This window comes from Dipodomys spectabilis, unplaced genomic scaffold, assembly GCF_019054845.1.
Source record: "Dipodomys spectabilis isolate Male_0828 unplaced genomic scaffold, ASM1905484v1 ptg000669l, whole genome shotgun sequence".
NCBI lineage: Eukaryota > Metazoa > Chordata > Mammalia > Rodentia > Heteromyidae > Dipodomys > Dipodomys spectabilis.
The window spans coordinates 5,145-76,745 of record NW_024871346.1 but is presented as its reverse complement, the minus strand read 5'-3'; the positions used below and the strand labels follow the sequence as shown (position 1 = coordinate 76,745).

The 71,601-nt window shown below is 48.3% G+C and overlaps 1 protein-coding gene across 1 annotated transcript; it reads left to right on the top strand.

Moving 5' to 3' along the window:
- Positions 1–18,541: 18,541 nt before the first annotated feature.
- Hcrtr2 (hypocretin receptor 2) lies at positions 18,542–67,732 on the top strand. The gene is made up of 7 exons (XM_042671873.1): positions 18,542–18,767; positions 52,762–52,940; positions 57,066–57,309; positions 59,511–59,626; positions 64,003–64,220; positions 65,757–65,878; positions 67,503–67,732. Exons 1-7 carry the CDS (start codon positions 18,542–18,544, stop codon positions 67,730–67,732), a joined length of 1,335 nt encoding a protein of 444 aa, XP_042527807.1.
- Positions 67,733–71,601: the final 3,869 nt, after the last annotated feature.

The following is a 71,601-nucleotide window of genomic DNA, read 5'->3' as shown; positions in this document are numbered from 1 at the left end:
GTCCGGTTGTGGGGCCTGAACTCTGGGCCTGGGCGCTGTCCCTCAGCTCTTCAGCTCAAGGCTAGCGCTCTACTACTTGAGCCACAGCGCCACTTCCGGCTTTTTTCTTTTTGCTTATGTGGTGCTGAGGAATCAAACCCAGGGCCTCAGGCATGCAAGGCAAGCGCTCTACCACTGAGCCACCTTCCCAGCCCCAGCACTACCTTTTCAGTGAGATATGAGTGGGATTTAAAGAAATGAGTTGGTGACGACCATTGGTTTTTATTCAGTTCTTTTTAGCTGTATTGAGGTATAATTAAGAAACTAAAATTGTATATATTTGGGGTATATAATGTGATGATTTAATGTATATATTATATAATACAGGCATATATTACATAATACATAGCATATAAGTGCCCATACTGTAAAGTGGTCACACATTTATTAACACATGGGTACCACTTGAATGTGTTATGATTTCCTCTCTAAATATATTTTCACATAGATCACATTACTATTAATCAAATTCATCATTGAGTGGCCATTAGAGCCTCAGAACTTAATCATCTGACAAGGGAAAGTTTGGAGTTTGGTAGAAACCACATGTAATCGCTTCCCAGCAATGGTAACTGGTGGCTGTCTTTGCTTCCACATTGGAGAGCCATTGGATGCTGGTTTGGGGAACCCTCCCAGGTCCTGACATTTCTGGTTTGGGAGAAGCCATGATGTGACCAGCTTCTATGGCTCAGCAGAATTGTTGGATGCAAAGTGTCCATCTGTGCTCTCTGCCATGGCAGTGCCACAACGGAAGACCTCCAGTGTGCCGGCTGGCAGGCCTGGCCTCCGTGCCTTGGTAGACTGGATGACTGGTGTGAAGAATAGCACAAAGAGGTCGTGCTCTCCACTCACGAAGCTGGCTTCGTTCTCCACGCTGGCAAAGGAAATGGAAGGCCTGAGAGTTGAGACAGAGGGGAAACATCTAGGCAAATAGGAAATGGAGTGTGATGGAATCAAACCTGATTCAGATGCCAATCTTGGCAATCTTGAGCTTAATTACCGGAGCTAGATTAGGATCCTAATACTGGTCTGGAAAAAGCAAGCAAACCCGCAATGCGGTTCGGCTTGCTTACACACTCTGTGTATCTGGTTTGTCTGTGGAGATACAGCGTAGGGTGATGGGAAGTATTCTCCATGGAGAAGCCACAGCTACAGAGGGACAAAGCAGGCAATGCCCAGTCAGGAACTGACTTGACTTACACGATGTCATTTGTGATCACTCTTGGGAGTATACAGGAAATGCATCCATTTTAGAAAGAAAGAAATTAAACTCATCAAATGCAAGTCATTTATCCAAATGGACAAGGCTATTTGGTGAGATGTCCAGATCTTCTGATTCTGGTTCTTCCTCCTCTTCAACAATAGCCGAGAGCTTTAACTAAAATAGGTAGTAGGAAAAAAATAACTCCCAGTCCCAGTAGCTTATGCCAAAAAGGCTCCTTTCCCGCTCATACTAAAAGGGCTGCAGAGGGCTCTGGCCAGCAGGATCTTCCTCTCTGGAAGACGCGCCACTGGGCAGTTCTGAGCAGAGGAGAGCACTGGACGTCTCCTGGCCACTGTGCACACGTGCTGGCCTCTGCCCGCACAGCGCTGTCCACACACAGCTTCACGCTGAGAAGCCTTGCTCACCTCTGAGCCACGAAGAAGGAAGAGGAATTGTGTGGGGAAAATGGTGGAAGTTTTCTGTCCTTGATTGTCTAATAATAAAAAAAAAAATACAAATGAGTACAAAAAACACATTATGCAATAAGGCCCTAGATTTCCTGAAATTAATTTCTATCTTGATGACAGATATGACAGAATCAAGGTACAAGACTCTGGAGTAAATGCAGAACACATCCAGTAGCCACATTTCCAGTGACAAATGCCTGAACACAGGTAGTTAAAATGTTCCTCATATCCTGAAAATATGTCAGTATTGCTCTGAGATTACTGATAATTCCTTTTCAGAGAAAAACATTTTAGATGAATCAGAGGGGAGAATTGATACTCTTGATGTCGAAACAGAGAGAACTCATAAACATAGCTGCAGGTTTGCTTATCACTTGGTTAATTAATTATTTCCTCTCATAACAATGTGTTGGATCTCCCAAGATTTATTGTGGTTCCTCAGAGAGGTAATGTAATTTGTGTGTGTGTGTGTGTGTGTGTGTGTGTGTAATCACAAGTATTTGGCAAAGATAAAAAAGATTTATTACTTAGTGTTGTCTTGAAGTCCAGAAAGTGGGAAGAGTATAGCTAAGCAAATGACCTGATCCATTTTGTAGCTTAGAAATCAAAGAACCCACCTACCTCAATGAAGCAGCATGAGCACCAGAGTCCAGAGCCTTGATCTGGTCCTTGATGAAGCTCAGGCTTCAGGGCAAAAACAAGAACAGTAAAAATTAACACTTGTCATAACTGTGAAAAATCAATAGGATAACCTCCAGAAAAATGTCTGTAAACTGTAAAGCACAGAGAGAAAGAGAAAGAAAAAGAAAGAATGAAAGACAGACACAGACAGGAAAACAGAAATAAAGATAGACAAACAGAAAGAAGAGAAAGAGAGAGAAAGAAAGAAAGAAAGAAAGAAAGAAAGAAAGAAAGAAAGAAAGAAAGAAAGAAAGAAAGAAAGAAAGAAAGAAAGAAAGAGAAAGAAGGAAAGAAAGAAAGAAAGGGAGAGAAAAGGAAGGAAGGAAGCAAGGAAAGAAGAGAAGGAAAGAATAAAAGAAAAAACAAGCTTAGCAGTTAGCACATATTTGTTGGGTTGATATGGGGGAATAATGAAAGCAGGACCAGATTCAATGAGGCATAAAAACTAGGGTCTTACCGTGAGGACTGTGTTCAGTGTTGACTCATGTTGCAGGTGTGTGGTTAAACATGACATAGTGTGGTCTTCTTTCCTGATTACAGGTAAAACAAACTTAGAACTTGTATTGAATTGTTTTTTTCTAAATCTGTCTTATATGATCAATAAAGAAACCATGTAAGCAGAAGAAAAAGGAAGAAAGGAAAGAAGCAGAGACAGAAGGGAGAGCTTTGGTTTTCTAAGCACAGTGGAAAGGTGACATATTTAAACCTGGGCTTTTGTTATGCAAAACTCGTCCATAAAGATATTTTATATGATCAGATTTGATGCACTTTAAGGAAAATGTAGTTTGTATATTTGCCTCTGGCAAGGAAACCAAGCTCCTTGAAATGAAAACGCTATGCTCTGTGAGTTCCTGCAACGTTAACTAAGCTGAACTAGAGCAAATGAATGGATAATTTGATAAATAAATAGATTATTACTTCATTAAATGTGCATCTGTACTACAGAAAGCATACAGCCGACTTTGCAGAGCACTGTGCTTGTCATGTGTGACCTGGGACTCCAAGCTAAGTGAGAGACATGTTGAAAACTTGTGTGTGTGTGTGTGTGTGTGTGTGTGTGTGTGTGTGTGTGTGGCGGGGGCGAGGGGGTTTCAATAACTGCTTTACATAAGCCAATTCCTCCTAGAATATAGTTGTCACCTTTAAATCTTACCTAGAGACTACATTTTAACGGGTGCTATTTTGAGCTGCCTAAGCAACCAGAAGGCCTAGAGATGTCCTGGAGAGAAGTGCTCACGAACTCTGGAGTCACCCCTCCCTCCAGCCCTCTCACGAATCATCCCAGATGGAGAGCCCCACATGGGCACAACCCCAGCCCTAGCTGCGCCTCTTTCTGCTCAACCAGATGCACACAGCCCTGCGTTCATTTTTATCCTCAGTGCAGACTGTGCTGAAGGCCAAGGCACTCTTCCAGCAGGGAGGAATACGGAAAGGTTCCATAGGGGGGCGAAGGGAGCATATGATCTGGGGAGACTCCACATATGGAAAGGAACTGGAGCTGCAGAGACTTGCATCCCTCGGCCATGCTAAATTGGGAGTAAGCACTTCCAACTAGCAGACTGAATTTGTGCCTAGAAGGAGTGTTTTAGGCATTACCCTCAAAACCCAAGAGGGATTGCTCTGGTCTATGTGTATGTGTGAGACAGACAGACAGACAGACAAAACCAGAAGAGGCCACCTGTGTGGAGGGTATAAGAAGGAAGGAGCTTTGGTCCTGAAAGCGAGAGAACTTTGGGCTGATGTTCCCTGGGGAGGGAGCAGGAGATGAGGGTAACCCCAGGGCCAGGTGACCAGGAGGAGACAGAGGCCAGCGAGGAGGCTCCCGTGGGAGCAGAGGCCAATGCCATGCACCAGGCACCCAAGGGTTTCCACTGAGGAGGAGGACAGGTAAACCAGGTTATCGGAGGCAGTGAGCTGCAGCAGGACTGTGGAGCAGGGCCTAAACTTGAGGAACACCATGCACCTCACAGCTGGTGCTCTAGGAACCAAACACCGGCATCATCATGCATCATCACAGGACCTGAACTCACTCAGAAAGATCTGGTGGTTTCTTATTTCTTCTCTAGATTGCTAGAGAGCACCAGGCAACCTTGGGAACGACGTGAAATCGAGCTACCCAGCATTCCAAGCAAAGTGGGTGGGAATCTCAAGATATATTTTAATTTTTTTTCCAGAAAGGATTTTTTTTCTTTGAAATTCGGGAAGCATAAAAATTAACCAGTTTTAATTCCTTACATCTCTTTGGGTAACTTTAAAAAGTTATTTATTTTACCAGGAAGGTCACAGTGGGTTAATAAGTCCAGTGGCATCTCCAGACACCCGAGCATGTCTGCCCAGGCCTCAGAGCCTTGGCCTCCTATTGAAACAGCAAGAAAAAAGTCAAAATGAAAGGATGCTCTTGATTTTTTTTGTAGAATTTAAGCTAGATCTTTTCTGAGGAGTAGAAAAACCGCAGGGTACCTTCACCAGCCTTCCCAGCTTACTGTTCATTCCCCCCTCCTCCATCCTATTGAAACGCTAAGACTTGGCTGGTACCTGTATCTCGAGATGATTACTTTCTGTTTAACTCTAGTTTCCAAGTTTCTGGTCTTGCATTGTAATCTCTGATCCATTTTGAATCGATTTTTATGCAGGGTAAGGATCTACTTTTAATCTTCTACTTGTGGATATTCAACACAATTTGTTGAAAAGGTTGTCTTCGCTCCAACATATTTTTTGCACCTGTTTGAAATCAGATGGGCAAAGCTATTAAGATTTATTAATCTTTCTTTTTTTGTCTTTTCCCTTCATGTTTCTATCTGCCTTGGTCCCATGCTCTTTCGTTCCTATTGTTCTTATGCTTTGATTTGAAGTGTGATATCAAGAGGACTTCAAAATGGTTGTTTTTACTCAGGATTGCTTCAGCTGTTGAGGATTGTTTACCTTTGCATGTTAATTTTAGGACTGATCTTTCTGTTTTTCTTCTGTGTCAAGTGACATTGGAATTTTTAAGGGAACTTCATTGAACTTGTACATTGCTTGAGGTAATATAACTACTTTCACAATACTAATTCTGCTGATACATGAACACAGAACAATCCCCAACTTCTAGAGTCTTTGAGTTCTTTTAAAAAATAAGTTACATTGTAGAAGTCTTTCACCTCCTTAGTTAAGCTTATTTCCAGATACATTTGAAGCTATTATAAATGAGATTGTTTTCCTTATTTCTTTCTCAGCATGACATCTTGAACCTTCATATATGAGTATATTTTAACATATGGGTATATTTATATAAGCAGTTGACAGAGAATATTGCTTTCCTTACATTTTCAGCATGGCTCTCCTAGTGTTTGACTTACCTATTCTTTTAAATTAAAGAAGTAGCACTGAGCTAAAATGCAGAGACCGCGATTTAGTAATAATGAGTTCTCTTCCAGCTGTGTAACCAGATGCATAATTCTGAGTCATCCACACTGTTTATACTGAAGGGAACACCTATGATTCAAGCTCATTAAATGTGATCCGTAGAAGGAATAAATACCTTGGGGTGAGGATAAATACCATTAAAATGTACATGTTCTATTCTCGTTGATAGATAAATAGATAGGTCTTTACATCATATGTAAAATAGTATACATAAAATGATAGATAACCAAAAGGCATTTAAAAGTATTGGGCCAATTGCTACACTTTCTAAGTATTCTGCTATTTTTAAATTAGTCATACAGCTTTTATTTATTTATTAACTTATTTATATTTTCATCAACCTCAATCCTCAATCTTTCCTGATTTTTCACAATATGTTCTGCATAGTCAGCTTTTTTATTTTGTGTTCTCTGCCGTCCTCATTTAGAAGTCAGAATAAAATTGTTATCCTCCAGTTACTATAATCCTCTCAATTCCATGGGGCTGGCAGATCCACTGTTTGGGTCCAACCATGGAACCTTCCACTTAAATCTCTCTGATTGCTCCCCCTGGTACCCAGGCTCCTCCCAGGACTTCACACCTGTTCACAAAGCATGCTACACTGAAAGTATAACCACAGGTCTGGCTCTCTTTTTCAAGGTAAATTTAAAAGTAATTAATTCTGGGAGCTTGCCCAAGGTCCAGTTATTGGCTTGCTTAGAAATGACTTTGTAGATTGTTGTTGTTTTTTTCATACTTGTATGTGTGACCAACAGACCTAGCAGGCCACAGCCCATCACCATCAACAAGGTTTTATTCTGATGATAATGAACACGCACCGCGGTTGCGCTTTGGGCAAACTCTTTGCAAATGGTGGGCCGACCACTTGCATGGCTCTCCGTGCACACACCTCTGTAGGGCGGCTGATAATGAGCCCCATTTTATACATGAGCTGCCCGGAAGCACAGTGAGGCCTGTGCTCAAGACCACGTGTGTTCTGTGAGGACAGGGCGGAGGCCTCCGGGTGGTCTCCACGGGCTCCTCGGATCCTCCCATAGGAGCCCTAGGAGCTGCATTCACCTGTCACTCACATGCCAGGTCTGAGAATGCTGAGCCACACCAGACATCTCTGCCCCGTGTCCCCTCGGCTGCTGGTAGAAGCCGGCGTGTGACACCGTCCATCTCTGCCCTGATCCCGTCCACGCAGCTCTTGCTCAGGGTTCATTGGCACAGTCATTGTGTTCCAAGTGCCTTCGCACCACCGTGGGGCTCCAGGAGAGCTGAAGCTGAGGACCGTTCTCCATCAGTCTGGAAGCAACGTGAGCCACACATCCTCAAAGACAACCTGTGCGCGTTAGCAACTTCCAAGTCCCCCCCAACCGTTGTGGGCAGGCGCCACGCTAGCATCTCCGCAAGGGAAATAGGGAAGAACCAGCCTTACCCAACACCTCCCTATTCAAGCCACTCACCTAGCAGCTTACCCACCAGGGCCAGCTACCAGACAGCTGCCTTGTCTCCTCCTTGGTGTGTGTGTGTGTGTGTGTGTGTGTGTGTATTTGTGTGTGTGTGTGTGTGTATGTGTGTGTGTGTGTATGTGTGTGTGTGTGTGTGTGTGTGTGTATGTGTGTATGTGTGTGTGTATGTGTGTGTGTGTGTGCGTGTGTGTATGTGTGTGTATGTGTGTATGTGTGTGTGTATGTGTGTGTGTATGTGTGTGTGTGTGTGTGCGTGTGTGTGTTTGTGTGCGTGTGTGTGTGTGTGTGTGTGTGTTTGTGTTGTGCCAGTGCTGAGGTTTGAACTCAGGGCCTTAGCACTGTCCCTTAGCTTGACCAAGGCTGATTTCCCATCACTTGAGCCACAGCTCCACTTCCTCTTTATACCCTTGAGGGTGTTAAGCCCCTGGACTTTATTTTTAATTGCTGACTGGCTTTTTGGTCTTTGTGTTCCGAAATACAGAGTGTATTTACAGGCCTCTAATTTGGTGTTCTTGGTCTGTTTCCTCAAACCAGTGACATCTGCTACTTTAAAACCCACCATTCTTTCCCCAAACAAGCAAACCACAGGGGGGCCTCCGGGCCTTGGCACTGCTGGCGTGTTAGCTCTAACCACTCCCCGCATCTCCAGGAAATACCCTGCTTTCTGGCAGCACTCTTAGCACACACAGCTCAGCAACTCTGATCAACCTGTTTCTTTCCTCTCTCTTCCCACTTTGCCTGGAGTCCCAGAAAACACTTTCTCTACCAGTGATGTGATACTCTCCGCCTTTTGTTTTTGATGATCTCGATCACCATGAGATTGAAATCAGGGCCTCAGGCATGTAGACAAGCGCTCCACTGGAGTCCACAGAACAAAAACAGTGCCGTGGAGCCCTCAGAGCCCTCTCTTAGCCTGTAGTTAGTGCAGAGCCACAGTGGCTTGACTGCCACAGAAGAGCAGCCAGATGCAGGAGACCCAGTCCTTCCTTGTCTCTTCAGCTGCACCTGCAGTTGGTTGTCAGTGGGATTTTTAAAAATCAATTTATGTTTTCTTGCAACCTAAATTTCAAGTTAGTAATTTATCCTATTCATTATGCAGCTTGTAAAAAGAAAAGAACTCCCCTGTAAAATTAGTTAGCACATACTACACCTGAGGCAAAGGTGGCCCAGCTCATAAGCTATTGAATAGTGGGGAATGATGATACCATGTGTGTGTGAAATTGCTTGCGTTTAATGTCTATCTCAGGAAGGAAGGAGGGCAGTGGGAGATGCCAGCCACGGCATCACGAGTCTTGGAAAAAGTACACTGGCATTAATGCAAGAGCGGTCATTTATTCAAATGATAGCAAAAGTGCCACATCATTATAAAAAGTTCTTACAACTGTCAGAAAAAGACTTGTAGCCACTAATTTTCAAAATATATATCTGTAACTAAACTGACATTTCAAGGTCAAAAATGCTAATTGAGTCCTGGGCAAAGGCAAGATGCCTTAATGGGAAGAAGTTGGAAGAATTATCATTGCAGATAAAATATCCCTGATGTCTGATTAATAAAAATCAGAATATCAGTGAAGGGCAAAGTTTACTGGAAAAAAATATCCTTTTCTTTTCTCTCTTAAAGATAGTTGCAGTGCCTTTTTAACGTCCATGTATTTTCTAGAACTAGGCTCTGTGCATTCTCGTGCCGAAGGGAGTGTTTTTTCCTCTTTCACACTTCAGCTGGCACTTTTCACACTTCACTGTGCACGTGTGTGCGTGTGTGAGTCACTGAGGAACCTGATGACAATGCAGATGGAGATGGGGGCCGGGGTGCCGCCCCTGGGCTGCACATCTAACAATGGAGATGGAGTTGGGGGCCGGGCTGGGGTGCGGCCCCTGGGCCAGGGTGCCGCCCCTGGGCTGCACATCTAACCAGCTCCCTCGTGACTCCCGCAGTTCCCTGTGCAGGCCACGGGTCTTCATAAACAGTCTCGTTGGTGTATATTCGAGTGTGCACACTCAGGGGTTTGTCATGCATTTCTGGGGTGGACCGTATGTGGACCATTCTCATCTCTGTGATGCCTATTACCTCTAAGAGCTGGCCCCTGCGGTTTCTCACAGCTGGACACAGTGATGTGATCAGGACACAGAAATTTAAAAATAAAAATACCGACTCCCAGATATTTTCAAAATAAGATAATCTTAAAACTCTCTTATACCCTTCTATATCTCACAGACTGAAAGTGCTCCTTTGATATTTTCACAACTCTATGAATAAATATGCTTATTTGATTAGTTATGCATATAGATTATCTGTATAACTTATCTTTCAATACTCTGTCCCCTAAGGATGATACTTAGTCTTTTTTTTTAACATATAATGACTTTGAACTTAATATCTAAAAATGACATGCAGTTATAGGCGACATCAAAAAAGAAAAAAGTAAACGCGCTCCTCCTGACTTTGTACCTGCTCGGGATAAACATAAACAGTCCGGCACTGGTGAAAGAGTGTTGCTGTTATGCTGGAGGAGAGAGAATTTAGAGTTGTCAAGAAGGGCCTGTGAGCTATTGGACGCCATTCCTTTTCTAACAGCAATAAATAATTTATATTTCCAATAGTGAGGCAAACCAAGGTTTGGAGCACTTTGATTTACAGTGGTGAGATGCTCTGATATTACAGGGCCAATTAAAATGGCAGGAAATGGGTTGGGGGTGCCTTTCGGTGCTGGAGCACTTGCCCAACGTATGTGCAATACCAGCTTTAATGCTAACCACAACAATTGGCAGCAAAGGGCCTTACTTCGCTATGTAAAATCCTCAAGAAGAAATATTCTCAGTACTGCTTAGTATTTTTACTGTTTGATTTTCTATCCTATTATCTGTCATCAATGATTGATAGATCTGTGAATATGCATACATACATAAACATCTGTCTATAAGAAATTATCTATAAAAAAAAGAAATTATCTATGTTTGTGTGTTTGTATTCATGTAATTTGTAATAAGTTCAACCACCTCTTTTGAAAGTTAATAGAGACCAAAAGAATTCTGGGGGACCTATTCTGATAAACCAAAAGTATAAGAACCAAAAAAAAAAAAAAAAGTCGCACATTTGTGTGTGTTACTATTCAGGGTACCTCTCTGCTTCTCTACTCCTTGAGCCACACTTCAAACTCCAACTTGAAAACCATTCTGGATGTTCTGGTTTCAAAATATCCCCTAAGAATACAAAACTTCTCATCCTTCACCCTCTTTTCCAGGTGTTTACTTCAAACTCACAGATAACAGTTGTTCCAGAAACAAGCCACGAATGTGCATGGCTCAATGTGTTGTGGGAAATCAAACTGTAGGGACAGAATGGGAAGCTAATCCCTTCTCTGCTGAAGTTGTATTTTTTTTAGTGCTCCTTCATTGATGTCAGGAAAATGCGATGATCCGCATAATTTTTAACCACAAGCCTACCCAGCTCCAACTCTGAACTTAAAGTCTATGCATAATGTGTATGTGAATATTTTAGTGTGGATAAGGTTTACTGATTTTCACTAAATGCTTAAAGACATATGGCAACTACCAAGTTGCAAGGACAGTCACCCCTCACTTCAATTTACCAAGTACTTTGATTTTTTTGGGGGGGTCTGGTCGTGGGGCCTGAACTCTGGGCCTGGGTGCTGTCCCTCAGCTCTTCAGCTCAAGGCTAGCACTCTACCACTTGAGCCACAGCACCACTTCCGGCTTTTTTTTTCTGCTTATGTGGTGCTGAGGAATCGAACCCAGGACCTCACGCATGCAAGGCAAGCACTTTACCACTGAGCCACCTTCCCAGCCCAAGTATTTTGAATTTTAAGAAAGTAAAATGTCTATTTCTGGGAGACAAACACTTTACACTTTGATTATCTTTAAGTAGCTATACAAAGGAGTTGACATTCAATGAAGCAGTTCTGAATACAATGCATCTTAATCAATAAATACTTCTTTCTCCATAGTTTGTGTTTCAGTTGTGCACTTGCAAAGTGGGCAGAGTTAATAGTGCCCTCTGCTCCACACATTGGTGTGGATACCCGTAGCCTTCGGACAAGTATCTGGTTGATTAAGGTGTTCATAGCCAGAAATCCACAGGACAAACAGGAAATGCCCCTCCCCAGAGACCATTCAAATCTTCTAGTCCCTGACATTTCCTCTTTGTAATTCTTCTAAAGTTATGCTTTCTTCTATCTGAACCAAATATAGTTTTATTTTCTGGGAAGATCGTATGAATGCTTCGGGCCCAAGTCTGTCCCTGTCCTAACTGTTACTGTGTTTCAAAAGCAGCGCTCCACGTGCAGCGCTGGACAGAATGGACACTCACAGGCTTTCCAGCCCTGCGCTCAGCAGCGCTCCCCTGGCTGGGGGGACGTGTTTCAAAAGCAGCGCTCCACGTGCAGCGCTGGACAGAATGGACACTCACAGGCTTTCCAGCCCTGCGCTCAGCAGCGCTCCCCTGGCTGGGGGGACGTGTTTCAAAAGCAGCGCTCCACGTACAGCGCTGGACAGAATGGACACTCACAGGCTTTCCAGCCCTGCGCTCAGCAGCGCACCCCTGGCATTGTGGGGACGAGGACCTTCCCAACAAACCCAAGTGGACAGACCCACAGCGAAGAAGTGAGATGGAAGACTGCCACTGTGATTAATATCAGCTGTTCTTCCTGCTCCCTTTTCTCCATCAAGCACAAATGCAAGAAAGGCCAATCGAGGGCATATCAACACATCTCTACAAAGCCAAGCAGGTTCTCTAAAGATGTGCAATACATTAGAAATTAAATGTCAACCCCTTAATGCATGTTTTCAATGCAGTGCACCAGACAACATTATATATTGGCATTCTAATGCCAACCTTTCAACCATATAAATGGTTGTCAAAGTCAATTGAAATATATTCTAGAAGTGGCTTTACCTATCTTGAATTCTTATCCGTCTTTAGTGATGTCAGTGTATGTGTACGGGGACTCTTTCAGAAATGTTTGTTATACAGTACTTAAGTAAGACAAATGTATTTGGCTTTCAGGACTTCTGATTGGAATCACTTAGAATGATTGGTAAATTTAAATTACTTAAAAGTTGAACATCACTAAACTTTGTTTCTCAATTCTGAGAACATTTTATTAAAATGCAAAATGATGATTGCAATTCCATTTAGGCCCTGTTTTTTTAATAGCTGTAACACCACAATATACATTTCATTTGTTATGTTTATGAATGACATACAACAGATATAGTCATAACATTGAAAACTGTGTGCTCAATATGTTTAATTTGAAGACATTGAAACTAAGGATAATCCTAGGACATCATGCCACAGTCAATGACATAAACACATTTATTACTTCCCCACTGCTAAGAACAATTCTTCTAAGATCTCCCCTTTTCCATGTTTTTTTTCTGTTACTGAGGCTTGAGAAGGGCCTTGCTCTCTTGCTTGGCTCTTTCTGTTCATAGCTGGAGCACGACCACTTGAGCCAGGCCTCCAATCCAGCTTTTGTGCTGATTACTAGAAGATGAAGTTCACTGGAAAATGTTTGCCTGCACGCAAAGGATTAAAATCCTGTGATTATGTCAACAGGACATTCATTCAATATCCTTTGATGCTTAAGAACTGGCAACAAATTAGGCAAACAAGTAATTTACCTCAACACAATGTAAGCTACCTTAAAACCCTTAGCTACTGTTGTACTCAATAGTTAAAAAGAAAGAGAGAACAATTTTTCCCTAAGAACAAAGCAAGAAATCTTTAGAATATCATTCAATAGGGCATTTGAAGTCTTAGATACAGCAATTAGGCAAGAAAAAGAAATAAAAGGCATTTATATTAAAGGAAGAAATATCTTCTAACCTCTGTTGGCGGCTGACAAGGAATTATGTGTAGAAATTCTAAAGACCCCTCCCAAGTAGGTAGAATAAAGAAATAAGTTTAGTAAAATCACAGGACATCAAAATCAACATAGAAAAATCAATTGCATTACTATGAAACAGCAAAGCTAACTGAGATGAAAATTAGGAAAACAATCCCACATGTAATCATATAAATAACAAAATGCTTAAAAATGAACTCACATGAGAAAGGAACATTAATGAAAGGAACTAAAAAACTAAAGACAAATACATGGAAAGATAGTGAGCCATCATGGATTACAAGAATAAATAATACTGAAATGTCAATACTGTCCTAACAACCTCCAAGTCATTACAATTCCTATCAAAATTCTATTGATTTTTAAATTATCTTTAGTGGTACAAAAGAATTGCCATTTAATGAAACTGTTTGTGAATATAATGCATCTTGATCAATTAAAAATTTGTAACAGAAATGGAAAAGACAACATAATTCATAGTCAGTAGCCTGAATGGGGGAGGGGGGAAGGTTCTCTTAATTTTTCTGAATTTGTCTCAATGAAGCGTCAAATCCTAGTCCCTAATTTTAAACAAAATAGTGTTAAAGCCAATTCACAGGTTCTTAGTTGTAATTAAAAAATGTCTTACTTCAGCGCAGAAAACAGCCAAAGGTCTCTAAAACAACACCAATTCCTATCATTCATTGCAAGCTAAACAAAGTACGTATCAGGTAATGGTGCTGTGTGTGCCTTTCAGGGACAATAGTCAGCCATTTCTATTAAATGGTTTATACAAATGTGTTTTATTTCAGAAGCACTTGTCTGCGCGGCCAAGGCCTTGGTCCTCTTCACTGCAGGGCTGGGCAGGGGCGGTGGCTAGACTTGCAACCCTCAAAGTGCCAATTCATTCAGGCATTAAAGAGACATAGTTTGTGGAGATGTGAATGTTCAAGGTAATAAAAAATAGATTAATCATTCTTTTTATTTGAATTTAAGCCCATTGATTATTTCAGGAAAAGAATGTTGGTTTCGGAGAATATGTCATCAAAATTTCATTCATCTCATCCTTGTAAACAGGAGAGCAATTCCCGGCTGTCCATGGAGACCATGCGGGGCTGGCCCATCAGTATGCCATAGAATTAACATAGAATTCTCAGCTGTGTAGTCTTGAAACCGTCATCCAAATTTCAGTCACTCTCTTCACTCGAGAAGTGAGCAAGGCAACCAGCAACTTCTTTCGAGTATTGTGATGACAGAATAACTTCATGTGTAAATCAAGAACACGAGCCATATGTTCCCTCTCTCTGTTGTCTGTTTCTCTCTCTGACTCTGTCTGTGTGTGCCTGTGCCTCAGCCTCTTCCAGTACAAAATCCAAATAATAATAATCCACAACACCCCGAAAAACTCAGCCCATGCGATCACTGGGTGAGGACTGGGTTCTTGCTGTCTTGGTAACAATTCACTCCCTCCCATCCCCCTCCGGCTGCCGCTGCCCCATCTTCCAGAACCACTCTTCCTCCTCCAGTTCCAGGCTCACCAGGTATCTCTGCAGTCATCCATGTAGACCCCCACGTGGGATCTCTAGGTTGGAAGAACAGATGTTTCTTCTACTTCCAGAACCTTTTAAGGAAACAGCTTCAAACATTTACCTTACCAGATTAAATAACCTCTCTATTTTTCAGTGCCTTTTAAGGAACCAAGACAGAAGCAGACAGGAATATGTCTGCCTATGCTCAAAGTAGAGCAGGAAATAGTGGAACACTCATGGGTTGAAACATCAGATATGATACTGAAGGGCAGAAGGCAACAAGCAGAAAGAGTGGAGGTGAAGTTGTGTGGAGAGAAAGAGCAGCAGAGATGGGACACAGAGCAGAGACAGACGGACGGACAGAAAGGCAGTGAAGACAGGAAGGTTTCATAGTAATTTGTGACAAGTGGCTTTGGGTGTGCATGGCTACATGGGGTTTTTTGATTCTCGACTGAGTATCGGTGGTAACACATTTTATCAGTTTCCCTCCCTCCACTCTGACCGACTGCTAGAGTCTCTGCAATTCAAGACTTTTCCAGAAGGATTTAGCTCGAGGGCATATTGTAAGAAAGTGTGGTTTTTTTGGAGGTTTAGCGACATCAAATAACTTCTTGCAAATTGAATACATTGGTGCGAGGAACACACATTCTCAGTCCAGTCATTACTGAGCATGCTCATTCTTGATTTATTCTCCTTCCCACAGAGAGGAAAGAACAGCAACTGTGTTTCAGATACCAGGGATATTGCCCTTCCTCTACTCAAAATAGCATTTCACACATGGAGAGAGGAGGGGAGTGAGTGGCTTCCAGAAGCTGGAAAGTGTCAGGATGAGGTAGAGGTTGGGAAGGGAGTGGTTTGTCTGCACAGAATCACCATTACTACCAGGTACAATTGTTCCCGCTCAAGGTACAACTACTGCGGCTCCCCAATGGAGTTAACAGGAATTGATTGGCCATAATTAACAATAATTGCCTTCAGAATAAGATATTTCAAAATTTCCTAAGGAAGATTTTGAACGTGCTCACCCCAAAGTTACAATATTAACCGCTGTGAGTGTGCTAGGTCCGTGCTGATAGAAACCTCGTACAGATGCTAGTGCCCTGATCTGACCAATTTCATGACTGTGCACAATTACTGTGTGCCAGAATAAGACCTTGAAAATGCTTTCACCCCTCCTCGCTCAGGACTTTCACACACAGAGGTGATCCATTTCAGAAGAATGGGACTGAGTGGGAGGAAGGTGTCATTGGCGGTGAGGGCTGAGCAGATGGGAACCAATGACCTTGGAGGAGGCCACGGGAGGTCTGCAGAGTGGCCTGTGCTCAGGGAGAAGCATTAGGCCTTAAGGAACCCGTGTAAACCTCAACTACATAAAACGAGATGAAGGCGTGCCTGGTCGCCCCCAGCACCCCTCCACGTGGCCTTTGGAATTCATCCTCCCTCACTTCGGGCTCTCTGGTTTCACCACAGCATTTACCCCTCACTAATGCTTTCCTTCTCTATTTACTGGTGCAGTTATTTTTCCCCTCTCGGCCTTCAGAGTCCGATAAAGTCATCCATACATGCCTGGTAAACAGAAAAATGTCCATTCGTGTTCCATTTCACTCCGGCTTGGGAAGGCAGGGCCTAGTATTTCTTGTGGAAAGGACACAGCGCCTGACTGGAGGCAGTCAGCACTGCCCTGAGATGTGTTGTTGAAAATATTCATTTTGTCCCTGGTGACCCCTCACCCCCCCCCCCAGATTCCTCATCTATTAAGCAGAGCTAATAATAGATACCTCCCCCACACACGCGAGTTTTTAAATGATGCACAAGAAAATAATTTTCTAAACTTGAAAAAAACACACAAAAGAAATGTTTAAAAGCAGTAGACTTGCCCAGAGGCTGGACCCGGGTTGTCACAAGCTCCACTTCCAGCATCCTGGGCTGGGGTACAACCACGGGCGCCATTTTGGATGGTGGCTTCTGGTGTCATGTGGGAGTGGTTTCTCTCCATTGGAGAGGCCACGGTTCCCTGTGCGCCTCATGGGGGCATGGCCAGCCACAGGCGGCTTCCAGTCTTGGCTGGGGCTCAGCCTGCAGGACCCCAGCTCTTCCCATGTCCAAGCCTGATTAGCCACCTGCACCATCGCTAGGAGAGTGAGCCCCACTCCGTGTGCAGGAGGAGGAACTGAGGACAGGGTGAGCCGGCCCAGGCGGGCGTGGGGCTCACCGGACAGGCGGGGTGCGGCCGGGCCGCCCCCCCTCTTCTGTAACACTGGCCCCCACCAGTGGAGTCTCTTCATCTGGGGTCCCGCTGTGTCTGGGGTCCCTCTGTGTCTGGGGTCCCTCTGTGTCTGGGGTCCCGCTGTGTCTGGGGTCCCCGCTGTGTCTGGGGTTCCCTCTCCCTGCGTCTGGGGTCCCTCTGTGTCTGGGGTCCCGCTGTGTCTGGGGTCCCGCTGTGTCTGGGGTTCCCCCTCCCTGCGTCTGGGGTCCCCGCTGTGTCTGGGGTTCCCTCTCCCTGCGTCTGGGGTCCCGCTGCGTCTGGGGTCCCCCTGCGTCTGGGGTCCCCCTGCGTCTGGGGTCCCGCTGCGTCTGGGGTCCCCCTGTGTCTGGGGTTCCCCTCCCTGTGTCTGGGGTCCCCGCTGTGTCTGGGGTCCCGCTGCGTCTGGGGTCCCGCTGTGTCTGGGGTTCCCCCTCCCCGCGCCCTTCAAGCGCCTCCGCTGCGTCTCCTGACACTTGTGGCAAGTCGAGTCCCGGGTCCCCCCTGGGGTCCCCGCCCCAGGTCAGGAGGCCGCGCGGCGACACACCAGCGCCGCGCCTGCCGGGCGCAGCGTCTGCAGGGGTGCGCTGTGCTGTCAGGCTGGCCGGCGACCTCTGTGTCCTCCCGGAGACCCGGGGCCTCCACGCGTGCCGGTTCCCGGCTCCGCGCCCGCACCCGGGCCGACCTTCCCCGGCCCCGCGGCTCGGCCCGGCCTGCGCCACCGGCCGCCCCGGCCACGCCGGCCCCCGGACACCCGGGCCTCCCAGACACCGCCGCCAGGGCCCCGCCAGCTGGCGGCCGGAGCCCAGGGGAACCCGCTGCCCTGCGCCTCCGCCTCCATTCGGCTTCTGGCTGAGCTCGTCCTGCGCAGGAGGGCGCGGGGGGGGGGGGGGGGGGGACTGCAACCGGACCGCGCCCGGTGGCTCCCTCCCCTCTCCTCTCTGCCCTCTCCTCCCCTCCCCTCCCCTTCCCTCTCCCCCCTCTCCTCTCTCCCCTCCCCTCTCCTCTCTCTCCCCTGCCCTCCCCTTCCCTCTCTTCTCCTCCCCTCTCCTCCCCTCTCCTGCCTTCTCCTCCCCTCTCCTCTCTCTCCTCCCCTCTCCTCTCTCTCTCCCCTCTGCTCTCCTCTCCTCCTCTCCCCTCTCCCCCTCCCGCAGCCCCCCTGCCTGAACCCGGCGGGTCTGCACCTCCGCCCCGCCCAGCGCCCAGAGTTGCCGGGCAGCGGCTCCAGGAGGCATTGGCTCCACAACTTTTCACGTCATTTTCTGCTCTGGAGCCGGGTCGCCTGCCCTCCCTCCCTCCCTCTCCCCTCCCTCCCTCCCTCCCTCTGCCTCTCTCCCTCTTTCTCTCTCTTTCCCTCTGCCTCTCTCCCTCTCTCCCTCTCTCCCCCTCTCTCCCTCTCTCCCTCTCTCCCTCTTTCTCTCTCTCTCCCCCCTCTCTCCCTCTCTCTCTCTTTCTCTCTCCCTCTCTCTCTCTTTCTCTCTCTCTCTTTCCCTCTCTCTCCCTCTCCCTCTCTCTCTCTCCCTCTCTCTCTCCCCCCTCTCTCTCTCCCTCCCTCCCTCCCCCCTCCCCTCCCTGTCCCTCCCTCCCTGCCTTCCCGCTGCTGCCTGGCTCGCTGCTCGCTCCTCTCCCGCGGATGGAGCCGGCGGCGCCCTGACCCCGCCAGACCGACCCGCGATGTCCAGCCGGAGGCCGGAGGACCCCGCCCCCGTCCCCCGCCGGAACTGGACGTGGGACCCGGAGCCGAACGGGACCTGGGAGCCGCCGGGGCCCAGCGACTACGAGGACGCCGAGTTCCTGCGGTACCTGTGGCGGGAGTACCTGCGCCCCAAGGACTACGAGTGGGCGCTCATCGCCGGCTACATCGTCGTGTTCGTCGTGGCCCTGGTCGGGAACGTCCTGGGTGAGCGGCCCGCGCCCGGCGCCGAGCGACCCCCCGCGGCCCCCGTAACCCCCGCGCCCCCCGTACCCCCCGCGGCCCCCGTACCCCCCGCGGCCCCCGTACCCCCCCGCGCCCCCCGTACCCCCCGCGCCCCCCGTACCCCCCGCGCCCCCTGCGCCCCGGGACCCGAGCCCCCTCCCCACGGCGCCCCCTGCGCCTCCGAACTCGAGCCCCCTCCCCTGCTCCGCCCTGCGCCCCGGGACCCGAGCCCCCTCCCCACGGCGCCCCACTGCGCCCCGAGACCCGAGCCCCCTCCCCTGCTCCCCACTGCGCCCCGGGACCCGAGCCCCCTCCCTTGCTCTCCACTGCACCCCGAGACCCGAGCCCCCTCCCCTGCTCCCCACTGCGCCCCGAGACCCGAGCTCCCTCCCCTGCTCCCCACTGCGCCCCGGGACCCGATCCCCCTCCCTTGCTCTCCACTGCACCCCGAGACCCGAGCCCCCTCCCCTGCTCCCCACTGCGCCCCGGGACCCGAGCCCCCTCCCCACGGCGCCCCACTGCGCCCCGGGACCCGAGCCCCCTCCCTTACTCCCCACTGCGCCCCGAGCCCCCTTCTGCACGCAGAGAGATCCGAACCCCGCTTTCGGGTGGGCTTGATTTGGTGGATGCAGAAAGAAAGCAGAAAGTTCCCTGGTCCCCGGGAGAGTCTGGAAGGGCGGCCGGGCCCGTGTCTCCGCCGGCCGGGGTGGGGTCCGGCCGGGCAGGGGCGCCGGCGGGGCGGGCGCGAGGGCAGAGCTGCGGCGGGCGCTGCGCGGTGCCTGCCCGGCGGGGCCGCGCCGCCCCCGCGGTCCAGACCCCGGCGCGGGCACCGGGAGCCGGGCGGGAGGGCGGGCGGGCGGGAGGCCGGCGGCGCGGGGCTGGGGGACCCGGGGACCCGGCCCGGACCCGCCCTCCCCTCTCCATTCAGCTTTCCGCCTTCCATTCAACCCGGATTCGGTTCCTCCCGGAGGACGCGCGTCGTCAGCCACAGCTCACATTTGCGTCCATGGATTCCCCCCACACCCCCCCAGGTTGAGCTGAGCCCTGTACGCGCGCGCGCGCGGGGTCCCCTCCAGCCTCCCCACCCCGACCTCCGGCCTCTGGCTGGGGAGGCGCGCGCTGGGGGTGGTCAGGGCCGGAGGAGAGCCGTCCCCGGGGAAGGAGCTGGCGGCGGGGCTGGGATTGTGAATGGAGGCGAATGGAGGCAGCCGGGGATGAATGGCGGGAGGGTTCTGGCTGCGCACCTGGGCGCACGGGGAGGAGGCGCTGCGCACTGGGGCGCACAGGGAGGGGGGGCTGCAAACCGGGCTCATGGTCGGGCGGGGGGGGGGGTCTGTGGGCGCAGAAGCAGCTGGTTCTGGGTTATGGAATGCCGGGCTGGAGGGGCGAGGCGGGAGGCCGGCAAGCCCTGGAGTCCAAAGCAAAGATTCAGGGCTGCACGTGGAGGACGCCTGGGGGTCCCTGCCTGCTCCCCGGGGTCTGGGGGCGCAGCGGGCCGGGCGCCCGCCGATCGCCCGGCAGAGATCCTCCAGTCCGGGCTGCGGCCCAGGGGTGACACTTGTCTCCGAACTTCCCTTGCTTTTCCTACGTGGTTTCGGGGTACTTCGTGTTACCTTCGGTGAAAACGTGGGGCGCGAGTGGGGGGAGCAGACGGCAGGGCCTGCGGGCAGAGAGGCCGTGGACGCCGCGTACACCGCCTCTCCCCGGGTGCGGGGTGCGCTGTCAGGGCGCGTGGCCGCCCGCGTGGCCCTGTGGTACTACGAGGTGCCTAGGTAAGAACCAAAACCTCCCACACCGAGCAGCACCTGCCGCTCACTGCGGACTCCCCCAGAACATCCCTTAGGAGAGCTGGTTGGAGGACGGGATTGAGATTCCGTGTGGTTCTCTCTGACCTCAGATCCCAAATTCCTCATTGCTATTCCACTCGGGATCTGGGAAGCATCTAACCACGTGCTCCTTCCTCCCCAGAGGCTGCCCGCCCAGGGGAGTCGCGTCTGGGGAAGGGGGCGCTTGCTGCCCGCCCTGCTCTGTGGTCAGGGCACTGGGCACTGGGGTCTTGCTGCCCGCCCTGCTCTGTGGTCAGGGCACTGGGGTCTTGCTGCCCGCCCTCTCTGTGGTCACTGCCAGTGCAGTGCAGCTGTCAATGCACGGCCGCTCTGCCCACCAAAACCCTTCCCAGGCTGGACTGTGACTGCACAGGAGAATGGCTCTTATCCATTTAGCAGCGACTACTTCCCTTCCCTAATTTTATATCCTGCCTCACCTCCGTGGTAAAAATGTGCTCTTGTCTGGTGCTATTTCATGTTAGCTCTGCATAAACCTGGAATGCCCAGCCTTCAGTTTCAAGAGGAAGTTGTTTCCTGATAGCCAGGGAGCAGGCGCTGTCCCCAGTCCCCAGTGCTGAAACAGACACTTCCATTCAGCGTAAAGGAGAGATTTGCTCAAGGCACTCTGCTCTCCAGATCCCAGCAGCTCTTCTCCTCAGGACTGAATGGCACTGAAATCCCCTACAGCCCAGCTGAAACTCATTCTCCACTGATGCGCTCTCTGCACGCAGACGAGGTTTAGGGTTGACATTTAAACAAATGAGCAGTGTCATTATGCACAGGCAACCTCTGTTCTTTGATGCTGCTGTCAAATGTGCAAGCGAGATTAAATTGAGAAGTGCCTTTTTGCCACCCCTCCCCATAGGAGTGATTGAATGCAGAGTATCAGGACAAGATGTCGTAGGATTCCTGCAAGATAAAGAGGCACCATCACTGCACAGGTGAACTCAGATCCCATGGGCACACAGACCCTGCCTCTGCAGGTCTGGCTGCCTCTGCATGCTCCTGTAGCTGGCTGCCTTGTTGAACTCACAGATACAATGCTGTCCACTGGAGGTCACTCCTCCAGACAAGCCTCTGTGGATTGTGACTTAACCGGATGTACTTGGTCAACCAAGCCCTGGCCACCCACCCCTTTCCTCTCCACACCATCCCTCTTAAACCTATCCCCAGCACTTCCCCTCCACTGGTAGATGCTCGTTACCGAGACAGAACACAATTTCCAGGAAAGAAATGACAAAGCCATTCACAAGAAGGCACAAATTACTGTCAAGGAGACTCCATGAGTATGCATGCCCTCATGAAAAGCTACACGCATCTCTCTTTGTGGGTTTTCAAGGCCAGGGGAAGAATATGTGGGAAATTTATTTGGGGAAGGAGGTTTTATTTGTTTTTGCAATATGTTCAAAACAATCCACCTATAGCCTGTTCCTATTAATATTGTATATTATAGTCAGGTAGCTATATCTAGTCACTATTATTTGAGTCATTTCATGTTTTTAAAGTGAATGTGCATGTCAAGTGGCAGAGATCTTGGTTGGGTGCAATCTCTACTGCTAATAACTTGGGGATTGGAGATAAAGATGTCTGCAGTTGCTTCTAACTTTCCAGATGTCTGCCTCTCTTGCTTCCACACCAAAAGACACACCATGCTTGAGTTGGTATGCCTCTACCTCCCTCACAATTATCTCTACATGAAGCATGGAAACCCATCCCTTGGCCACGCACATTAGTCTAGCTATGCTTTTTGCTGGCCGTGTGATCACTAGCAAGTTTCAGAAGTGCTTGTGTTTCTCATACCGCATTGGGATTGGCACTTCTTGCCTGGTAGAATTTGGATCCCAGTGCAGTGCAGTACATGGGCTTTCTCTATGGAGACACGTCCGGAGCATCCCCCGCCCGTCTGTCTGCCTTTCCACTCCTGGGAGTGGAAGCGCTTTCTCTCACGGCTCACCACTGTGTCTGCCGCTCTGGCTCAGCGTCTCTGACCCTGGATCCCCCACCATTTCCCAGCGGGGCATTTTCCTAGGGGTGTGGGTAAATGGTTTTTCTTTTTCTTTTTTGGTCACTCTCTCTCTTCATAGCAGATCTTTCAGTCTCCTCACATGTACTGTGTAACCATGGCTATCACCTGCCCATGAAATCCTAAGTAGGGGCTCATTCATCGTTCTGCTTCTGTCCGCTTAAATCTCCCTGCTCGGTGCCTCATTCACTTAGCACATTCATCATTTCATCTACTGTTAGCGTTCTAAATATAAACATGCAATGAGTTCACTAAACTCAGTAAAAAAAAAAGTCCATTGTCAATAAAAGAATTTTCCCAATGAAGTCAAGATAAACTGGATGTTTGGTATGAGGGAAGGTTGGCATTAAAAGTGCTTTCTACAAAGATGGCTTTATGGCCCAGAGGTGGATGTGATTGTTACATCCTCCCCCACTATTTCTATGCCTAGGAGAAAATCACTGATGTATGCGTGTATTTATTTGGTGCTGCTGGGCTTCACACCTAGAGCTCCACAGTCGCAAGGCAGGTGCCCGAACACCTGAGCCACGCCCCCACCCCTCTTCACTTTATTTTCAGGCAGGGTCTCACACTTGTTTTCTGGGGTCAACCTTTACCATGATCTTATTTATGCTGCCAAAATATCTGGGATTACAGGCGTGCACCACCATGTCAACATTTTTGTTGATGTGTCACTGACAGGTATAGTAGATTTGCTTATGTCCAACCATATATATATATGTATCTGCACACACATATAGATATATCATAGACACGCTATGCACTTTGTGTATGTATGCATATCGATGCCAAACAAAATATTTATTTCAAAGAGGTCAAATCTAAAAATCAAGCACAAACACTGTGTTCTAGATTTTAAATTTCATCCTGATGTTTGCAGTGTTCACATACCAAATTATATCCCACGTATTTGCATGAAATTTCATTGTTTTCTGTTTTAATAATACTTGACATTTCACGTCACCACACCTGTCCGCATCCCAAAGGCATGGCACAGGCACCCAGGCTGCAGGGCTCAGAGGCCTTGGAAGGAGGTGCTGTGTTTTGTTCCCACGCCCTCCTCCTTGGGGTGGGCGCTGTTTCCCCAGGGACCTGAGGGTGGCGCCCTGCTGTGGCTCCCCCACCCCCTCCTCTCCCTGTGGGGAAGTGGAGGATGAGCTGGCACTTGAGCCCCAGCCCCTCACCTACGTTGTGCTGGTGTCTTGCAGCCAGCTCACCACAAACCAATTAATAGCTTTGTTTCACAAACAAGAAAAAGAACAACCAGCCATTTTAACCCATGCCCAGGCGTGGTCAGACCTCAAGGAGCGCATGGATTCTGTGCTCCAGGCTGCTTCTGTTCCTCTTTCTCCCTCTCCTGTGTCTTCTGAGGCTGAGGGGGAGCCGCTGAAGGGCGGAGAGGCGGGGCTGGGAAGCAGTCTGGACCACAGCTGTCCTGGCTGGCTGCCCTGGGTGGCTGCCCTGCCCCCCTCTGATGGACTGTGGTCTTCGGCTCCAGCTCTGGATGAGCTCACTTGATGTGCTAATCCAGGTCAGGCTCCATTACAACTCCAACATAGGGCAGGTGCTGTCAAGAGCTTTTGTGCTTCTGGGGTAGGGGATGAGTCACTGGGAAAACAGAAAGGTTGGTCGCTGTGGCCTGGGGTCTTTATCTTGTGGAAGTGTCATCTTGAGGCATGATTTAAGATTGAGGGCTGAGCACCTTAGGCTGGACACAACCTAAAGCGCTTGGTCGCTTTCTTTCTGTTTTCAAATATAGTTACACATTTTTTAAAAGTTGCTATTGACTTCAAAACTCCAGTTCCTGTGGACTTGACTGAAGAGGTGGTGGACTTCCCCGAGGTGAAGGATGCTGCAGCTCCTCCTCCCCACGGACGCCAGGGCCTCTAGACTCCGACTGTCGGCCCCAGGGTGCTGTTGAGCAGACCAATGTGACTGGGTCAGCCTTCTCAATAGCTCTTACGACCACATTTGTTCATCTCATCTTTGTTCCCGGTGTGAGGTGATCCTTTTACCCAGTACACCGCTGGGGAGAGATCTCACATGGATCCATAGGTAGGGACGCTACAGTCCCAGGCTCCCTGAGCACATGATGGTGCGTGCCTGTAATCCCAGCTGCATCAGAGAGCTGAGGTAGCAGAGTGCTGGTCCAAACCAACTCTTGGCAAAACCAAAAATAACCAAAGCAGAACAGGGATGGACTGTGGCTCAAATGGAAGCCTGCCTGCCTGGAAGTAAACCCAGGCACTAAAAGAAAGCAAGACAACCCCAAGCGCTTGGTCGGGTTTAAAGTCCCTGTGGGGCAAGGCGGCCTCGCCACCCCACACCCTGGCGCTTCTCTTCCCGGTCATCAGGAATCTGGTCCAGATGCAGACACAGCGAGAAGGCACATCCAGGATTACATCACCAAGGAGGATGGATTCCCGCTCGGGTACGCTCCCCTGCTCTGAAATCTTTTCTTCTGAGCAGCCCGTGGAGCTGCGGAGCTGAGCTCCCCGGCCGTGAGGACGGGCACTCTGCTAGCGGCCTCGTGGGCAGCTTGGAAGCAAGTCCTCCAGTCTGGGTTGATTTCCATGGCCCAGCGTGTCCCTGCGTGACAGGCACTTCGCAGAGCGGTGCAAATGAGCTTCCGGTGGTTTCCGTCCCAGAAGGGTCTAACATAATGCATTTGGGTTCATGAACTGGGGTACAAATCCTAAGATGTTCATGTTAGGACAAGAGTGAACGGCGATGGGGGGGGATGTACCGGCTCTTTTGCCAAACTATGATGTGCTCTGCTGCAGGTGATGTGAGGTGCTGGAGCAGGGTTGCCAGGCTGGCTGCCGGGTGGCTGAGGGGCGTGCCGTCTCACAGCCGGAGCCAAACCCTCCCTGAAGGCTCCTTCCCTTCACATGAACTTGCAGATGTGACTGGAGAGGAGTTAAGTATCTACAGACAGCCGATGTTTGGATCTCTGATGGTCAGAGTAGCTGATAATATCAGGAGGCTCCGTACAGTTTCTGTGCTAGGATCTTGAGAGGAGAGAGCGAGACAGAGGCATGTCAAGCAATCTCCACCGATGTGGCCAGACTCCAGGCAGAAGCAGAGAACGACCCTTCGCCCCGCTCCGCAGACCACGCAGAAATACAGGAGGAGGACGTGACACCCAAGATGACTCAAGTTATCTGGGTGGAGAAAATTGGGTATGGATGTTCTAGGCGAAGAAAACAGATGCAAAAGCAAAGAGGCATGAAATAGCCTGGCTGGGAAGAGAATGTGGGACAGCCGGGTGATACTGTGTGCGCCAGACGAGGAGCGTCTGGAGAGGAGGCTGGAGCAGTAGATCAGGCCCGGCCTGAGTGGCCCAGGAACCATACAGAGGTAGGCATTCACGCTGGGTGCCATCAGAGCATTTTAAGGAGAGTGCCACCATTAGTTTTCATTTTCCAGGAGAGCATGCTGAAAATGATGGAGAAGAACACGCTCAAAGGGAGAGGCCTGGTGAGCTCTCGTACTGGGATGTGTGTCCTGTCTGGCTCACAGTCTGACCAACTTCAATGGGAAGTAAACCTACCAAAGAGACGTATTGTCAGAATTCCACAGACAGCCATTTACTCCCAAGATGTTTTATTGGAGAAAGAGAGATTGAGAAAATGAAGAAGAAAGATGAAAAGAGGAATGTGGGTCCACACATGTGGGTGTTTACCAGAAACGTGGGGTGTTTCCACTTCGCCAAACATGTACATTTGTAAAGCAATTTTCTTATTTCTCTTCTGAAAGACATAATTATAAATCTTGTACCCCCTTGCCTTATTCATATTTCCCAACATTCTACACAAAGTCTCACTCTGCAAAGACTCACCTGGGCTGCAATGTTCATTCGTTTCTCATTCATCTTTTATTTGTCATTTAGAGTGTGACATAAAAGTGGGAAACAAAGATTTAAAACTTTTCAAATCCCAATTCATTTTTCTAAATTACTTATCACTTGCTAAATATTTTCATTCACGTTCTGAGGATGTGGCTCATCGGGAGAAGATTGGCCTAAGATGTATGCGTCTACAGTCTGGATCTCCAGGAAATAATTTCTAAATCACACTTGGAAAGTAGTTTTCAGTGCTCTGTGATATCTCTATGCCCTTCAAATACTAAGTGGAGAAGGTCCATGGACCCCGGGGCAGCTGGGGGGGGGGGACCTGTGAGCAGGCACTTCTCTGTGGTCGGCATGGTGACATCCTAAAGGGGTCGGTGGTTTCCAAACATACTGCGATTCTCAGGTCGTGCTGAACTTACAGCACTGATTAAAATTGTAATATCCTTTCCTGGGTTCTCAGAGAGCTTTGAACACTATTCAGCTCCTTAAAAGTGGTTCATAGCCGCAGGATGACTGAACTTGATCCCTACCTCTCTGGAGATGGACACTAAGGGTTGAATTTGTCCATACTCGACGAATTTGATGAATCACTCACTCCAGGAGAAAGTCACATTGTTTATATATAACTTTCTTAAAGCCATTTATCTTTCTTAGCTGGTGAAGTTTGTGCTAATATTTATGGCGGATCTAGGGAGCTGTGGCTAGGTGCTTGAGTCTAGCTCCTGAGTCAAATTTTCATGGTGAAAAATGGTGAGCAGCTCCATCTCTTCAAATAGAATCATTACACAACGGTTCTCAGCTATAGAAACCCCAGAAGCGAATAGACAGGTAAGTTTTTATCAACTGAGGAAGGGGCTTAGTAATTACTAGCATAAGTATGCACCTGGACTTGATTTTTACTTTGCACACAAAAATGAAACAAGAGGAGGTTGTTACTAGTAAGGGCTCCGATATTCCGTGAAGTCAGTACTTCATCCCCCCCCCCCCCCGCCGCTCCCCGCCCCCCCCCCCACACCAAGTATATTAAATTTGCCATTGATCCCTGGCAAGAACCCAAAACATCCTGAGGAAAGGGGAAATTAAGAACAAAAGAGCCTAAAAACACGAAGACAATAACACACCACACACATAGACACAAGCACATCTTGATGTTGAGTGTTGCGAATGTGATTAATACACTACTGGTTTCTTCCTGCATGATTAGGACGCAGTTCTTCAAATATAAAACATGTGACACAGATGCCACCCAGCCCCAGGTGACAGGGATCCAGTGATGTCCCGGGAACGCAGTGTGTTCTGCGGGGAGGAGGGACAGACGGGAGGTGTGGGCTGTGGGAGCTGCTTTCCTGGAGCAATTGGCCATGGCAGGAAGGTGTCCTCAGAGCCCTGGAGACTTTGTCCCCACTCCTCCCCCTCCACCCCTGCTGTGTCAGCATCCTCCTAATGGCTCTCCTCCTCTTCCTCCTCTCTCCCTCCCCTCCTCCTCCTCTTCCTCCTCTCCCCCTTCCCTCCTCCTCCTCTTCCTCCTCTCCCCCTCCCCTCCTCCTCCTCTTCCTCCTCTCCCCCTCCCCTCCTCATCCTCTTCCTCCTCTCCCCTCCCCTCCTCCTCCTCTTCCTCCTCTCCCCCTCCCCTCCTCCTCCTCTTCCTCCTCTCCCCCTCCCCTCCTCCTCCTCTTCCTCCTCTCCCCTCCCCTCCTCCTCCTCTTCCTCCTCTCTCCCTCCCCTCCTCCTCCTCTTCCTCCTCTCCCCCTCCCCTCCTCCTCCTCTTCCTCCTCTCCCCCTCCCCTCCTCCTCCTCTTCCTCCTCTCCCCCTCCCCTCCTCCTCCTCTTCCTCCTCTCCCCCTCCCCTCCTCCTCTTCCTCCTCTCCCCCTCCCCTCCTCCTCTTCCTCCTCTCCCCCTCCCCTCCTCCTCCTTCCTCCTCTCCCCCTCCCCTCCTCCTCTTCCTCCTCTCCCCCTCCCTTCCTCCTCTTCCCCTCCCCTCCTCCTCTTCCTCCTCTCCCCCTCCCCTCCTCCTCCTCTTCCTCCTCTCCCCCTCCCCTCCTCCTCTTCCTCCTCTCCCCCTCCCTTCCTCCTCCTCCTCTTCCTCCTCTCCCCCTCCCCTCCTCCTCCTCTTCCTCCTCCTCCCTCCCCTGTCAAGTTCTCCTTCATTTTCAGGCCCAGACTTGGCTACATGAAATCATATTTTCTGGGGTGACTCTTTTCCCCACACCCCCAGAGCCTGGAACAATTCCAAGAATGCAGTCGGTGTTGGCCACCCTGTGAATTAGTGTTCTGCTCTCTAGGAGGAGGGCTGTTTGCCCTAGAGGTGGATACAGATACTTCCCTTAAAGAACAGATTGCAGGCTCCACATTTCCTCCGTGTAAAGATCAAAGCCAAGTCCCTGTCATTTGAATGATGCTTGTGATCCTTGGGGTACAGCCTACTTACTCTTCTTTGTGGTGGTTGGGGCTTGAATATGACAGGCAGGGAGCTGCGCCCTTGCCATACGCTGGTCAATGCAGGAAGGGAGACGCGATTGAGACGAGTGTTTTACAGTATTGAGTTATTGAGTTATCGAGTATTATACAGTTATCTGAGACCGCTCCAGGAACTCCGCCGCCCCCACCCCTGCCCCGCCTGGCCACCACCATGAGCCACCTTGTGCTTCTCGTAAGCAGACGGTGTGATTTCTAAGCGGTGGTATTGTCACTTTTTATTATTTCAAGGAAAGAACACAAAGATCCTTGGAAATGAAACGCTGTAGTTCTGCAATTACCGAGAAGAACACGTAATGTGCAAGACCTCTGCTTAAATTACCTCTACTTCAAAATAATCCCTGGTTTCTGAAGTCTAAGGAAACACTTGGCTTTCCCTGTTCTGAATGACGGGAGAGACCTGGGACGAAATGTTACCGTGTCTTCATGTTTTCTGCGAAGAACTGAGCAGACCCCGACCTGAGCTCAGTGTGTCAGGAGGCTCCCGGAGGCTTCCCACACCTCTGCACTGCACGTACCGTGCCTGCACACACACACACACGCGTGTGCACACGAGGACACATGCCCATATACACACGCACACAGGGCACATGCAAGTGTGCCTATTCATGCATGTGACAGCACAATGCTCATGCATGCACATGTACACACATGCGTGTGTGCATGCAAGGCAACTATACATACACACATGTATGACACAAGCACACTCTTATCCACACATAGGTACACACATGCACATAGATCACACACCCACATGCACTTTCACGTGCATATACACACGTGAGCGAAGAGCAGGATGAAGGGGTAGAGGGAAGGAGGAAGCGAGGGAAAACTCCAGAGTGCACTCGTGTCCCGAGGTAAGTGGCCTTGTTGATCATGGCAGACCTCGGAACCATCCAGTTTGTGAGGATGATTTTTAATTGTGACTAAGGTAACCACGGTAGAACGTACTTACAGGGCTTTCTAGAGCTGTTGCAGTTCCCTGATGGTGTAACTCTCCGCCGGAGTGTTTGCCCTGTGCAGGGCGGTGGCTCACAGTACAGCTGGCAGCTTCTGTGGAGTCTGAGGTGGGAAGGGTGGGAGTCGGGGCGGTGGGCACAAAGCTAGCAAGGCACCGTGTCAGTCCACGCGCTGGGGGGCCAGTACTAGGAGCCCCAACTCCAGGAGGTACTGTCGTCTAAGGCACACCCTGGGACATGTGCAGCCCTGTCCAGTAGGCCACTGAGGCAAAGAGAGAAAGAAAATCGAATCCCACCCAGGGACCCCGAATTCCACCCCAGGGCCACCCGCTCCCCAAAAACCTGTTTGTCATTGACTGTCTTAATCCTGCAGCCGGTCAGTGGTCAGCCTCTTCTCTCCTTTCCCTCAGAGCTTAATCTTGGCGGCAGAGTAGTTGTTTCGGTGCCACTTAAACTTGGAATTCTTGAAAGAGTGAGTCGGTGGCGTGTCATGTTTTTTGGATCCTTTCCTCTTTTCACAGTAGGTGTACGCTAGTTTTCACAGAAAGTTGAAAAACGAGATGAGGGAAACGGAAGGGAATCACAAGGTCTGCTCCCAATGCTCTGGTGGACGGGCAGGGGGGTCCTGGACACCACCCCCACCCGGCGCTGAGCCCACTGCAGGATCCTGCTCACCACCACAGTGTGGATCGGAGGAGGAGGAGGAGGAAGAGGAGGAGGAGGGGGAGGAGGAGGAGGAGGAGGAGGAGGGGGAGGAAGGGGAGGAGGGGGAGGAAGGGGAGGAGGGGGAGGAGGGGGAGGAGGGGGAGGAGGAGGAGGAGGAGGAGGAGGAGGAGGAGGAGGAGGAAGAGCTCACGAGCAAGAGGCAAGCCAGACTGTGTTTTCTTTCTTCCTGGTAAATGAGACTGTATAAAATCACTCTCAATGTGTTGCGCTATCATCAGCAACACTGAAATGCTGTGATTGTGGTTTGGTGGCTTGTCAGAATGAACACCGTTACCAACCGCGCAGACGCCAAAGGCGCGGCACAGCCAAAGGTCTCGTCTGTTTCAGGACGAGGCAAACAGAAAAATGAAGCACCGTGAGCCAGCACTGTGATCTCCCGGGGCTCCTCTAGTTTGGAGCTACTTTACCTTTTCTTATTTCATTCAGCAAATATTTCTTGAACACCCACAATGGGTAATCTGTTCTATGGCGTTGTGTGGAGGAAATAGAGGCGTGGTCTTCCTTGGGAAGAGTTTCTAATCTTGTGGCCGAGACCAAGCTGCACGCACTGGGCCGTGGTGTGGAGGAGACAGCGCGGCTGTGCTTTTCTAGAATGCAGAGAGAAGAGCTAGCTCTGCCTGGGGTAGGAAGTTCGCCTTCAGTGAAGAGGAACGTGGGGTCTCGCATTTGTGTGCTTAGGAATATAATTTTGGAAGCAAAAGCGAAAAGAAGTTGTACCTACCTAATTTGGGGAAGTCAGACATTTGTAATAATTTGGAGATCTACTGATAATTGGGTCATCAATGATGCCAAAAATGTCGTTCAGAGAATTCCTGTAAAACACGCGTCTTCAAAAGCTTTCCTGAGTAATTTCAAGTAACAGCGGCGCCAGCTCACCAGGTGATTTGCGTTGTCTGGAGCCTCACATGCCCGCCTCTGACCCAGTTTTGTCTGTTGGGTGTTTCATTGGTCTGCGAGTTGTGAAAATCCTAGAATGTTTTAAAGTGACTTTGTTTTAGTATATCAGAGCTTCTTAAAAGAAAACTAATGTAGGTCAAGGGGTTGACCATACACTGAAAAACTAGTGAGCAGTCTGTTGAGATTCCTCAGCACCGTGATAATTAAAGTCGACAAAATGGAACTGACTTTAAACAATAAACTCAGTATAAAAGGCACTCTGGAGAGAGAAGTTGGTAAGTTAAAGATGAATACCACATTAATACCACACAGTGTTATTCTATATCCTCTAGTCTGTGAGGATGTAGTTAGAGGATGTGAGGCTTGAAAGGTGCACAAATACCATCTGATGGTTCATCACGGCCTTTGGCCAAGGGAAGTCCCACCATGGACCTTTCTTTTTCCTTCTCAGGGACAGGGAGTGTAGCGGGAGCAGGATCCAGGGGTGTGTGTGAAGGCAATTTGAGTTGGATTGCTAGAGAAAAAGCCATGGATACTTGTGTAGCAGGAGTTGGCCCTTGTTGTCCAACATGCTACGAATAATAAACTTGGTAGTTGGTGTTTTCTGTGTGGATACGCAAAAGGAATAGAAACACACATATATGTGCATACATAATGATCAGCCTGCAATGCTCTCATACCATGTGACAAGACATTTTACCACGTAAACAAATTCACCAGTTCAAAAAAGTACTTACTGCTCATAGCAGCACAAGTTAAAATGCCTGGGCTTCCTTGGCATGGAGAACTTGCCGACTGGTGTGATATTTAGGATAGATCTTTTGGTATCAGGACCAGAGGGTTTGCTGATTATTGCAAATGGGTATAAGAACAAGAAAGAACTCAACATTTCCTTGCTACATAAGTAGATGTTGCTACTGTTTATTGAGCTGTGGGACCTTGGAGTCCAGCCAGTTTGAAATTGGGGTGAAAAGAAAATAAATGTTTGGGTTTGACTACAACAAGTTTGGTGCAGTAAGTTTTATGGTGAAAATTAGACTCTGAAGCAGGGAAGATAGATAAGAAGCCAGGTCTGGTGAAATAAGCTGAAGTGAAAACCAATGTTCTGTTTTGTTTCTGTGTATCTTTAAGTAGTATTCATAGATAGCCAAGGCCAAGGAACAAAGTACATTGAATATGACAGTGTAAACAATTTCTTTCTTACAGATTATTTTGTTCTTGACTTTCTCTTCTGCAAAATGATCTCAGTATATTTTCTTAAATCTTACAAGGATTACCTGATCTCACACCATGCATTAAAAAACAAACAAACAATGTCCTTTAAATTAATCTTCTATGGAAAGGTACGTTTCAGAAGTCTGGGAAGATGAGTGTAATTCACTTCATCGGACAATTAATACCACACAGTGTTATTCTATATCTTCCAGTCTATGATTTCCAATAGAAGTCACTTTCTTTTTCTGTGCATCCTTTGAAACACCACGCAAAATCTCACACGTATTGCTGTGTACAAGCTCAGTTAACGGATAATATCAGGGAAGAACTGCAGGATTGTTATGAAGATGAAAACTATTGCACCGCACACCAAAGCCTGGAGACGATCTGCCTCAGATTCAGTGGCTGTGATTTATGAAGACACAAATGTCAGAATTTGCTCCCCAAATTGGATTTCAAGAATGTTGATAAACACCAAAATTTCAGCAATAACGTAGAAACTACGATGATATTGGAGGAAAAGGAGGGTGACAAGGAATCCAAACCATCACCGCTGGGGACCTTGTCCACACTGAGATTTTAGACGTGTAATTTCCACTGAAAAGTCCTCAATCCTTTAAATCAGGGAACAAAGGAAACTAAGACTCCAGCAAGTGTCATGTGATCCACTGCGGACAGATGGCTAAGCCGGCCTTTCCTTCACTACTCCCGAGTTGGCAAATAACCCACCTCCAAAGGGAACGTGTTAGCAAAACACCGAACATGAGGGTTGAGGTTCAAGACGGTTTGGCAACTGTAGGCTCGAAAGAGATGCTTCTGCTTTGCACTGATAAATAAGTCAATCAATTTGTAACGTGTAAGTTGGACGTTTCCTAGACACGGCACATATGCTGCATAGACATGTGTGTCTAGATTGCAGGCTGTGGCGGGTGCCGTCGGAGGAGACACCTGTGGTAGTTACAAGCCCATCTGAGTCTCTTCTATGTTCATTCTGGCTATTAAGATTTGATGCTGGGGAATTTATTCCCTGGAAAATGTTTTGCATCTCCTTGGGTTCTCTAAGAAATGATTGTTTCAGCACTGTCGGGCTCGTATTTTCCCCAACTGGGAAGTAAGCAGTGGCATTACTGACAAGAAGTGTTGGTTGTGACAGCTGAGCTTACTACTCTCCCCCAAATCTCACCGCCTCCCCGTTTTACAAGGCAATCTTCAGGTCGTGGTATGGAAGATGACTCATCCACCGAGCACAGGGAAGACTTTGCGAGGGTCAGTGTCCGTTTCTCAGTTCACTGTGATAATCGAACAGGTTGCGCTGGGACTGGAGCACGAGCATGAGTGCTCCAGGATTGTGCCTCTGTCCCTTGGTATGTGTCGCACACCTGTGGACCGCCCCTCAGATCACAGATCGCGAGGCACGAATTCACCCATCCAACTTCTAAATGGAGAAAACATCTTCCTAAGTAATAGTAAAACTATCAAGATTTTTCCAGACCTATTTCCATATTATCACCCAGTGGACTTACAAAGTAACAGATATATCATCTGAAAAGCCAGGTGAGTAGCTTTTGCAATGCCTTTGTGTAGAATTTAAAGTGGTTCTGCTGTAAGAATGTTCCATGATCGTTTAAATCCTGCAAGACTGAAAAGCTGACCTGCGAGTTTCATTTTCCAATAAACATGGAGAATAAATTCGTAGGAAAAAATTTGAGATTTATTTTGGGAAATGTTGTCCTACTTTCCATCAGTCTGATAACACTCAGTGTCCTACAGGTTCAGTACTTCAGTATGCGTGGGTGTCGCCGCGTAGGCTGGAAATAGGACTATTGAGTGACACCAAAGCAGTAAAAGAGTCGGAGACAATGCTTGGTCGTTGAGTCTGGAACTTTTGAAGTGAAAAGGAGTTAGCATTTTGGATGTCTATAAAATAAAAAATGGCTATCAAATAAGACATAATCTTACGGGACCATACAATTAGACTAAAACCCAAGCATGGAGTGATTGGTAAAAAGTTTCTGCTTTAGAGCGGGAACATCCTGACACTGCTAGGCATCTGGTGACATTTGTGCCAAAGCCAAAGGGATCACTATGATGTCATCTTCCTCAGAGGAGAGGACAGGAAGTAGAGAAGACCAATGCGGAAGAGCGGTCACAGGATGCAGGGAGAAAGCATGGTGGAGATGGCATGAGAACCTGTAGGACATGCGTGTGTGTGTGTGCGCGCGCATGTGTGTGTACACGCACGCGTGCAGGCAGTGCATACACTATATGCACGCACTGCATATTTTTACTCTACGTATCTATGATGAAGAGTAATTTAGACCAGCTACAGTCAGTGACAAACACCACAGTCCTCAGGGATCTCGGTGTATAATTTTCCCTGTCTTACTAAGCCCAGCGCAGAGGATTGTGGGTGACGGTGGGTGGTACAAACCCTCAGAGCTCTGAATCGCTGCACGCCAGGTGTGAACTCAACTCTATCTTGAGTCCTAGCAGAGCGGTAACCCGAACCACTGCACCGCAACTGCTTTTAGCCCTAAAAATATCTGCATCGACAGCTCTCTTTTAGCTCTAATTTTAACTGTAGCTCTCAGCGCCCCATAATGCTCATTTCAACCCATTTGCTCCGAACCTAGACCCTTACCTCTGAACTTAAGCCTAAACTTATGTACAATTCTGCCTCTACTCCAGCCACAAAACCAGCCCCAGACCCACCTACCCTAGACCGCCCTCACCCCCACCTCAGCTCTGCACTAGCCTCACCCACATGCAATTCTATTTAAAGCCAAACCACCACCAGTTTGCTCCGGCAACACGTCATCACACCGGAGATGGGTCATCGTTGCATTTGCAGATTTGCCTTCTGCTTTCATTTCACTCTGCAATGTTGTCTTCTACCTTGGGCGACCTACCAAGAGTATGTGTGTCTAATTCACGCGCACGGCCGGCTTGTGTAGCAGTATAGCCGGGGTAGGAATAAATCAGTAGGAGTTTGGTACAGTGACTCAAGTCTATAATCCGAGCTCTGGAGGCGGGGATTACAAGGACACCAGTCCCAGACCAGCCTGGGGAAGGTTTGTGGGACGCCCATCTCAAATAACATTTGGGAGTGTGGGCACACAGATGTCATCCCAGCCACGCAGAAAATATAAACAAGGGTGAGAGACAAGATGCTCTATCAAAAATAGCCAGAGCAAAACGGGCTGTGACTGTGGCTCCCGCGGGTGTGCGTCCTGGCGAGGATGAGGTCCCGGCTGCAGACCCCAGCGCTGTCCGAAAGCCGCGAAGGGGGGCACGGAACGCGGCCAGGCCCGGCTGCAGACCCCAGCGCTGTCCGAAAGCAGCGAGGGGGGCACGGAACGCGGCCAGACCAGGCCAGGCTGCAGACCCCAGCACTGTCCAAAAGCAGCGAAGGGGGCACGGAACGCGGCAAAGTCTCTGCTGTGCCGTCACAATGACTACGTGGACTGTAGTTTGAAATAATTAACAAGTACGTGTAATTTGGGGAGTGTGTAAAGAAGCTGGGAGTGTGAGTGTGAGTGTGTAACCACGGTAGGTGAGGGGTTGACAGAGATAGTATATGAACATTCTCTCCCGTCTGCCTGGGTGAAATGAAGAAATCAGGTGTTCCGAGGGAGTGAATACGTTAAGTCAATCCTCGGCTGCTCTGAGCAGGAGTGAGGCGGGCTGGGGAGCTGGGGAGCAGGTGGGCGCGGGCGCCAGGCCTGAGCAGGAGTGAGGTGGGCTGGGGAGCTGGGGTGCGGCTGGGCGCGGGCGCCAGGCCTGAGCAGGAGTGAGGTGGGCTGGGGAGCTGGTGCGGCTGGGCGCGGGCGCCAGGCCTGAGCAGGAGTGAGCCGGGCTGGAGAGCGGCTGGGCAAGGTGCCGGGCAGCTGCTTCCACCACAGACAGAGGCTTTGGAACATGTAGAGCGTTAGGCCTTGACCATTTTCCTCTAGCTGAAACTAGATGGAGGTCTTTATTAATTTCCTCTCTCCCTTACCACCGTTCTGCATTTCCCAACTGTGTTTCTGGGAAATGCTTACAAAAAATAAAGAAAATCCAGCCCTACCTGGATATTTTTCTTTCCATTCATTGTAGGAAGGTGAACTAGGACAGGGGGCGTGCAAGCCCGGAGGCCCCGCGGGGACCCGGCTGTGTGTGGTGTGGGGAGCACCTGGTCCCAGCACCGAGGCCCGGACCACGGTGACCGGGGAAAATCATGATTGTCGTGCTGAAGTCAAACAACAAGATTTACCTTGCTGAATGTTGACTTTGCCTTCTAAGGAATGGCACTATGTGACTTCTCCCTTGAATCTCCCGTATTTCACTTCATACTGCTGTGCCCACCGGCACACCACCACCGAGTTTGTAATCTAAACCCAGCTTGCACATATGAGGAAACCCAGGTCTGTTTCCAGGTCTGTCCCTTTCTTTACAGATGGTTCAATAAAAGTCATCCTTCCTAATGGATGAGTAAAATCCTGTGGATTTTGTCCATTCATCCGTCGAGGGGCACCTGGGCTGACTCCATGCCTTGGTATGGTGAACAGTGCTGCTGTAACACGATTTTTAAATAGATATGCATCAAGGTATACAAATTACACATTGAATATTTTCAATTTTGACTTGGCATAAAGACACTATATGTAGCTATTGGGTAGACCTATTTGAGTTCATAATTTTAAAGTCTGACAAACTGTAGCAACACCAATGATAATTACGAAAATGTAATGTTGAAAAATGATTATTAAAAGTAATTATAACTAAAAAAATGATTTTCTGACTGAGATAGCACTCCAGGGCGTTGCCTTGATCTTTTCTGGGATTTGTAATTTTGATTAAGATTGTTCAATCATACAGTTACTTTGTGAAACATCCTAAGATAAATCATGAGAGCTCATTATATTTCCAGGCAGAAACTAAAGTTATTGGAAACTGTATGAGAATATTAGTAGTTTAGTAAGTTTCTGGTTTGTTTTAAAAGGAGCATGAGTGCCAGTAGTATGTTTTAAAAAACCCCGCACTTAGCTATAAGATTGGCAAAGTCCCTGCCTGATCCTTCTAAATGTATCTTGGCTTATCCTAATTAGATTTTAAAAAATGGAAGCAAAAATAAGATCTGTGGCATTTATGAAAACATAAAAGTTCTGCATTCTAGATCAGAAAGTTTACCATTTAATTTTTAGAAAGCGTTGCTTTCTAAATTTCTCTGGAAAATGCTTCATTAGAATACCCAACAAATAATGGAATGATTCTTGTGGGATAATTTAATGCGAGCATCAACCTTGACTCAGATCAGTTTCTAAAGTCATGGCTTCCACACTCCATCAGAAGAAGGAGGGTTCGTTACATTCCTGTCGTTATTATTAATTGATGTGAAACCACATAAAATATGCTGAACCTTCTTAGCTTGGCTTGCTTTTCTACAGAGTCAGAAGACAGATGGTAACCTCCAAATTATCCTGTGTGCTGACATCCTGAGTCTTCTTACGGTACTTTATACTAGGAGTGGAAATAAATAGTAAATTCTATCCAGTTTATATTGGTCAGTACTTTACCATACAACACTGATAAGGTGAGAAAAATTTGTTTTATGAGTACCTTCCTAGTTGTAAAATAAACTCTGTTGTGAAAGCACTGGTTGGCATTCCAAACAAAATTTATGTAACCTTTGGACCAAAAGGGTTTCTAGGTGATGAACTCGGTCAAATGTAGAAATGCAAGAGGCTGAGGATTTGCGTTTTCCACCAACTTAGTAATGACTGCTTCCCATTTCAGTAGCTTCTCTATCCGGACTGAAATAGGGATTGATTTGCCTTAAATCCTGCTGTTGAAATGAACCTAAGATTTCAGCTAGGCTTTGAGCACCCACCGTGCGTTGATGCTTCTGTCAGGCTGTGTTGTGACAAGAGGGTCAAAACAATAGGTAGAAAATGACTGCCGACAACATGGGAGCAGTGGAAAGGGTTGTTCGATGACAGGACAGGCTGAAATAATGACACCGCCCTAAATACATCAAATGTTTTAGCAATTTCCTGCACAGTACACTATTGTAGCAAAGATTTTCTGTCATGGGTAGATGAGACAGAGTGACCGTTCTGGTTCTTCTAATACTAAAATAACAACTCAAGTTTTTTTTCTATCTTCTAAGAGTATATATTATCAAAGTAGGCACCCAATAATCCATGGTTGAAATGTGATGGTACCCAGGAGCCCGTTAAAGATGTGCTAAATTACAGATACTGCAAGATAGAGTTTGTCATCTCTATGATCCTAGATCAAATTTAGCCTTTAAAATCAGGCCAACCTTTCTTGTGTTAGTGTAACTTGCACTTTGATGGCATGACTGTGAGATTTGTGTTTGGTTAAGCTTTGAACAGCCCTTGCTATCACCATAATGATAAGGTGTTGTATCTTTGAAACGCAAGGCCGTTCCTACCTTGATGTATGGACGGATGGATGGAGCAGGCCTGCGTTTTGTCTTGAAGCCTCCGTTCAGGGAGGTGTCACTCACTCACCTGCGGGCTGGGTGACTCACTCTAATCCTGCAGCCGCACGGGTTTGGTCCAGGGCTGCGGGGTGCAGCTCCGGCAGGAGGCATGTGGTCTGTGGACCTCGGCTTTGACTCATGGAGATGAAGCTGAACTTTGTCTTCTGAGCCACGGCCAGCCTCCTCTCCTCATCCGAGCCGTGCGCAGGACCTTCGGGTGCTGTCTGTAACGGAATGCAAACGCAGATGCTTTTAGGTAGATTTAGACCACTCTTTGATGAGTTATTTCTCAGCGACTGGCACCAGACTTGCATGAACTGTACCAAGAGAACTGTACATTAAAATGATGTTTGTGTGGAAGTGCTGCTGACCAGAGTTCACGCGGGTGAGGCAGGAGACTTGCTAGCTCCCAGCGAGCATTGGGTGGCACCGTAGTTCTGTGCTGGGGCTGCTGCTCGCATGGCTCTCAGAAAGGAGGCTGACAACTTTTCACAAACTGAAATTTTGCTTTTATCTTGCTTATTTTTTCGTCAGTCATGGAGCTTGAGCTCAGGACCTGGGCACTGTCCCTGAGTTTTATTGCTCAAAGCTAGGGCTCTACCACTTGGAGCCACAGCTCCACTTCCGGTTTTCTGGTGGTTTATTGGAGCTAATACTCTCACGGACTTGCTTTCCCAGGCTGGCTTTGAACCGTGATCCTCAGATCTCAGCCTCCTGAGTAGCTAGGATGACAGGCGTGAGCCACGGGCACCTGGCTGCTTATCCCCTTTTCTTAATTACTGATATGTTTTCTCAGTTAATTCCTGCATACTTTTTGTGCTATACTGACATAATTTTAGTGTTTCTCAAATCCATTAAGGCATAGACCCCTGAGCAGACCTTAAGCAATCATATCCCTCTATACATTATTGACATGTTCCAGGGTATATTAGCTAATTCCTCAGGATATCTGAATACTACTGAGTCCTGTAGCACAGGAGGTTTTTGTCAGGCTATTCAGAAGGTTTACTGATAAAGAGAAGTTATTTAGGAAAAGGTTAACTAGTACTACACTTCACAGAACCATAAACAGGTCTACACTGAATGGAACCGTTCTCCCACAAGAGAGCTTTTGGTTCTCCTTTCAGAATGATGGCATTCAAAACTCTGGGCTTAGCCTTTCCTGCATTAATAATAGACTACAGTCGCAAAGAGGAGTATTATATGTGTGTTATTTGCTAAGTAGTTGCAATGGGTATAAAAATGCTGACATGTCCTTTACTAACCACATATAAATTCAAAACACAGTTCCTAGCATTCGTCTTTATTTTGCTGATGTTGTAGAAGTTGACGGCGTTCTTTTCTGCTTCAGCGTAACAGTGGTGCAGGGTAAAGCCTCCTCTAGCCAGGCAGAACACATGTGCGACAGGTGTGGTCTCTGCTCTGTTACAACGCTAGCCTCACTAGGTGAACGTCTGGCATGCGGCCACTTTGGGGTTTGTTGTTGTTGTTGTTCTTAAAATGGGTCTTACAGCCTAGAAGTTGAATGTGACCATCCAATTTGTAGCATATACTCATGACCATATAAAGGAAATGATGGCTATTTACATAATTTGCTCTGGTTCCTGACATTTATTCAAATTTAGGGGATAATTAATAAGGATCCCATTTCCAGGACACCAGCAAAGTGAAGGAAAGCAAGCCCCAGAACGTCCCCACGGGATCCAATTCAAAGCAGGACAATTAGTGAAGCCCACTAAGGCTACTGTTACTCATTTCCTATAGCCAGTCCTCCTGGCATAGTGCAGAACCATCTGGAAAAACTCCCAGAAAAGGGAAAGTGTTAAAAGGATGAGAGTTAAAGGATCAATGCTCAGGTGTCCAGGGTTCTGCTATTTCTGTGTAATAACAAAAAACCAACAGTAGACTTGGGGGAAAAAGAAAAACAAAACACAGAAGCCACCCAGTGGTTGATTGTGTGGCAGCAGTCTACCTGGTTATTTGGTGAATGTAGTTTACTCAGCTTTCACAAACTGACTTACTTCTCCCTGTAGCCTTCTATTTTAATTACCATTATCCTACACGTGCTAATTCTAACAACAGCCTTGCTGGAGGAATTTTAAACACCACAAACTAGGGTACATTTCCATTCTTTGGTGCTCGCTAATCCTTACTGACTTTCAGAAATGAACAGTGCTTCTTGTAAAATAATTCTCAACTACCGTGGGAAGATGGAGACTTCCATGATTACAATCTTGTCATTCTCACACCTATTTATACCTACCTCTCATCTATTTATATCTATTTATCTATCTGTGTATCTGTCTGTATCTGTTTATCCCTCACCCATCATCTACCTGTTCTCTATTCTGTCTGTCTGTGCATCCATCCATCCATCCATCCATCTAGCTGTCCGTCTGTCTATCCATCTGTCCACCTACCTACCTATCTACCTGGGAATCCCCCACCTCCGGTTCATTTTGAGGTCCTATTGCTGTGATGCTCTGCTTCACCCTGGACCCAAAGCCTCCCACTGAGGGCTCTGGGCGGAGGTTTGCAGACTGTCCCGATGAGCAATTCTGATCCACTAGCCAGGCCTCTGTCCTTCCTAAATGTAAGTCCATCTCGGAGCCCATCCTGATGGCCGCTCCTTACGAGCATCCAATTTAACGCATTCAAAATGGAACACATCATGTCCTCCCACGGTGCCTGATTTCTCTGGTTCTGTAATTTGTCCATCATCATCTGGGGAGCAGATGTGTCCTCACCCACTTCACTAGATGCATTTTGTATACAAATGACTTTTTTTAATTTCAAAGATCTATTCTGACAGAAACATTTAGCCTGAACCTATAATTAAAAACTTAACAATACTAATAGTTGCTTCAACGAGCATCCTGTCTTTGTCCATGTGCAACTATTTACATCAATTTGCATGTAATTCACTTTCATGCCCATTCATTGGGTATGAATATTACTTAGTCAAATGGGCAATTAATTAATATAATCTTTACATATTCACTTATCAAAATGCACCGCACAGCTCCTGTCTCCCCGTGTTCTCCCGAATCGGTGGTGTAGGCCTCTGGGGCAGCTGCAGCCCTGCGTGCCAGCCTCTCCTCTGCTAATGGAGCTAAGTGGAATTTTGAAAAAAAATATTTTCCTTGCATAGAGTTGAAGTTACAGAGGAAAAACATCCCGACTTTCTCTGACACGACGTCTACACAGGTCTCAGATTACCTTGTCTAGTGAGTCTTCACCTCAGGGTACGTTTGTTAGACTCTGATTACAAGTCCCCTAGACTGCATAAAGATCAGGTTCTGCCATAATAACCATAATAATAAATAACTATTCAGTGTTAGAAGTCTATTTACCGTGTGACAGAGATCAACTGGGAAAAGTTTTCTACATTTTATTTTATCTATTTTTGGCAGTCCTGGGGCTTGAACTCAGGGCCTGGGCACTGTCCCGGAGCTTCTTAGCACTCTGCCACTTGAGCGACAGCACCCACTTCTGGCCTTTTCTGTGTATGTGGTGCTGAGGAATCGAACCCAGGGCCTCATGCCTGCGAGGCGAGCGCTCTAACGCTGAGCCGCCTTCCCAGCCCACATTTTGCTCTGTTCAAAACATAGTTTTCAGTGGCCCTGTCACCCATGCGTGTGCTCCGTGCTTTGGCAAGTCGTGGAAGTAGTTCCGAGACAGGGCATGCAGACACACTTCTCCATGCAGAGGTAGGAAGAGAGAAGTGAAAGAATGTGCTCAACCTTCCCGGGCTGTAAAGGATAAAATATGACTGAGGTACTCTTAGTGTATCTGTTTTTGTTCAAGGAGAGTCAGTGTTATAAAAGCAGCATGGTGATTTAACAAATGCATCTTTTCTCCTTTGGGAAAGGAGAGAGACCTCGTTCACGTCCTCCAGATCTTGGAGGGAAGATTCTTCACCGTTGCTAGTACAGCGTTTACAGGGTTGCTTTTTGTGAGAATTTAGCGAGCACTTTCACCAGTATGGTTTGGAGATGATAAATGTTTCTTCCTGCTTTAAATTTTCTTGTTACTTGTTTTTTTGAGCAGGCTTAGATTATAACAGGGTACGGTTTTTTCTCCAGTATGACTTCTGTTTGAGATTTGTAGCATACTCATTGAATCAGTGGCTAGGAGCCACAGATGAGTCAGTGTGAAAATCCTTGGGTGCCACGTTGGACACTTCCTGATTACTGCTCCGTCTCATCTCACTTTTTTCGTACCTGCATTAGGACCCAGCTACCTCTGTACCAGAACTTTCACTCTCTCACTCCAACTCTCCTCTGCATTTTCAATTTTTCCTTTTTGTTCTTAGAAATTATTACTAGATAATGGTTGTTTCTGATTTGTTCATTTCTTGTGTTTCCAGTTAAGGTAATTTTCTCCTTGGTGTCTGGGATAACAAATGTCCTTCGCATATTCTGTTTGTTGTGCCCGTGTCTGATCTTAGTTATCCAACTGCTTTTAATCATATGTCTGTTCTGAGGAATCCCAAACATTGATACAGAAATAAAATATCAGTGTCAAAGTTGGCCCATGCCACTTCCATGCAGAAGGCGTCTCTAATCTCCCGTGTCCTCCAGGCCATCTTTGAAAGAAGAAAACATAGAAGCAAGTTATTATCATCCTCTTGCTTAAAACCCTCCAGTCATTTTCCTGGTCTGTAGGACAAGTTCCGGACTATAGCAGCCACATTGCAGTCCGGCACCCTGTCATGGGAAGTTAAGAAGGAGCCAACAGGAGTTATGACTTTTCTGTGGTAACTGTGGGGGTGCACAGCTCCTGTAGATGAGAACTGGAGTTGTGAGAATTAACTGACGGGTGTGTGTGTGTGTGTGTGTATGTGTGTATGTGTGTGTATGTGTGTATGTGTGTGTATGTGTGTGTATGTGTGTGTATGTGTGTGTATGTGTGTGTATGTGTGTATGTGTGTGTGTATGTGTGTATGTGTGTGTGTGTATGTGTGTGTATGTGTGTGTATGTGTGTGTGTATGTGTGTATGTGTGTGTGTATGTGTGTATGTGTGTGTGTGTGTATGTGTGTATGTGTGTGTGTGTGTATGTGTGTGTATGTGTGTGTGTATGTGTGTATGTGTGTGTATGTGTGTATGTGTGTGTATGTGTGTGTATGTGTGTGTGTATGTGTGTGTGTATGTGTGTATGTGTGTGTGTGTGTGTATGTGTGTGTGTGTGTGTGTGTATGTGTGTGTGTGTGTATGTGTGTGTGTGTATGTGTCGGAAGAGGGAGACATTATGCACTCAGGACCCCCACACCGAGTTCGGTGGCCTATGACATGGACCGAGGTCCTATGCCATGTGTGCATGTCTCGTGTGCAATTAGTACAAAAGATGTGCAAACACCCTGCAGATCCCTGTGGACTGGAGAGAAATTCGGGTGAATCCTGAGAGGCTGAGCTAGAGGCAGGGCTGTGTAGTTATTTTCCTGCAGAGATGAAAACGCGTGATGGGGGAGGTGGCTATTTCCCATAGGCAGGTCTCATAGTAGGTTGTTCAGTGTGCACGGGAGCCCTCCGTCCCTGCACAAGGGCAGGTGCTGGGCCGGGCCGCCCTCCCCGCTCCCTGCCTCGCTCCCGTCTCCCTCCCGGCCTGTGCTCACGGTTAAAGCAGCTGCCTGCTCCCAGCACCTGCAGGAAGGCCAGCCGTTGGGTTCCCACGGCTCTGCTCTGGAGCCTCTGCCTCTCAGAGGCCCTCTCTGAGCTCACGTCCCCTCTCCTGGCTGTGCTTTTCCTCTCTGGAGCTTCCGTGGAGTGTCACCTCCCTGCAGCACTTGTGTGATCACATGCCCCTGTGCCGTTCCTCCCCGCCCGTCTCTGGGCGCGGATACCCCAGATGTCAACATGCTCCCTAGACAAGCCTCCCAATGGCTCCCGGCCTCCTTGGATACCAGCACGCAGGGTACCAGCACACAGGGTACCAGAGCCCGAGAGATCCCCACCCCCAGGCCAGAAGGGGCGGTGTCACACACGTAGGTTTTGGAGCGAGTAAAACTGGACCCTGTTTTAAACATGTGGTCTGTGCAGATAGAGCAGCGCTTTGAGCAGTTTCTTCCTGTGCATGTTAGATAGCTGCCCGGGCGGCACATTCCGGCACACAGGTGCGTTTCCTGGCAACGCCTCACCCTCAATCCCATGGAAAGGGACGCACGGTGTTTGTGCACTGTGCTTCTGAGGCAGAGATGCAGGCCCGGCCGAGCCTGGATGTGGAGGTGGAGGGAGACAGGGCTGCAGAGGTCTGTGTCACCATCCACAGCAGCGGGGGGGGGGGGGGGGGGGGGGGGGGAAGGGCAGAAGCCACCTCCGTCATTGTCATCGCGGGAGGCGGGCCGCCCCTCTCTGCTTCTTCATGGACACCTGGGCCTGCCATTCCCAATGCTCCCTTCCAGTCCCATCCTGCAGAGACCACTTCCAGGAGCTAGCCTGGCTGGGCCCTGGGCCAGCTCGGCCCCCGTGCCTTTTGTCTTTTGGTTTTCATTCAGAAAAACATGTCTATTCACCATAACTTACTCCTTCACATTTTAGTGCAAACAAGGTTAGCTGCTCTCTCCTTCCCCTGCCTCCTTCCCTCCAGACCTCCCCCATCCTGTCTCCCTCCCCCTGCCCCTTCCTGGCCTCCCCCTGCCCCTTCCTGGCCTCCCTCCCCCCTGCCCCTTCCTGGCCTCCCCCTGCCCCTTCCTGTCTCCCTCCCCCTGCCCCTTCCTGGCCTCCCTCCCCCCTGCCCCTTCCTGGCCTCCCCCTGCCCCTTCCTGGCCTCCCCCTGCCTCCCTCCTTTCCTTCTTGTCTCTTTTCCCTTCCTCCTGCGACTTCTTCCTTGAAAAAGATATAAAGCTTAATAGGAAAGGAAATATGCTTTTAATTGAATGAGCGTGGCTCATCACGAGTACCCTCACCCCACACCCCATCCCCAACCGTCTTCCTGTCTTCCTCGCAGGGATGGCGGCTGACTGGGGAGAGCGGTCTCCAGGTCTTCCACTGACACTGTGTGGCGAAGGCTGGAACTACAGTATTTTCTACACATTTCCTAAGTAAATAGAGTTTTATACATATGTCATGTAATATATAACAATCAAAAATCGTTACCCTGTATATCTTTGACGTAGCTATATTCAGAGACGTGCCAATTAAACAAACCTCAAGCCTACTTCTAAACAGTAGCTTTACATTTATACCCTTATTATCATCACATCACACTTTTACTTTACAAATATCTACCATTTCTGCGCACAATCACAAGGCTGCTACCTCTGATGCTACAGTAGTAGACTGGGATGCTGGTGTTTTACTTCACTATCTTAGACTTTACTTCACGAAAATAGATTTGATGGACCTATTCTAAGGTTATTTCTAGGCATTTCTGTTCTGTCTGTAGGAACTTTGAGGAGAGCAGGAATATAAGAGGAAATGTGGGGGAAGACAGACCTGCACCTCGGCCCGTGAGTGCGTAAGTTAGTCTAGCCATTGCAGAGAACCGTATGGAGGGCCACTGGAATTCTAAACGTAGACCTGCCATATGATACAGAAATCCTGCTATGGGGTTTATACCCAAAGTCCATGAAATCAGCATCCTAAGAACTGCATGCACGCCTGTGTTTACTAGGTCAGAAATGGAGACAGAACTTCTACCAACAGATCAATCCATTCAGAACACATAGTGTGTACCCTTCTAGAAACATCGAAGTCCTGGCGATTGTGAGGAGAGAAACAGAACCGGCGGTTACCGTGTCCACCCGTCGAGTACAGAAAAATGCGCTCGCTGAGCTCTGGAGTCTACCACAGTGACTGCTGCCAGTGAGCACAGGGGCCCTCACAGCCTGAGACGGGGGACCTGAGCCCATGAGCAGCGTCAGGGCTGCGTCACCCCGGGCTGAGGGGAAACCGCACCGTGCGGGGTCACCACGGACGACACCAAAACACAGTCCATTTCCAAGCACTCGAGGAAGAGACCGTTACCAGAGAGAAGACACGGCGGCTTGCGATGGAGCCGGCTGACGGCGGTGTATTTTTTTAAATGTATGTTCTTTCTTATCATGAGGCTTGAACGCAAGGCCTGGGCGCTGTTCCTTAGCTTTTTCACTCAAGGCTGGCGCTCTACCATGTGAGCCAGGGCTCTACGTCTGGGGAAAGCGTGTTTACATTACAATAAACTAGACACAGCACGGCCCCACTGTTGTTCAGGTGTGGGGGGACCAGGCCTCCCTGGGTAGCCCAGTCTTGCCTCTGCTGGCCCGGTGCTGGGCGGCAGGGGCGCTGCCTGGGTGGACCTGGCTTGCGTTGGCCGCGTCTGCACGTGAATGCAATCGCCTTGCTTGTGTTCATGCTGCGCAGCCCCTGCCGCCAGCCACCTTCCAAACGCCACTGCTTTCCAAAATGCCATTCCTTACTCTCTAGATATTCTTCTCTTCCCACCGCCCCCCACCTCCCATCAGAAAGGAAACGGAGAGATGAAGGAGAGATGCGAGAAAGGCCCAGGGTATATTACATACGGCGATATCACGTTGAAACCTCCTGGTATGATCAATATATGCGAATTAATTTTAAATCGACTTAAAAAATCATTGGTTTTTTTCTGTGTATGGTGTGGCATGCTTATAATCCCCTAACATGGGAAGTGAGCAGAAAAACCAATGATTGTAGAAGCCAGTCTTGGCTCTCTATTGAGTTTGTACTCAGTTTGGGATAAATAGAGAGATGCTGTCTCAAAAAAAAAAAATCACCCAACCAATCAACCAGCAAAACAGCACAAATGGAAACCTTCCTCTGTCCCTGGCTCAGACGCCCCGTGACGGATGGAAATGTAATCATGAAGTCATTGTTCTTTTGTGCTTGGCTCATTTCCCCAGCGTGATGTCATTGCTCCATTTTACCATTACACAGCTCTAAAGCAGTTGTAAAACCTTAAAATCAGCTTGACATGTTTAGTACAGATTTTTAGAGGCGTGGTAATGCAATAATAAATCATATTTTGATGTTATATCTTATAGTCAATTACTACGTGACCTTTCGTGATTCATGTATATTAAAGAATCCTGGCTGCACTGTTGATGGTGTTTGAATCCAGTTGGATTCAGAGCACTAACCCATAAACACTGTGTCACTCTAAATTTCTCTAAGTGAAACGATTGCTTTGAGAGTTCATCTTTGTCCATATGTTTTGATGTATGAAAAACCAACTTATTCTAACTGAAACTAATAATTCCATTCTCGTAGAATGATAAATTCATATTTATTATCCCTTGTGAAAGCCAATTTAATCTTCCATTTGGGGCCCATGCAATAACCAGTACCGGGCTCAGGTCATTTTCTAAAGAGTTTAGTCATGTGTGATTTCAGCATCCTGGCCTGTGGTTTTTCACAAGCAGTTCAAGCTCTGCAGAGAAAGGACTGGAGCCTGTCTGTATCTCCTGCCTTACAGAGAAAGAGAGGCAGGTGTGTGGGGAGGAGGGAGAGGGGAGGGGGGAGGGGGGAGAGGGGAGGGGGTAAGAGATTGATTTTTGTCTTCTTGTCAATCCTGACTTTCAGGATCTCTGGTTGAGTCAAATCCATGTGGAAAATGGCGCTTCATCGACTCTGCTTTCTCACCTTCCCTTCTCTCCCTTTACTGCCATGCTCTGTTGTTTCTCATTGATCCCTGGTTTGTGGGGAGTCAGCCTTAAGTGGAGGCTTCTTCTCTGCAGGCCGACGTGGACACTGATACCCTCCACAGACCTGGTATCGGGTGTAGTGACCCTGTGCAGGTCTGGACCGCACCGAAGCTCATCAGGAGAACTGAGAGCAACCATGTGAGAAGCACGTGCCATGCAGAACTCTCAGATTTCATTGGAAAGAAATGAAGAAAGGGAATGCTCTTTCTGTAATCGCTCTCTTGGGAGAATATCCCAAATCAGTAGCATCTTGTAAGTATATGTGTGAGCAAGGGCAGCTCAAGAGTGTCCTAGGAAGCAGATCTTATTGTTTTGGGGAGAAATGTATAGGAGCCAAGAAAAGTAATGCAAAAGAAAACGCTCACTTTATATTAGTACAGAGATTTTTAAAATATGCAAAAAAATGAGTGAAGGCCATTAATGGAAAGACAGCTACCACGCAGAGGAACGTGTTAGAGCAAGGGAAACTGTTTATAGCTAATGCTTACAATGACCCGGCACCGAGTACTTGGAATAGAAATAAAACAAATAAGATATGGAGGTTCAGGAGATGTTGTGGAGGTGAAAAGCACCTTTCCCTGGGGAAGAAGGAAGAAGAAGAATAAAATCAGGAAAAGACAATGGCCTGTGACCAGAAAATGGTAGTGTTCTTTCTGTTCCCCAAGGACTTCAATGGGTGAATGGATGAACCAATGAAATGTATGTTTGACCATCACACACTTCGGAAATGTGTACTTGGAGATGCGTGTAACTGGCTCTAGTCACCTGCAATGTGTTCAAATGGAGAGACAAAGATGCTGAGAGAAAAATCTCTGCTGCTTAATTTGGAGGGCAGAGCACTGGAAACAGTAGGAGCCTTCTATAAACATCAGAACAGACATGACAGCCATGATTCCCTACTCAACATGGCATGGCCATACGGTCTAACATAAAACACTAAGTATTCGACGTTCTCCAACATCTCCATTTCCTCTTTTCTTGCCTTTCTAGGAGTCTAAGGAAAGACTTAACCTACAGCACAACAAAATAATTCTGATAATCAGATACACATATGATCAAAAAGATGGGGACCTTGGTTGCTAAGAAGGCTGTAAGAGCTCAGTCTGTCCTGATAGAAGAAAGAGAGCAGACAAAGCCACCCCCTGCTCCTGGCCTTGCATCTCATTTCCATCTGTGGAGAGGGGAGGGGTAGGGGTGACGATGGATGGAGAATCCTGAGGATTGTGATTCCCAGGAAGGAAGATTTCATGGGCCAGAACTGGGCTTCTTACGAATTTGGGAGAATGCTGTGAGGGGTTGAACCGTCCCTGCTTTCACCATGCCCCAGTGAAGCTCTGACCTCCACTGCCTCGGAGAGCGGCCTCCCTGGGAAGCCAGGTAGCTGCTGATGGGATTAGTTTAGATCAAGTCCTGCTGCTCGGAGGCGGACCCTATCCAGTGTAATTATCGTCCTTGTCAGAGGTGACTGGGTGCAGACAGAAGCACAGAGAAGGTCACGTGACCCCAGGGACAGACTAGACATGGGCAGCTCAGAAAACCCCGGGGAGCCTGGGAGAGGAAGAAACAGTGGAAACACACCTATGCACAGCTCACCTCGTAGCTGTAAGACTCTACCTCTGGTTTGTTGTGATGTCATCTTTACTGTACATTTTTAGATCAGGACAAGTAAATAATATAGCATAAGGTAAAAGCAAATTAGGCCGGTAGCATTTATTCTTGGATTTCTAAGAAGGAATTAAGAACTAGTAAGCAGAAATAAAATGGAACAGATTTCAACTCAGCATGAACAAGAACTTGCCAGCAGCTAAAGCTATCAGAAAATGAACTCAAGGACTTCAGAAAGTCATGTATTCTCTGGCATAGTAGATGATTGGAAAGGGTAAATCAGTGATTTGGCAGAGGTGATCATTCATACATCAGATAATAGGTTAGGTGGAATCATTTCCAACTTAAAAGTTGTTGCTGTGTTACAGGCCTACAATACAGACTGTAGCACTGTTTATATTGTCTGCTTCAACCAAGAGTGCAGGAAAAGGACATCGGAGAAGGGTAACATTCTAATATCACTTCTAGCCTTCATTCATTGTTTTCTATCCATACTTTGCACCAATTAGAAGGTATAGTCATGGCATTCCCTTCATGTGCTGCCTCCGGTAGAGCAGCTGATAGTTTTAAGTTTGTGGAGCCGCGTATGGTGGCAGCGATTGAGAGTCTGTTGGACACACGTCTGCTTTGACACTGACTGAGCGCAACACCTCCGTGTTGCCCTCCCACCACTGCATTTCCTCAGCTCCAAAATGTGCACGGTCCAAAGCAAATCAGATCTAACCACTCCCTGAGATTTCTTCTCGATCTGTGGCATTTTCACCCTTTAGCTGAGTGGTGAGCAAGTTCCAGAAATGTGATATTCTTGACTGTTTTCTTATGGAACTATGAGAATGCATTTCCAGTGGTTAGGACAAGTGTGTGCATGTGGTGTGTGGGTGCATGTGTGTTTCAGTTGCTCGTTGGAGGTAGATTACTCAGCCGCAGCATTGTCCAGTGGAAGGCTGCCCGCGGGGTGCCCTGGCGAAGGCCGGCTGAGGCACCTGGCGTCACTCTGCTGAGTGAGAGGAAGAAGTGAAGTATTTAAAACTGAATTGCAGGAACGAAATATTTTAACTTGCCCTTCCCTGGCCGTCGATGGCCCAGTTTCAGCATTAAGAGCAGGAAACATCTTTTCCAGTACCCAAAACCCTAAATAAATGGTACCTAATTGTCTGGAGCCTTCTTTAGCCAGGGACTTAAATTTAACCAGGCGTTCTTTTATTTCTATGCACTGTAAGTCTCCTTACTGCTCACGCCATGGCTGGTGCCAGGTTCGTGGCAGCGAGCAGGGCCACAGCCCCGAGAGGACAGCAAGCCCGCCACTAGAAGCAGAGAGAGGTGAGGGCACGCTTCGCTCCAGCCCCTGCGCCTGTGTGTGTCATGGTGAACAGAGGCAGGCGGAGGGCAGGGGTGGGGAAGAAGATGTCCTGTCTGGAGAGCATGTCCGGGGGGATGGCCTTTAAATGAGGTCCGGGCCACAGGAGCGCTGTGAAGGTGTCACCAAGTCCCCTTCACTCGGGGGTGATGTAAAGGCCAGAGGCACACAGACAGGAGAGACGCGGGCATCCACAGAGGAAGCGGCTTTGCTACAGCCCCTCCTTTGTCATGAAAGAAGACAGCCGGTGTGGTGAGACGCTAAACCCCGGGCCAGTGAGCTCGTAGAGGGGCCTCAGCCACCTCCTCGTGACGTGCGGTGACGGCGTGTGACACCAGGGTCAGGGGTCAGAGCTCAGAGCTCGGCCGTGCTGTCACCCGTGTCGCATCGGCTTTGGACTTGCCCCGGGTGGGCCCCCAGTTGCTGGTTTGGGAAGACAGGAGGCCTTGTCTGTTAGAGGTCAGAAATGCAGGTGTGGGGAGCGGTGAGCATCGAGGTGGGGGTAGGGTGAGCAGCCCGGCTGTTCACATTGCTCCCTCCTCTTCGTCTCCCTCATCGACTCCCTGAGGTGTTTCTCCTCCACACCGGGGGACTAGAAAGATAAACCAGAGGTTGTTTGGGAAACTTCTGAGCCACACGCCTCCAACTCAAGTAAAAACAAACACAGCCCCAGAGGCTGATGGAGAGAGGTCTAGCAGAGTAGACAGAGGGAGCCCTGGCATCTCCGCAGCGTGCGCCAGGTGGATCGCGCGGGTCAGCAATGGAGATGCCCCGTGGCCTCACGGCCTTCGCTTCCGGGTCGGGTCACGACCCCTCGGTGCGATCTCGCCGGACGGCGCAGCCTCCTCCCTGGTCACCCCCCTTTGCTCATGGTGCATTCTTCCTTCTGAGCCAGTGTGCGTGGCGGTGTGGAAGAACCAGCACATGAGGACCGTCACCAACTACTTCATCGTCAACCTGTCCCTGGCCGACGTGCTGGTGACCATCACCTGCCTCCCGGCCACGCTGGTGGTGGACATCACCGAGACCTGGTTCTTCGGGCAGTCTCTCTGCAAGGTGATCCCCTACCTACAGGTAGGTCCTTGTGCCCAAACACAGGAAGTCCTGACATGTTACCTTCCACCGTGGTCTCAGCTCTCTGATACATTGATTACAAGGTTAAGAAACATATCTCTGCCTCACTGTTGGCAAAAGTACAGACACAAACACTTTGCTCTTCGCCCCTTTGGGAAGAACACTGATTTTAGTGAGATTATTTGCACGTGGTCATTCTGACAGTTTGTGAAGGAAATTTACATACATTCTTTGGCTCTGATGATATACATTTGCAATGAACATCGGAGATCAATAGGGTCATTAGCTGTTTTATTGGCCGAGAATAAAAGCACTCTTTCTGTATCTAATTGCTATATAAGAAACGAAGAGCAAGTGCTTTGAGAGAGTAATTCCAGAAATTATTTATAGTGATCTAAAACCTTAGAGAATGAAAAGGGATGGATGATTAGGGGGCCAGGCTCAAGCCCCTGAGAGACAGACTTCCTGGAAGAGCCAGTCAGAGTGGGCTGGCTCTCACTGTCATATTGTCCCCCTCCCTCCCCCCCCATCCTCACTCCCTCCCATCTCCCAGTGCCGAGTACAACATTCCCAGGCTGACCAAATAAGCTTCCATTATCAGAAAGAGAGAACTGGCCATGTTTAAGGTCAGAGGTTACGTGTGGAAGGGTGGGAATGCCGTGGAAGGTATAAGCCTCAGGCGTGCAAACGTGGTTTTTAACTGTAAGGTGAGCTTGGGTCTCCCAGCTGGAGGCCAGGAGTGTGGCCACAAATGAAGGTGGCAGATCTTAGAGAGAAGCAGTTCAAGGAAGAACCAGCAGATACATTCTTGTTGTTGTTTTTGTGTTTTTTGTTTTTTGGGTCCGGTCGTGGGGCCTGAACTCTGGGCCTGGGCGCTATCCCTCAGCTCTTCAGATCAAGGCTAGCACTCTACCACTTGAGCCACAGTGCCACTTCCAGCTTTTTTCATTTTGCTTATGTGGTGCTGAGGAATCGAACCCAGGGCCTCAGGCATACAAGGCAAGGGCTGTACCACTGAGCCACCTTCCCAGCCCCAGGAGACACATTCTTAAAAGCAGTTATAAATAGCGGCTCCCAGTAGCGTTTACATAGAGACATGGGGGAAACTGTAAGTCAGACAGTCGGATATTTTGCCAGTTCTGTGAGAATTCTAGCAAAGTCTATTTTCCTGGCTCCAATTATCCCCTGGTTGGAAATGCTAAGGATCATGTTAAGGTCCAAGATGGATCCAGTTGCCCCCAGTTACAACTGGCTGAGAATAGCTCCTGTTATCTGTGAACCAGAAACGTCAGAGCCACCATCTTGTTCAGATGCACAGCAAAGCCATGCTGATAAGCAAGTATCTGAGTCTCTTTGGAGCAAGTATCTTGGTCTCCTGTGAGCAACCAGGGACAACATGGCCACAGCATTGTGTAACCAGCAGACGGTGTAATGCGTGAGGCTATCTTAAATTCTTTCACACCATACGGCTTATTAAAAGCCCTACAGCCAAAGGGACATCTTCATCTCCAGAGAAATTCTGTCTGCATCTGCTTAAACAATACCCAGTCTAATTGACTCCATAGATTATTGCTCCTCCTCAGGCCAAGTGTAAAACTAATAAGCAAGCACAGAATGGAAAAGAATGGATCCATCCATTATCTTGCCCAATATTTCCTCTTGGTAGAAGGGTATAAATGCACGAGGAAATCCAGGCACTGGTAAATTATCCATACACATTGCTCCTTTTCCCTATAATTGAAATATATATTATGTAACACCCAGTCAAATTTTCAAGTTATCTTGGCATATTTAAAATTCTTTGAGCATTTGCTAGTTTGCTGTATTTTATGTGCTCTTTTTTTCTTCTAAATATAATGCAACCTTTAGATTTATGAGTGATACACTATAACATTCTGGCAAGTACCCAAACAACTTAAAAACTTCACAAATGAAATAAAGCCTAGCTGCAGAATGAAAATGACCCTTTTAGATCTTTAATAGTTCTATAATTCCAAGACCATTAACATTTATTAGACTATTAGCTGAATGATTGTCAGTATTCCAGTCACCGACCAGAGCAGTTCGCTCTTTGTAGAGAGTGAATTATATTTTTAACTGTGGAATAGGCCCAGCATAGAAAATTCCAGGAGATGATGAACAAAACCCAAGTAAAATGTAGGTGGTAGATGGCAGGGAGGCCGGGAGGCCGGGAGGCCAGGAGGCCACCCGGTGTCTCTGTGAGGTTTTAACCTGCTCTAATCTCTCCGTGCCCGTCACCGTGTGGCGGTGAGATCGTGTTAGTCACCTACGCGCTAACCTGAAGCCAGGTCGTCCTCGGAGGATGACATCCCAGGCCGCGCGCTCGGCGTGCTGCAGAGGCCGAGAACGCCCCTCCGTCTCAGGCCACTCCAATGTCCCCAATCCACGTGAGACTCGCTCCTTGCGACCACACTGTCACAAGTGGATGTCAGAGTCTAAATGACAAAGATACCCAGAAACGCACCAGCCGGAGCCCGCGCTCCGCTCTTTACACTCACCACGGGGTGACAGCTTACATCCCAGACAAAGGCCTCCTAGGAGCTGGGTGTTCATCGCACACTATTGTGTCTCACACGCCTGCAAGTATGGCAGTCGGAACAGGGAATAGTGAATGCCTGGACATCAAGGGTGCCTTGGATGCACTCCTCGGTCCCATCCAGTGGACTCATTGCACTGTGTGAGTCAGACCAGTGCGGTGCGGCAGAGGCAGCACAGCTAGCGGTGTCGGTGAGCTGACAGGACAGGACTGCTGCCATTCACCAGCAGTGGGGAGACTGGCACTCACTCGCTCCCGTTGGTTAGAGTTGGTGGGTCACACACCGCACAGCCTGATGAACGCTTCACACTGCTAATCGCTAGGGAGGATCAATGCAGCCCTGGCCCACTCGCTCTCCGGAGCAGCTGTGCACAGCATTCCTGCTCCCAGGTTTGATTGGGGTCTGGCAGCCAGAGGTGCACCAGACTATTTGTTGGGAAGGCTTGGAGTTTGGTGGGGGTAGGGCACATACTAATTGAAGACAGAGGAGAGAGATGGAGACAGAGACAGACAGAAGCAGGAGCCCAGCATGGCGCTAGGGATCTCTCAGGAGTCCAGAGTTCTCTCTGGTGGAGTCCTTCCATGTAACCCAACACTTAGAATGAAATTAGCATCTGAGAAGCTGCATCCCTGGAGTAAGTAAATATTCTTCTGTGCTTGCTGAAGCAGCCTGATTCCATGAACATCTAGAACTCCAGACTCTAGGAGGAAAGAGAGAGTTGATAGTAAAGTGATCACCATCATCATAATAATCCTAATAAATAACAGCAACACAGGTGTGTGTTCCACTGAGTCGGTAGACTCTCACCGCTCTCTAGAATCTCACATCCCATCAGAGTAGAACAAAACATTCAACGTAATTGCATAGCTGTGGTTGGGCATGTTTAAAATGTTAACATTGTTCCAAAGGGAAGAACTCTTTGTGCTGCTGAGGGTACCTACCCAGTTTTTCAAGGCAAGGTGATTTTATGATCAGAGAGCAGCTGATGGCACAGAATTCCTCCAGGCATGAACCATGTTTTCTTTGCATGCACTATGTGAGAAATCAACAAACGTACAAATATCCCTTCCTATTTGAGACTATGAAATGACATGCCCATGACTTATACATGGTAGATAGACGTAATTCCCGTCAAATTCCCACATGACAATTAAAAGCAAGGACACCTCGCACCATTCTCTTTAAGTGGAAAAGAGTTTCACAGTTCAACATAAACATACACATCGTCTCTCTTCCTTCCTGACTACTGATTCCCCTACGGGTAGAAAAGCTGAAAAGCAAAACCCATTCAGTCCACAAAGGCAGTCAAACGTTTGACGAGACTGCAAAGTTTGCATAGCCTCCTCTTCATGTCCATGAGGAAACACGTAGTTTTCTACCACTGCCTTTCAGGGGGCAGGGCGGGGGGAGGAGGGGAGGTTCCCTCCCTTGTTGACATAGTATGTTTTTAGAGTAGGAATCGCTTGCGGAGGATTTCCTTCAGCAAATCTGAATTGTCGATTGACCGTGGCCTCTCGGGCCTGACCAGGAGCCCGTGGCCGATGTGGGCTGTGTTCTCTCCCCCCAGACGGTGTCGGTGTCGGTGTCGGTGCTCACGCTGAGCTGCATCGCCCTGGACCGGTGGTACGCCATCTGCCACCCACTGATGTTCAAGAGCACGGCCAAGCGGGCGCGCAACAGCATCGTGCTCATCTGGGTGGTGTCGTGCGTGATCATGATCCCGCAGGCCGTGGTCATGGAGTGCAGCAGCATGCTCCCGGGCCTGGCCAACAAGACCATGCTGTTCACCGTGTGCGATGAGCGCTGGGGCGGTGAGTGTGCGGCGGCTCGCGAGACTCTGCGGAAACGCCATGAAACTCACGGAAGCCATGGCTTGTCGGGTGCAGAAAGCACTGGGAGATGCTTTCAGCATGCCTGACATCTCAGGTTTGCGATTAGTGTCCACTCGAAGCTGGACATGAGGAATTAAGACCATCATCTCCCCAACACCGTCCCCCCACATTCATTCCTAGGATCTCCTTATTGGAGCAATCTCTCCTAGTCTGAAAGCGTCCTTTCGCTTGATCAACATTTTCCCCCACGAGTGCTCCTTGCTGAAATCCACAGTGAACAGCCAGTTGCACAGTCCCTGACGACGTGGAAGCCCACCAGCCGCAGAGCGAGCTGCTCCCTCCCTGTTCAAAACTCCAAACAGTGGTGAGGAGGATCAAGAGCTGCCTGTCAAACTCACACCAGGCCTGCACAGGTGCAGGCTTCACACGAATATTAGCTTATGCAGAAAGCTCATGGGAGACTTTCTTCCAGATAAATAGAAGCTCAAAGCCCCTTGGGTGCCTGGGAAGGGCTGAGGGCACCTTCTGCCCTTTGAATCCAGCCTACCAGCAGCCGCTGGGCCTGGAGCACTGCACAGGGGAGTCATGTGCTGCTCCTGCCCTTGAGCTGCTGCAGTTCCGTCACGGCTTATGTAACCGACAAACTTGAAAGCAGGTGAGGGGTGGGCCTCTCTGGGGGGAGAGAGAGGCTTTTTAAAAAGACACACTGCCCCCCATAGGTCTCCGAGACTTCAGCGGCAGCGGCAGCGCCCGTGGGCCCTGCTGAAACTCCAATGGGGACCCAAAGAGGAAGACAGGGGTTCAGAAGGAGACTATTTGACTCAAACGCAACCGACGCCAGATGACAAACTATGGAATGAAGACCGTAGGAGGCAAAACCTCATAAACACACGAGACACAGAACCCATCAGTATGCAAGAAATGTAACCAGTGAGCACGACTGCAGCTTCCTCAATATCGCAACGCCATCCGCCTTTGCGCCCCGTGTCTGGTAGCTGCCAGGCAGCCACCTAGCCATTGCCCTTGGTTTGATTATAAAATCCTGCCTTCATTGTTCACTTTTCTGGGGTAATGAAAAGCTAACATCCGTGGACATAATAGTATTATCCTCCACTCGTGAAATGGAATGAAAGTCCATGCCAATACCAGGGTCAAAATGAAACACAGCAGAGCAAATGTGTATTCAGTTGAAAGGCTGCTGAGTTACTGAGCCACTATCCATGGCATATGTCTAGGAGTCTCCGTGTCCAGCACTCGATCGTGGTGAAGGTGTGCAGCCAGCAGTGCTCTTCTCATGAACCAGGATAGCTCCCAAAGCATTTAAAAAAAAAAAAGTATTGGGCAGAGCCCATGCCCACCACAGACAGAGCCCTGGGCTCAACTCCTGGCACCCATAAAACAAGAGCAGAATGAAAAGTACAGCCATAAACATATCTGAGAGGTGCTAAAAGATGAATAATAAGCCGTAACACCGTCAGTCAAATAACTGTGTCTAATCAAATGCCCGCTGTGTGCCGGTTCCCCTGGGCACCTAGGATTAATGATGAATTTCAAAGTCACTAAACCCCTGAGGTACACATCCTGAGAAGTGAGCGCATACAGAGAGAAAATGCCCACCCCGCGTTAAAAATCAAAGGCCCCCAAAGCGCCCCTTTGATCAGAAACACAGGCGCCGCGCACCTGTGCACGCGTGGATACAAGCGCTTAAAGAGAAATGGTGTGTCTTCCCAGTCATTCCACACACCATCACAAAGCATTTTATGACCTTGCCCTATGAGGCCTAGACAAGATCAAGTCCCTTCTCCAAATGTACCTAGAACCCAAACCTGGTCAGCTGTGACCAGCCAGTCAGCTAAAGCCACGGCTTAGGAAAGGCTTTTCATTAACGGACACGTGACTTTGAGCAGCCCGTGGCAATGCGAAGGAGGACTGGCCAGTTGCTGCTTTTCTGCGGGGACAGCCGAGGGGCTGAGAACTGGGCATCGGGCCTGGGCACACACGCATGCGCGGAGCAGGAAGGAGCGTGGTTCGGGAGGGAGCTATTTTCTGCTTCTCTGTCGTGTGCTAATGACCTCCTAAGGAAGGCAAATCCACCTCTGAAGGAAATGCTCAGGGAAGTCTCTTTATTTTGAAGAAGAGTTTCGCGTGTGAGCTGATGGTGCCTTTGCTTTCTGTCCTAGGTGACATCTACCCGAGGATGTACCACACCTGCTTCTTCCTGGTGACCTACATGGCCCCGCTCTGCCTCATGGTGCTGGCGTACCTGCAGATATTCCGGAAACTGTGGTGCCGACAGGTAGGTGAGACCGCTCTCTCCTCCGCCTCAGCGGGACGCACTGTGCGCAGAGTCCCCGGGCGCCGGTGCTTCGTGCCTCGCCTTTGCTTTACGCTGACTTTCAGGGAAGGTTCTCAGTCCTGCCTTGAGGACTTGAAATGAATAATACTAAAAGTTCAATCTCAGTGATTATCCGGGCTGATGTTAGTCTAGGAGTAACAGCACTAATTTAGCTTTTTATGAGCAATCATGAATAAAAATCCACTTAATGTGTCCCAAACCTCTAAATCTAAAAGATTGGCTTTTATGAGATTTATATAACACCTCTTAGCCTATGAGTTAAATATGTAATTTAAAAGATCTCATTTCTAGAAAAGCTGAAAAATCAGGCATAACTTAGAATTTTAACCCATGTGCACGACTCTGCATTGGTGTATGGACATTGGTTAGAGAATTCGGCCGCATCTCTGAAGGCTTGTACTCATCCACGCACAGTTCATCCAGCCGGTGCCTTTGTCTATCTGTCCTGCACAAGGCTGCACGCTTCAGTCTATGTCACCAATGCCTGACAATCTAGAGAAATTGCATACGCTCACGCAGAGAGCAAATCCTCCTGACAACAGAAGCACAGGAGGCTAGAGCAAATGAGTACCAAGGGGCCTTTAATCCAGGGCTACGCTGAACCTTGATGACTTGAAGAAAATCACCAGCAAACACAGGAACAGCTTCACAGAGCATAGAGAAGTAAGGAGGCTCAGATTCTTATTTTTAGCAAGCTGAATCTTGAAATGACAGAATGCTTAAAAGAGATGTGCACCTACCTTTTCCGAGATTATTGCCAGGGCCTTGAGAGGCTCAGTTTAGTGGGAAGCCATGCTCTGTCTGTTTCCTCTGAAGTATTCTTCAGCATTAGGGAAGCTTACAGTTGGTTCAACTATCTTACAAACCTCTCATTCAGCCCTGGAAGATGAGCCTTCATTCGCAGCTAAGTCCACCCTTGCTTCTCGAGGCCGTTTTCAAGATCACATTTGACCGGCCGTGTTACTTGTGAACAACCCTGCATGTCTCATAATGACCGAAGCGTTTCTTTGTCTCTATAGTTTCAAAGAAGGCACTGGCCTTACAACCTTGTAAGTGCAACCCGGGGCCAAGCTTATTCAACTTGTATCTCTCAAGTTCTTCAACTGAAACAAACAAACAAACACAAAAACCAACCCACAGCATCGGTAGCGGGGACGGGCGAGACTCTCACACGTGGCTGGTGCTTTCTGATCATGGCAGGAGCATTCTCCAGCATCTCTTCCCGGCCCCGCAGCCAGCCCCGCGCATCTCAGGGCACTCTGCTGGGCTGGTGTCCGGACTTCTCCCAGCTTGGCTGAGTCCTTTCACTGTTGATTATTCTGCTGTGAAACAGACATGCGGTCTACACATGAATTCCGTTCTGAGGGAAGGAAATATTCTCTGGCCCCTTCCAGGGCAGTGGAGATCTTTGATGAGCTGTAGCTAGGTGATCTTGAAAAATCCTATGAAAATGGATGATCCTGGATCCAAGCTGTTATGCCGGCTTTGCCACCCTGCCTGTGTCTGGAACACAGACATTTGCAAAGTATTTATATGATACCAAGCAATTGTCTTTTTACTTAAATTGGTGGTGCTCAGCTCTGCCAAGTCTATACTAAATTCCACATTGCGTTACAGGTTTAGAAGTCATCCACATATTCTTTCTGATGAATTGTTCCAATCAGGACAAGGCACGCCATTCAGAAGATCTGCAGTCAAGCGCCCAGACTATGAAACTAAAATATTTACAAAACAGATTGGAAAGGATGATAGCAAGTTGATCTGAGCTCTTCAGCGGTCACAATAAAGTAAATTAACCCCAAATGGGTAATTATGTAGAATTCTGCTTGAGCAATTCTCAATTTCCAACTGTTAGTATCTTAAACGGAGTTGTATGGTGCCCTGTGAGCCATTAGGCCAGTAAGTGAACCGCCGAATGGAAGGCCTGCCCTATTTGCTTAACACTGCAGAGATGTGTGGAATCTGTTGTCTACTCCGAGACTCTCAGGGCAAACTCTGTGTCCTGGTTTGACTTTCTCAAGAATTTCATGCTTCATTAAAGAGCCAGTTTGTTCTCTGCTAGAACCAGTTATTTAACTTCTCTCTCTGACAATATGACGCAGGAAACTCAATCAGAAAACTACAGGCCCTTCTCTGAAACTCCTGTTTTCAAGAACGTCTTCTTCCCGGCTTGGACTCCTGTGCACGTGTTCTCCAGGCCCACGCCTCTGCATAACACGGTATCTAAGTCTCAGCATGCACAAGAACTTCTGTCAATCTGTGCCGGAGATATCTACTGAGCACTGAAGGGGTAGGGTTGGGGGAGAGGCTCCAAATCCTGTCATTTCAACTTGTGAGAGACCTTGCTCTTCTCAGCCGCTCCACCATCCCTTTCTGTGCTTGCATTCTTCAACGACCTTCCCAGAGAAGTTAACACAGGAATCACAAGCATGGGAGGAGATGGAAAGAATGGCAGGGTTGTACACAGACACAACTCAAAGCACGCACAGAAATAGAGCAGGAGCAGAGGCGAACACAAAAGATGGTACAGAGACACACCTGCGTGTAGTTTCTTTCATATGAGGATTGAAAAACAATCACAGGAAAGCAATAGTTATAAAATTGTGAAGGTTCAGCTTATGATCTACAAACACCTAATCACAGGAAGTGGGGCGGGGGAGGAACAAAGTTGTACTAGAGCAAAGATTGTTATTATATCTATATCTATATCTATCTATCTATCTATCTATCTATCTATCTATCTATCTATCTATCTAACTGTTGAGATCAAACAAGCACCAATCCAAGTGCCTTGTTTAGATTGGGCTGTAATCCTCAATAACACCACTAAGAAAACATTCTTTAAACTGACTGAATCTCATAAAATGGTTTACATTTGTGCCTAAAACTAGATTCCCTATCCTCTTCAGACCAAGTTCTCCTCCAGATACGCAGTTTTCCTGTACAACTTACAAGAGTGAGGCTGAGGAGCTGGGAAACAAAGCCTCCTCTGACCTTGTGAAGGTCATCATCGGAAGCCAAGTGCCAGGCACCTGTATTGGTCCATCTGTAGCCGGTCCGTTTGTCCGTTTGCACCCTGCAGCTGCTGGCAGCTTCTCTGTATGTGGCCCTCTCTGACACTGACAGGGGCCGTCAGAGGCAGAATGCTCCATCCTCCGGGAGCACTCGGTACCAGCCCTGCAGAAGTGCGCATGATCTCCCTGAGATCATGTCAAACAGTTCGAGACCAGTTAGCAGCTTTCACGCTGCGGTTCTCTCCCCAGGGTCACCGCTGCATCTCTTTAGTTGTCTTTAAAAAACAAACTCCTGGAAAAGAGAGGCACAGAAGAGGAAGAGGTCAAGTCTGCCCCACCGCAGGGTGGGTTGGAAGCCTGGGCTGGGTTACCACGGTGCGGGAGCACTCTCTCCACGCCAGAGCCTGCCAGGTGAGGACAGGAGGCCTTGCTTCCTCCAGAAGGGCGGGATTCCGTTTGGGTCAGATGCCTACTCTTCAGGGGTAGAAGACAGCCAAAGAAACCAATCATTTCCTCTACGTACACATCGAAGTAAAATCTGATCCTACCATTAAAGATTATCTGGGGCACTCTGATCCTGTGGTGTCAAAAACTAAACCCAAGCCACCTCTGCTCTGTTCTGGGCGACACGGACCCCTGTGGGTCCTCTTGGTGTGCACTGACACACTCGGGCGGTACGCTCTTACCGCACGGCAGTGCGCTTTCCTCTCAGGAGTCACATGCTGAGCTTCCCGGCTTTCCCCGCGACCTCTTCACGAGCGTGTAACCTCCCTCGAACGCTTTACCCTGCCATCCTCACGGAACCGTCAGAAGAAACGGAAAGGCACAAGCCATGGCACGGAACTGTCCCGAATCCTAGTGAGTTACGAAACACGATGGAAGATGACCGCCGATCCTCAGGCTCGCTGTGTGTGTTTGAACACACCAAACACCAGATCTTCTTAGATCTTTGCCCCTTCTGGTCAGAGGCTTTGTCCATCGGTGAGCCGCTGGGAGTTGGGCTGCAAGGTCCTCTCTCTCCACACAGCAGCAGATGGCAGTAGTGATGCATGGGGAAAAAATCAGTTCAGGGTACTTTCTCAGTTACGTGCTGGGTTTTCCTTCTGTGTCATAAAATTCAGGACTGCAGGATCTAGGATTTCTAACGAAATAGTGCAGCTTACCGCCTCCTAGCCCCGGCCCACCCCCTTTCTTAATTCGCGGTTCTGTTTGACCCTGTCACGATTGTCTCCTGCTGGCCCAGCTTCTCTCCGGTGGAGGGGTACTCAGTCAAGCACTCCTGAAGGGCCTCTCTGCTTTCAGATTCCTGGGGCCTCCTCCGTGGTTCAGAGGAAATGGAAGCCCCTGCAGCCGTTGCAGGCTCAGCGGCCGGGACACCAGCCCAGGTCCCGGGTCAGCGCCGTGGCCGCCGAAGTAAAGCAGATCAAAGCCAGGAGGAAAACGGCGCGCATGCTCATGGTGGTGCTGCTGGTGTTTGCCGTGTGCTACCTGCCCATCAGCATCCTCAACGTGCTGAAAAGGTGAGGAGAGAGCCGTGGCGGCGGCAGCGGCGGCGGCTGCTGCTGCTGCTGCGACGGGAGAAACAGCCAAGTGTCAGCCTGGACACATTGCTCCTCTCAGCGTGCTCAGACTCTGTGCTCTGTCTGTGCAGACTCCTGCAGTAACATCCTTGAGCAAACTGCGAGTCTTTAGGCATAGAAAAAGTTCCAATCGCAAAATGAGCACGCGAACATAATATACAAACAGACAGCTTCCACCACACTGGACAGTTGTCTTCTTTGAAGAAGTATCTTTGGGACCATTGAGCTATTGAGCTATTGTTTCCAAGACAAACATGAAATAATCCTTTTTAAAGAATAAAAACAGGTCAGGCCCCAGTGGCTCACGCCTGCCTGTCAGCCCAGCTACTCAGGAGGCTGAGATCTAAGGATTGCAATTCAAAGCCATCCCCAATCGGAAAGTCCATGAGACTCGAACCTCCAATTAACCACCAAAAAGCCAGAAGTGGACCTGTGGCTCAAGTAGTAGAGTGCTAGCAAAACAGCTCAGGGGCAGTGCCCAGGCCTCGAGTTCAAGGCCTAGGACTGGCAGGCACACACACACACACACACACACACACACACACACACACACAAGAATGTTTAGCTTTCAGTTGTGAACATTAAACATAAATGAATTATTGCAAGTCAGTGATGTCATGGAAACAGCTCACAACGCATACCCCTTCTCTCCCTGCCTTTTCCTCCTTCCTACTTTTCAAAACCCTACCTGTCAGTAATGCTTCCCTGAGGCTACCCAATTAAATACCTTTCTCTCCAAAGAAAATAAATATTTGCCTAAGGGAAAAGTCTTTGATTTAAAAAACATTTTTAGAGGTTTTGAGCATTCTGCTCTTTTCCAAAAAGTAAAAAATAAAGTTGGAAAAATCATCTTAAAAATAGTTATTTTCTTCATATATAAATACATATTATATATATATATATATATTTTGGGGGGGGGGTCTGGTCGTGGGGCCTGAACTCTGGGCCTGGGCGCTGTCCCTCAGCTCTTCAGCTCAAGGCGAGCACTCTACCAGCTGAGCCACAGCACCACTTCCGGCTTTTTCTGCTTATGTGGTGCTGAGGAATGGAACCCAGGGCCTCATGCATGCAAGGCAAGCGCTCTACCACTTGAGCCACTTCCCAGCCCCTCTCCATATAGTTTTATAAGAAAGGAGTTTGTCTAAATTTGCCCAAGTTTGTCACGTTTGCCTTTTCAGTCTGCCGCTCACACAAGCACAGGTTCAGCCTTCCCTCGGAATGTAACTTCAATTGTCTCACTCGAGTACAACCTTCGCAAAGTACGGGGTCTCTGTAGAACGTCCAGAAGTTCCTTTCTATCCCCTCTGTTGCATCCTGGAAAACAAACAACAAACAAGCACGCAAATCAGAGGTGGGGGAGGGGAGCGGGCAGGAGGGGCGGGGTCAGTGGGGGTCCAGCCGCGCTTGGTGGGGGTGTAATCATGGAAAAGTCGCACCGGCCCACCTCCGATCCCTGTCTCCGCTTCCTTCCTGCAGGGTCTTTGGGATGTTCGCCCACACGGAGGACAGAGAGACCGTGTACGCCTGGTTTACCTTCTCACACTGGCTGGTCTATGCCAACAGTGCTGCCAACCCAATTATTTATAATTTCCTCAGCGGTAAGCCTGCGCGGTTTTCCCCAACCCGGGGGATGCTGGTGGGGCTGGGAGGCTGGCAGGGCAGGAAAAGCTTCGGCAAGGCTTTGAATCATGCTTTGCCCTGACTCGATTGGCATTCAACATACTGGTTCTTGTTGTCTGCTCTGGATTTTCGAGACAGGGTCTTACCATATAGTCCAAACAGGCCTCCAACTCAAAATCCTTCCGTCTCAGCTTCCAGAGTGCTGGGACTACAGGTGTGCACCACCATGCCTGCCGGTGGAGGAGTTTCTTCCTTTAGGAAATGGAATATTCACTACCTAACTCATCAGAGAAAACTTCCCAAGTTAGTTTATCCTAGTAAAACCCACACAGTGGTAAAACACATGGCAAGCGGAAAGTTGTGAGACATGAATAGCAACCAATCTCCCATGGCGTAGCTTGGCATTATGGTTGAGGATGTTTTAAATGTGTCAGCTTGGCTTTGGTGTATTGTCCTTTTACCCAATCACGTAGCCTAAAGAAGGTTGAGCCAGACCGTCTCCACGCAGAGGTGTTTCTCCTGCGGGTCCTGCTTACCTCAAGCATTTTCTCTAACCACAAACGTACCGTGTGGACAGAGAGACATCCACTTACGCATGTAGGATTTACTCAACCCAAGGCATTATAGACTCAATAGAATCTTAACATTTCAATAACAATTGTTATATTTACATTTGCCTCGTTGATTTTAGAACTGTGTTTTCATTAGCCACATTTTTTGGGGGGGGAGCATTTTTCTTTCTCTACTCTATTTCCTTCTTGGATTTATTTCCATGTAGATAGCAATTCTGCATGTTGAAATAGAAGTTCATTTTATTACACATTTAATCAATTATCTGCATCTTCCAACTCCATTTCTTGGCTTTCTGGTTGAGCCAGTGTTTTGCTTTGTTTTGTTGATTTAGAGGATGCATTGAGCAGCTGGTAGATTATAAGTTATAGTTTCTCAGGAAAGAGAAGTTCTTGGCGGTATTATTGCACATTAAGGTAACTGCAGGTGACAATATCATACTACATAATTTAAACAGATAGCAAGACAGAACTTGAAATGTTTTTAAAGAAAAGAGACATGTTTGAGAACCTGGGCTATATTTAGCCTGATTCAAGCAGGCACAAACTGATGTATGAAGCAACCTTCACGTGGTATTTCATTAAGAGGCATGCCTTTTACTTTTTTTCTTTTGTTTTTTTTTTTTGTTGGTCGTGGGGCTTGAACTCTGCGCCTGGGCACTGTCCATCAGCTCTTCAGCTCAAGGTGGGCACTCTACCACTTGAGCCACACTTCCAGTTTTCTGGTGGTTCATTGGAGATAAGAGTCTCATGGACTTTCCTGCCCAGGCTCCCTTTGAATTGCAATCCTCAGGTCTCAGTCTCCTGAGTAGCTGGGATGACAGGCGAGAGCCACTGGTGCCCAGCTAGGAGCCTTATTCTTGTAGGTCATTATTTCATGAGCTTACCACGCTTCCACACACACACACACACACACACACACACACAAATGAACTTCCTTTTCCCATTTCTCTCCATCTGCATGGTTAGTTCGGCTTGCTTGGGCCCTGCTTTATCCTGCTTCCTTTTTCTTTCTTTCTCCCTGGTTTCCCAGGCAAGTTCCGGGAGGAATTCAAAGCTGCGTTTTCTTGCTGTTGTCTGGGCATTGGCCACGGCCAGGAAGACCGGCTGGCCCGGGGTAGGACCAGCACCGAGAGCAGGAAGTCCCTGACCACGCAGATCAGCAACTTGGAGAACTTGTCCAGACTGTCAGAGCAGGTGCTGCTCACCAGCCTCAGCACGCTGCCGGCCGCCAATGGGGCGGGCCCACCGCAGGACCGGTAGAGGAGACGCCGGTAGAGGAGACACGGAGACCAGGAGACGCGAAGATGCGTCCTCCCGTGACCCTGGCCACACCACGCTTTTTACAAAAACAAACATCTCTGTACATAGTTTTGCTATCCCCGGGATCAGAGGCTGAAACGATTATTGATCTTTTTTTCTTTTTTCTTTTTTAATTTATCATTGCTTTTTGGAAATTTCAAAAAGAAGAAGCCAGTGGAAAACCACTTCTCGATTTTTGGCTTCCACACGTGAGCAGTTCAAGCTTCGGCTCAGCTTCTTTGAGGCTAGTTCAAGTGTTAAAATCTGCGTCAGTGAAGTGAATCCTTCTCATTCCTTTTATAATGCTTTGCTGTTTTTAAACTTACCTGTTTAAATTGGCCATTCAAGGTTGTCAAAGGTGATTTAATGATTTGCTCTTGGCTGCAAAAAGAAGCAGCCATTTGAATTCTCAGTTATCAGTAGACATATGCTAGTCGACTTAAATCTTTCAAAAAGTCAAGGACTGTCATTATACAGTGACTCCCGAGGGAAGATTTATATACAGAAGCTTACTATTCACAGAGATCCAAGAGCTATCTTTGCACATCACCCATGACAGATTCCATTAAACTTTGTTTTCCACGAATTCCACCCCCCAGTCACTCAGTTTCCTCAGGTCTGAAGCTGCCTCGTCTCTTACGTTTCTTGTCCAACACACACTCAGTAAGGCTCCATGTCAAAGTAAAAACTGGGTAGAAACTGCTAGAACGCACATGAATTTCCAGCTCTGAGGGAGGGCTTGAACACACAGTCGGGAAAATCCTGCGTCGTAACATTCTCCTAACCCACAAGCAACATTGCCTGTCTGCAGAGTGCACCTCTGTGCTGGCGGCAGGGACCGTGGAGGGTGCCTGCAGGCTTGTCCCCATGCTCTGAGGCGGACATGGGGACATAGCTTAGTTCTGGTCTAGGGCACAGTGACCGGTTTGACGCCCCTGCCATGACCCACAGTGTGGCAGGCGGGCACAGATGCCCGGAGGGTCCTTGCTCGGGGCGAAGCAGCCAGGCAACCAGGGAGAGCAGCCGAGCTGCTAGGCTCTCCTCCTGTCCTGCCACAGAGCCGGGTCTGTGGCCGTGGCTTTGCTCCGGGCTGGGGGCCGTGGCCAGGCGGTCGGAGAGACAGAGCTTTGCTCTTTCTTAGCTTCCAGAAGTAAAGAGAACACGGTGTGTTTGGTGTGCACGTGAAGCATGGAGTTCAAAGCACTGATGCTTCAAATCTGAGGAAATCTGAAGAAAATGCACCATTTTTCGGATTCAGACATCCTCCGCCCCGTGGCGTTCAGGGAAAGAGGTTCTCTGTGCTGGAGATCGCAGCCAGGCCTTGCTTGTGCTAAAAGGAAACACTGACCCAAAACAGAGCGGTCTTCTAGAGATGTACCTCTTCATTTTTCCAACTCTTTGTTCTCATCTCAGAGAAAAACACTACAAAATTATCCGCAATTTGTTCTCTGTCTCAGAATGTAGGATTTTATTACCTTGTGCCTTTTAGTACTCAAGGAAAAGCCCGTCTCGTGAGGCTCTCCAAAGCCACACTGCAGAGTCTCAGCGCTCGCCCATCAAAGCAAGACTTTATAAATCTCTCCTTTCTCCCCGTGGACATTCGAGAATATTTTTTTTTGTCTCACGTATGCTGCATGAAAGGAGAGCTGCAGTTTTCAGAGTGCGATGAAAGTGAGCGCTTTAATTCGAAGGTAACTTCGAATTACGTTAGTAATATGCCTTAATAGCCAAGTAACAGGTTAGAGTCAGAGTAAATAGTATTTTACACTTTATATGTGTAGTCCTTGTTATTGACAAAAAACAAATGAGAGGCTGTGGGAGGGTTAAGGGGAGGGGGGAGAGAGCGAGAGGAAGAGAGGGGAGGGAGCAGGAGACCAACTCCGAGAGGAGGCGTGTGTGGGACAGACCCCGTCAGAATTCATTTGCTCTAAACCAGTGATGTCCGATCTCCCCGGAGCTTGTTAAACGGGCAGACTTCCACGCTGCCCATGCCTGCCCAGCCAGCAGCTCGAGCCGGGGTGGGACTGTGTGTGCTTAGCAGCCTTCCTGGATTTCAAAGTGTTTCGTAAGATCTGAACCACTGTAACTCTCCAGGCCTCCGCGCATCAGCCCATGCAAAATAAGGTTTCTAACCACACAGCTCTCTACCACAGAGACCACCGCCGTCTCTACCATCAAGCTAGTTGGAGATCTGAAGGAAGACCCTGTAATCCGCCATGTCTTGCTCAGAGATTCTGGCTTGCAGCGGGAGGGCCTCGAGGCTGGAAGTACAGATGCAGGATGGTCACAAGGCCCGGGAGGCTCTGTGGCGTGATCTGGAGAACTGCAGACCTACAGTGTCTCCACCCCTAATTTCCTCTGCTCAACTTTGAGTTTTGTGGAAGCAGATAGCTTTGAAGAATGCGTATTTCCCAGAAGGAAAACACGACAAACACCACCACCATGAGGGAAGTACAAAGCCAGGCCCCGGGCTACCACCCACGCGGGGACCCAGGGATTGTGGGAGAGCCCAGGACTCCGTCTGCTTTTCTTCCTAAGACAAATGGTGATGGAGTGGCAGGCTGTAAATTCTGTCAGTGTTACTGGGAAATCACAAGGGTCAACCTCTTACCTCATTATGTGCCAATAACACAAATGAGAAGACTTCGGATCAGATGTCTGTGTTGGAACTTAATTATGGTATCCATTGAATATGTACCTCTCATTTTTTTCTGCTATATTTCAATGATTTAATGTAAGATGTCAATGTCACTGAAATTTTGTTATAAGTAACAATGCTCTCATGGTTTTATGTGCTAGAGAACATATTTGAACTTCACTCTTTTTTAGATTTCTACAAAACCATTAAAGGTGGGTGTTTTACTTTGTACAATCCTGGGGAAAGGTGACCCTCGCTTTGTGAAGAAAAAAAGAAATACTTAAAACTTTTCCAAATTTGTAGAGATCTTGGATAGAAGATACCTGTTGCAAATTATTGAGAAGTTGGTTGCAAATGGTTTTAGGGATAAAGATACTAAATTCTGCTCTCAGCATATACTGTTTTTATGGATATGGTAGCTATGCTGGTAACATCTGAACTTCAACAATCTGAATATTTTTAAATATGAGATAATAGAATGGCAAAAACCTGACTTGTTTCTTGACTCAGTTGGAGTCAAGAGACTAGCGTAACAGTATCCTTTTCACATTCCATTTAAGTCATGACAGTAGCCAACTGCATTTCAACGAAGTCAGACTCGCCATTGTAATAAAAGCGGTGTTAGAAGAGATGACTTTTCTACTTCCTACAAGCCACGAGACAAACACAAAAGAGTTTCACTAGGTTATGTTCCAATAGTTCTCAAATTGCATGAAGCAAAAGACCTTTAGAACCAATATATAAACAGGGAGATCGTATTCATTTAGGTCTATCTATTCCGTTACCATGGGGAGCACCAAGTACAAAGTACAAAGGCATGAAAAGTGCTACTTTCTCCAAAGCTCACTGGGAATCTTTTTCTACACAACTACTCCTACTAAAAGCGGGGGCTAGGGCGAAGACCCTCCCTCCCTAATTTGCCACGTATTTGTATTCTTTTAAATTTTCTTCAGAAGCTTTGGAGTTCAAATGTCTTCTCGGTTTCTCACGCGATGTGTTTCTGTAACTTGTATCTATGTATGTACCATGCCAACTGTCCGACAATTACATTGCAAAAGAAGTGCTCTGTGCCTGGCTGGTCCGTGTCTCGATGGCGAAGTCTCTGGTCAGATCCCAGATGCCCACACATGCACGCCCATGCCCACACATGCACACCCACGCACACGCATGCACACCGTGAAGATGCTCAGTG

Coding starts and splice junctions, on each gene's coding strand:
- Hcrtr2 (XM_042671873.1), top strand. CDS start 18,542: ATGTCCAGCCGGAGGCCGGAGGACCCCGCCCCCGTCCCCCGCCGGAAC. Junction 57,310..59,510: donor GTGCGATGAGCGCTGGGGCG/GTGAGTGTGCGG, acceptor TTTCTGTCCTAG/GTGACATCTACCCGAGGATG. Junction 64,221..65,756: donor ATCCTCAACGTGCTGAAAAG/GTGAGGAGAGAG, acceptor TCCTTCCTGCAG/GGTCTTTGGGATGTTCGCCC.